The sequence below is a fragment of the Triticum aestivum genome, chromosome 4D, assembly GCF_018294505.1.
Source record: "Triticum aestivum cultivar Chinese Spring chromosome 4D, IWGSC CS RefSeq v2.1, whole genome shotgun sequence".
Lineage (NCBI taxonomy): Eukaryota > Viridiplantae > Streptophyta > Magnoliopsida > Poales > Poaceae > Triticum > Triticum aestivum.
Window position 1 is genome coordinate 142240344 of NC_057805.1, and position 72089 is coordinate 142312432.

Below are 72089 nucleotides of genomic sequence, written 5' to 3' on the forward strand. Positions count from 1 at the left end.
GTCTTCAACACCGTTCTTCACAAGGTTGTTGAAACTGTAGATGTGCGGTTCGATGAAACTAATGGCTCGCAAAGAGAGCACCTACCCTCTGTGATAGATGAACCAGCACCTGAGGAAACTATCAAGTTCAAGGCTACTGAGGATGTCATTCCTACCGAAGAATCTGCTGAAGAATTCATTCCAGAACGTGAAGAACGTCGAGCTAATGCACCTGAAGAAATTGCTGAAGAAAATGGTGCTGAAGAAAATGCTGATCAAATTCCTCGACGACAACCTACTCATCCTCGCGTTGCAAAAGAAGTGCAAGTTGAGAAGATCATCGATGACATTGAAGCACCAGGTCCTCTCACACGCTCAAAAGCTTCACATTTATCTAACTTTTGTGGGCACTATGCTTTTGTCTCTATCTCAGAGCCCACTAAGGTAGATGAAGCATTTCTGGAGCCTGAGTGGATTCAGGCCATGCAAGAAGAATTACATCAGTTCGAGCTCAACAACGTTTGGGAACTGGTCAATCGTCCAGATCCTCGCAAACACAATATCATTGGCACAAAGTGGATCTACCGCAACAAGCAAGATGAAAATGGCCTTGTGGTGAGGAATAAGGCACGGCTAGTAGCTCAAGGCTACACACAGGTTGAAGGAATTGATTTCGATGAAACTTTTGCACCTGTTGCTAGACTTGAAGCTATTCGCATATTACTTGCTTATGCTAACCATCATGATATCACTTTATATCAAATGGATGTGAAAAGTGCATTCCTCAATGGTAAGCTTGAGGAAGAAGTATATGTTGCTCAACCCCCAGGTTTTGAAGATCCTAAGCATCCTGACAAAGTCTTCAGACTAAATAAGGCCCTCTATGGCCTCAAGCAGGCCCCTCGGGCGTGGTATGATACTTTGAAGGAATTCCTCATGAAGAAAGGCTTCAAACCCGGTTCACTCGACCCTACTCTTTTCACTAAATCATATGATGATGAATTGTTTGTATGCCAAATATATGTTGATGACATCATCTTTGGCTGTACTGACCAACGTTATAGTGATGAATTTGCCTATATGATGAGTGAAGAATATCAAATGTCTATGATGGGAGAGTTGAAATTCTTCTTAGGTCTTCAAATTCGTCAACAGCGCAATGGCATATTCATATCTCAGGAGAAATACCTCAAGGATGTACTGAGGAAATTCGGCATGCAAGATTGCAAAGGCGTCAAAATTCCTATGCCCACAAATGGCCATCTGTGCACTGATGAAAATGGTATTGACTTCGATCAAAAGGTATACCGCTCCATGATTGGTTCTTTATTGTACTTATGTGCATCTAGGCCAGATATTATGCTTAGTGTTTGCATGTGTGCCCGATTTCAAGCTACACCGAAGGAATCACACCATAAGGCTGTGAAGCATATTCTTCGATATCTAGCTCACACACCAACACTAGGATTATGGTACCCCAAGGGCTCGGCTTTTGATCTCGTTGGATATTCTGACTCTGACTATGCTGGTGATCGTGTGGATCGCAAGTCAACATCTGGTACATGTCATTTCCTCGGACGATCTTTGGTCTGTTGGTCCTCGAAGAAACAGAACTGCGTATCACTGTCTACTGCTGAAGCTGAGTACATTGCTGCTGGTTCTTGCTGTGCTCAATTGCTGTGGATGAAGCAAACTCTCAAGGACTACGGCGTCAACGTGAAGAATGTGCCTCTCTTCTGTGACAATGAGAGTGCCATCAAGATTGCTCACAACCCAGTTCAGCACTCAAAGACAAAGCACATTCAGATTCGTCATCATTTTCTTCGCGATCATGTGTTGAAGGGCGACATTTCTATTGAGCATGTGAAGACTGAAGAACAGCTAGCCGATATCTTCACAAAGCCCTTGGATGAGAAGAGATTTAGCAAGTTGCGGTGTGAGCTAAATATCTTAGAATCTTCGAATGTTCTTTGAAAAGGACACTCATCCTAACACTTATGCAAAATTGATGACTTAGATGTGCAACACATGAAGAAACGTTTTTCTTCAATCAATGAAGAATAACACTCTAAGTGTGAAGAAATTAATGAAGAATTTGATTCTCAGAACCCTACGACAATTGTACGCGGTGTCTGAAATCATCATTCTTATACGGTGGGTCACGCCACCACAAAAGTTGAAAATCTTCAATTTGAGTTTTTTCTCAGTTTTGAAATTCCTCAGTTGTTCATATTCTTCAACTTTGCAAAATCTTCACTGTTTCCGTCGTTTCTCTTCATTGGCTATATATATATATATATGAGTTTATGTCCTCTACAGCATTCACTTATGGCTAATTCTTCAAGTTGGTTTTTCTGCTAAGTGAATGTGATCGGACCCTTCCCCCTCTATGCTATACTCAACCCAATCTATTCACAAATTCTTCATGTGCGTTCTATTTGAAACTCGTTCAAAATCTTCACTGTGTCCTTGTCAGCTGAAGAATTTGCGAACGGAACTTTTAACTTATCTTATCCAAATTTTCGGCTTTGCCGCTCAAACCGTTCCGCTTCCCACGATATACTTATCTATTCACCCACGATCTAACACGATCTCCACTTCTCAGTACGTGGGTGACACATGTCATGCGAATGAGAAGGGTCAGGGGCATGTTCGTCCAATTTCTTTGGGCGAACCATTTTTCACCGTGGCTATAAATACCCCCTCTCCCCTTCCTCACTTCTTTTACTCCGCTCGACCTCTCTCCAAGCTCGAGCTTCTCAAACCCTAGCGCCGCCGCTACATCATCGTCGCCGGTGAGGAAGAGCTTCACTGCCTCGACCTCGTCGCCGCCGTACTCACGCCGGCCGCGGAAATCTTCACTCCGCCGCCGCCGTAGCCATCTTCCTCCGCCAAGTTAGGGCGTGGAAGATCTGCACAGACGAGCTTCACTTCTCCACATCCCAGTTCGTTGTGTTCTTCGTTCAGGGTAATTAAAAGTTACTTTTACTGCCCACTTTGATTCAAATGTTTACTACAAAATCTTCAAAGGTGTTTTTCTTCAAATCCTCACACACTAAACACCTCACATGTCATCTGCTCTTGATTCGTTTCTCTAAGCATCACTTTTCTTCAAGATTCCTCAATTGTGTGGATCTTCGATCTATACAACTCTGGAACCTAAGACAAAGAACGCTTAGTGAAATTCTTCAAGACTCATCTGGTCAAATTCCTCAAACTTGTTCTTATTGAAAAACCTTCTGAGAACGCATATGACCTCTCCAAATTCCTCGCAACTATACTCTTCAGGTACTCATGTCCTGCTGAATCACTAGGTTCTCATCAACTTAACTCATTTGCAGCGTTCCTTGAAGAAAAGTTGCATACTTCTTCAGAGAGTTCAATTGTTCAAATTCCTCAACTAAAGAAAATGGCTAATGAAAAGAGGCCACAGAAAGGAGGAAAGAGGCCTGAGGTCAATACTGCCTTTGAAATCCCTGAGGACATTTATGCTGGGTACTGCACACCCCCTGAGGAAGATAAAAATCAGCGCAAGGTGCGCATTCAGAGGATAGAAAGGAGATGGGCAAAAGAGTGGAGGGAGTACAGGTATGTGACTCCAAAATACATGAAGAAATTCGCTGTTACTCCTCCATGCTCAAGACCTCCATTGGCACCTGGCCAAGAGGCAGATCCCACTAGCATCAAGCGCGGTGAGGATTTTCCTGAAGAATGGGCCAAGCGCCAGGCCAAGTTGGCCAAACAGGCAAAAGATGCAGTGAGGAAATTCAACGAAGATTCCACTGCTGCTGCTGCTGAGGCCTCTGTAAGGCCGAAGAAATCCATGGCAAAGAAGCCTGCGCACAAGCCAAGTGCCTCTTCTTCAATGCCCTCACAGCCAATTTCCTCAGCTAAGCCCTCACGGCCAATTCCTCAAGCCGCTCCTGCTCCTCCAAAGTCCTCAGCTGCTCCGACAAAATCCTCAGCACCTGTGCATCTTGCCACGTGCCAAAGGACTACAGGCATCTCCATTGCCTCAGGAGCTTCAGCTAGTTCCTCAGCTGCACCATATTCTTCAACAGGACCCTCTCTGCTGAAGACTAAGACCACTGCAGGACGAGGCTCTCGCCCAAGTCCTCAGAAGAAGCAGGTCGCCTTCCAAGTACCGTCTGAAGAAGACGAAGCTGATGATGAAGAACTTGCTGAAATCATCAGAGATAGGCAAGTCAGGGCCGCTAGAGCCAAGGGCACAGAAGTGCCACTGCTTTTGGATCCGAAGCTGATCCTCGACTATATTGATCTCTGGCACAAGGACCCAAACACTCCTATGCCTGATTTCAAGTTGACACCTGGCCAAAGTCACATGCTGACCCATTTCATCACTGAAAAAAAATGGAAATATGAGAAGGCCAGGCAACTCAAGAAAGCACAGTACAGGAAGGAGAAGTTTCTAAAGAACAACGTTGTCTCTGTGACAAGAACTCCTAAAGCTCCAGTCTGAAATCAAAGTCCTCAGCGATGATTTCAACGCTTACTATGCTGATTGGAAAGGAGCCAAGGTCAGGTTCGTCAATCTGACGAAGACACTCACTTCAAGTGCCGCTGCCCCTGTGCATATTGAAGTCACTCCGGCTGAAGCATCTGCTCAGCAAACTGAAGAACATGCCAGCACCGCTGATGACAATCAGGCTGCTGAAGATAATGTGAGTTCCAGGGCTGATGACTGCATTCCAGCCGCTGATGAAATTCCCAGGGCACCCACTTGTGGTGCGCCTGAAGAAAATGAAGAGGTCAGGGCAACTGCATCAGTTGTGCCTGAAGAAACTGCACCAAATTCCTCTGCTCCACCTGCGCCTACTCCAACTCCAATCCTTCCATCTGCATCAGATGTGAAGAAGACCAAGGCTGCAGAGCGTGCAGCAGTGAAGAAAAGGAAAGCATCAGCTTCTTCAGATTCTTCTGCTCCGAAGAAAATGAAGCCTATGACCAGCTCTTTTGCAAACCCGATTGATGTTGTTCCAATCTCAACCATGCCATCAAAGGACCTTGTTCCTTTTGATGAAGAATATGTGATCCCTAGCGGATCTGATGAAGAAACTCCTTCTGCTGCTACGTCAGAGCAGATGGATGAAGAAATTGAAGTGGATGAAATCCCTTCAACCCCAGTTGTTTCCTCGCCTGTGCCTCAGTTTACTGCTGAAGAGGCCGGCGTTGAAGAAATTGAAGATGAAGATGTGGACATTGGCTGTACCACACCTGTGATGAATGATGACTTTTGGGAAAGTCAGCACCCCAATTCTCCACTCTTCACTCCACTGCAGCAAATTCCTCAGTCCCCAGTCACTACAGTTCAAATGGGATCTGATGAAGCTCATGAAGACATTCCAGCCGCTAGTGCTGAAGAAACTGAAAATGAAGAATTCAAGAACCAGGCTGCCACTGAAGAGGAACCAGAAATTCCTCAGCCTGAAGAACCTGAGATTGCGATTCCTGAGGTTGTGATGCAACTCACTGACACTCCTCTGCCCAAACCAAAGGATCCATTCTCCAGGAAGCAAAAATTCAAGACTGATGCCTTCTTTGGCGAGCATGTATTCTTCACTGATTACAACCCTTATGACTCTGCTCGCATAAGGAAGAGGCGTTTCTGGACTGCCAGCCAGGCAAATTTCTATTCCTCAGTGCTGTTCGACAAAGACAAAGTCTTCGATCATGAGCACATTCCTCACGTGGACATGGAATCTCTGCCGTGCTTCGAGCCAGTCCTCAGTGTTCTTCACGACGCTGGACTGTTAAATTTCTGCACTGACATCTGTGATTGGAATGAAGAACTTATTCTTCAATTCTATGCAACGCTGCACATCACCGGAAATTCTGAAGATGTGAATTCATGGGTGCTGGACTGGATGTCTGAAAACACTCACTACAAGGCACCAGCTACTGAATTGCTTCGTGCCTTACCTCTCAGTCCGCCCCTTGAAGGTGCTTGTTGCGTCTACAATGAACCTGAGCTAACCGATCACTACATGCAAGTGCTGATGAAGCCTTTGAAGCCAGGTCAGACCTCAAGAACAAAATTCCTTGTGAAGGAATTGTTGTATGTGCCTCGGACTGTCTATCGCATTCTGACGAAGACATTGAGTCCAATCAAGGGCCACGACTCAAATGAAGAAGAAGTCGTTGGCATCATGAAGAATCTGCTTTTCAATATCATTCATGGCATTCCCATCAACTTCCATGATTTCTTCATGAGGACTCTGGCTAATGTCGCCATGTCACCATTTGAGTTGAAGCCTTATGCACCTTGGATTATGAGATTCATCAGGACAAGGTCTTCACTCAACTATAAAGCTGATACACTGAACCATTGCAGCTACTTGCCCCCAATTGAAGTCCTCAAACGGACATTTTCCTCAGCTGATGAAAAGGGCAAGGCTACTGCTGTAATTGATGAAGGCATTCGTCCATTGGATGGACAATTTCGCAAGGCTGCATCCTACTCCACCAATGATGACTCTGCCACCCATGACTCTGCCGCCAACGCACCCAAGCAAAATCCTCAAGGCACAGCACCCAGGGTGATGACTGACCGTGAGCTTCTCCTCAGTCTTCACCAGAAGGTTGATCGCAATCATAAATGGGTCAAGCGTCAGTTTGGTTCAATTCTTCACAACATGACTGCTACCCACAATGCAGTGAAGAAAAACCACTACTACCTTCATGAAATCCTCAACCGCACCTGGGCTGTTCTGTCTCAAGTCTATAGTGAAGAAGATCTGAAGACAATGGGTCTCAAGGACGATCTTGACTGGGCTGCACCTCCTCCGAAGAAGTACAAGAAGGTCAAGGTTCCTTCCTTGGTGGCCAGCTCCTATTCTTCATCACGTGACACTGATGAACATGAAGATTTGGACGACACTGCGGCAGGCCCTACTCCAACAACCGACCCCAACAACGCTGACGCTCCTTCATCACCTTGATATTCTTCAGGGGCGTTAGTCCTCATTTTCGACCCTTTTGGTCATTTGATGACAAAGGGGGAGAAATTTGAGTTAGTCTTCAAGCGGGTCTATCTTAAATGGGCGTTTTTTTAAGTTGCAACTCTCGTTCTTTTGAAGACTTTGCTGGATCGAGTTGTAAACTTAAACTCTATGGTGACCTGATACTTTTGCTGTTTCTTCTGCATTCCTCGTTAATGTTATTGCACGCATGCTGAATTACATCAGTCACCATATTTCATCATGCATTTCAAATTCTTCATATATTATGTCAAATGCGTGTATGAATTACAAGATATAGGGGGAGATCTCCATGATTCAACTCTTCAAGTGTGCATTGCTTCAAAAGCAAATTCCTCACTATGCACATCTTCAGGGGGAGTTCTTCTATATCTTGCAATCAAATTCCTCAATATCAGTATTTACACTTCATATGTTTATCCCCGTTGAAAACTTAACCTATATTGTCATCAATCACCAAAAAGGGGGAGATTGTAAGTGCATCTAGTGCCCCTTAGTGATTTTGGTGTATTGAAGACTTATAGGTTAAGGGACTAATGCGTTTGTGAGTGTACACAGATCTATAAGTCTATGAGGAGTTTGATAATTACAGTGAAAGTCGACCCCTAAAAATGAAGTTCTTCGACTGAAGACTTTGGATTCTGAAGACTTTCTGAAGACTTTGAAGGTGAAGAAATTGGTGTGACCTTGAAGACTTGGTATTCATTTGAGGAATATGAAGCGTGAAGACTTTTGTTTTCGTAGTTTCATTTTCTCTTTCTTGAGTCATAGGAAACACCGTACTGTTAAAGGGGGTCGAGGAAATACTAAGGAAAAATTTCCATGTGATGCTCAACTCAAAATCCTACACCTACCAATCCCTTCGAGTGAAGCCATTGGAAATCTCATACAGTTCAGTCATATTCTTCAGTGACAGAGACGAAGTTCTTCTGGTCTCTGAGGAATTTGTTCTGACTGAGGAGTTAGGAATTCGCCAGTGCGGATTGCCTACACAGTGAGGAACATGATAGCCCTGAGGAATTTGAACCTCAAATTTCCGACCGTTGCTGTGCTATGCGCCAGCTGTCCCAAAATATCTACCCACCTAACGGTCATATCATTGAAGGGCATTTATGTCTTATCATGCGGGCTGCTCCCTAGGCTATAAATAGCCGCCCCCTACAAGCACTAGCTGGTTGGCTGCTCCGAGAGAAACTGACACTTGTCATTTGAGAGCATCCCATCCTCCGAGGACTTTGAGCGAAAATCATCAAGTGAGGAAAAACCCCAAACCCAAACACCTACAAACCCAAAGTGATTGAGCATCACTGAAGAGATTGATCCTGCGTGGATCCGACGCTTGTTACCTTTGAAGACTGTGCTTCTTCCAGACGGTTAGGCATCATGGTCTAGAGCATCCAAGAGGAAATTGTGGATCGCCGAGTGAACGAGTTTGTGAAGGTTCGGAAGTCACCTGAAGACTTACCACGAGTGATTGGACGAGGTATGTGTGACCTTAGTTCAAGGAGAATACGGTGAGGACTGTGTGTCCGGGACTGGGTGTCCTTAGGTTTAAATACCTAGCCGCTCCAACCAGACGTACAACTGAGACAGTAGTTGGAACTGGTCTACCAAATCATTGTCTTCACCAAGCCAACTGGTTCTATTTCCTCAACTCTTTCATTTCCTCATTCCTGTGTTGTGCAATTGTTCATATCTGTGATTCAAGACTTTGACTGAAGACTTTCTCAATTTCCTCAGTCTGTTTGTCTTCATCCTTTGTTCCTATGTTTACGCTTTCTGTACTCTGTGCTTGTTTTCATTTCATCATGATGACTATGCTTGTGTTCTGCTATGCATACTTTTGAGTACTTATTCCGCTGCAAGTAGTTCTTATCTAAGGAATTTCCTCACCCACAAATTCCTCAGTGAAGAATTTATAAAAATCTCCTATTCACCCCCCTCTAGTCGATATAACGCACTTTCACTGGGGCGCTACGGAAGGGGAGGGGGATGGTGTTTGAGGATACGCCACAGCTACTGAAATTTTTAGTAATGGTGGGTGGAGATGGTGGTGGACGAGGGAGGGCGACAGTTCAAATGCCTACTATAAGGTCGGTGCTGGAGGAGTGTGGGCGATGGTTGAAGTACGGTGGCTACTAAAATTTGGGTAAAGGAATTGATGCGGGGCGGGAGTGCCCAAGATCGCGCACGGTCCAATAACAATATGCATGTATGATAATAAGGAAAAGTGGCACGCATCCGCCGATTTCTAGGTAGCTCGTCTATCGCACACGGTTCGTCCTAATTTCCAAATAAACTTACCCGCCTTTAGCTTGCACAGGTGGTGGTTCTACAGCGCACTTGCATCGCACACGGTTAAGCCAGTACTTCGCCCTTTGCTCGCGCTTGCGCGGTCGTGGTGATTTCAGCGCACTTGCATCGCACACGGTTGAGCCAGTACCTCCACCCTTTGCTCATGCTTGCGCAGTCGTTGTGATTTCAGCGCACTTGCATCGCACACGGTTGAGACAGTACCTCCACCTTAATTTGCTCGTGCTTGCGCGGTCGTGGTGATTTCAGCGCACTTGCATCGCACACGGTTGAGCCAGTACCTCCACCTTAATTTGCTCGTGCTTGCACGGTCGTGGTGATTTCAGCGCACTTGCATCACACACGGTTGAGCCAATACCTCCACCTTAATTTGCTCGCGCTAGCGCGGTGGTGGTAATTCACATCGCACTTGTATCGCACACGGTTAAGATATTATACCCCGTGTCTGTTGAGGGTCATCAGAGTCTTCGGAGCAAAAAATAACGTTAGAGAGGGTCAAAAGACAGCCACACCAGCATGCGGCCCAAATATATATGAGTGAGAAAGGTGGTCTGTGATGTTCAAAATTCCAATGCACAACTTTGACCCCGCGGGCCCACTATTGGGCGCGTCGTTGAAGATCGATGAGAGGGGCCAGAAGTCAAGAACAACCTGGAAGTGGCCAAATATATGTACGAATATTGGGGATGTTTAAAACTTTAAATACACAATGCATAACTTTGCTGGCACCTGCCTCGCAAACCCGAAAGCACCCTAACAACCACCTAGATAGGATATATATAATGACCTAATGTCGTACCTAGCTAGGATGCTTGGCCCACTACTACCTCTTGAGCATGCGTTGGTTTTCCCTTGAAGATGAAAGGGTGATGCAGCAAAGTAACGTAAGTATTTCCCTCAGTTTTTGAGAATCAAGGTATCAATCCAGTAGGAGACAATGCACAAGTCACCTAGTACCTGCACAAACAATCAAGAACCTTGCAACCAACGGGATAAACGGGTTGTCAATCCCTTCACGGCCACTCGCAAAAGTGAGATCTAATAGAGTTAGTAAAGTAAATATTTTTGGTATTTTTGTTGTATAGATTGGAAAATAAAGATTGCAAAATAGTAAACGAGATGCGATGTAAATAAAAGAGATGCAATATAATAAGAAAGAGACCCAGGGGCCATCGGTTTCACTAGTGGCTTCTCTCAAGATAGCATGTATTACGGTGGGTGAACAAATTACAACCGAGCAATTGATAGATGAGCGCATGGTTATGAAGTTATCTATGGTTCATACCCCCCGATACAACTCATAGATTCATCAAAATAAGCAAACAACACACGAAAAACAGAATCTGTCAAAACAGAACAGTCTGTAGCAATCTCACTAAATCGGATACTTCTGCAACTCCAAAAATTCTAAAATAAATAAGTGGACGTGGGTAATTTGTCTATTAATCATTGGGAAGAAGAATCAACCTAAAATCGCTCTCCAGTAAAAATGGCAGCTAATCTCGTGAGCGCTAAAGTTTCTGTTTTTTACAGCAAGATCGCAAAGACTTCAGCCAAGTCTTCCCAAAGGTTCTACTTGGCACAAACACTAATTAAACATAAAACCACATCTAAACAGAAGCTAGATGAATTAATTATTACTAAACAGGAACAAAAAGCAAAGAACAAAAATAAAATTGGGTTGCCTCCCAACTGTTCCCCTCGAAGCACTCTGAATCAACTCGCGAGAGAGAGGTTTTGCGCAGCGAACTTGCATGCTGCTTTTCTGGTTCTTCTTCCTTTTATTTCTGAACTTAACAAGATCATGCCGCGGCTCTGGTGCTCCTACCGGATCGTGCCATCCCATGACCAAGCACTCAGTCCACGGCCTCCCTACAACCGCTCCACGGATCGCACAAGCTGCGTCTCGCGGAGGCTACTAACAACCTGACGGGAAAATCTAACTGAATCGCTAACTGAAAAACTACTACGTTGTAAAGTCTGAAACCTAAAACTTGTCATGCTAGCTAAACTAGCTTATTGTGCAACAAACTCCCCATAAGCTAGGTTGGCTGATACCTAATGACCCCCAAGCGATCGCGCATCTCCTGAAATTGAGTTCGTCCGAGCGCTTTCGTGAGGATGTCAGCAAGCCGATCGCCCGTCCGCACATACTAAACGTTGATGCTGCCATCCTCGACGCACTGACGGATGAAATGGTAGCGCAGCTCAATGTGTTTGGTCCTGTTGTGGAAGACAGGGTTTTTGCTCAGCACGATCGCTCACTTGTTGTCGATGCAGAGCCTGGTAGCACCGTCGTCACGCCCATGCAATTCTCCGATTAGCCGCCTGAGCCAGATGCCCTGACAGGCAGCTCCAGCCGTGGCAACGTACTCCGCTTCGCACGAGGAGAGTGCGACGATCTTCTGCTTGGCTGACTGCCACGACACCGGACTGCCACCGAGGAAGAAGATGGTTCCACCGGTGCTCTTGCGGTCATCCAGGTCTCCCTCGAGATCCGAGTCGCTGTAGCCGACGAGCTTTGCGCCGCGCACCTGCCGGGCATAGCAACACCCGAGCTGCCGTGTGCCGGCGATGTACCTGAGAAGCTCCTTCACATCGGCCCAATGCTCGCTCGTCGGTGCCTCCATGAACCTGCTGACATACCCGACGGCGTAGGTGATGTCAGGTCGCGTATGGGTGAGGTAGCGTAGGGTCCCCACCACGCTCCTATAGTATGTGGCGTCCACGAGCTCGCCGGCCCCCTCCCTCCTGAGCTTGAGGCGCAGCTGCATCAGCGTGTCCACGGGGTGACAGTCGGCCATGCCGGCCTTCTCCAACAGGTTGCCGGCGTACGAGGACTGCGCAACAACGATCCGGCCTGGCCTCTGGTCCACCTCGATGCCAAGGTAGTAGCTCAGTAGCCCCAGATCGCTCATCTTGAAGAGCGCCATCATCTCCTTCTTGAACTCAGCGATCGCCACCGTGGACGCTCCGGTGATGATCAACTCATCCACGTACACGCCCACCAGGAGCCGGCCGCCGTGGCCATCGCACGTGTACACTGCGTGCTCGGATGGGCATTTCTCGAAGCTGAGAGCGTTGAGGTTGCTGTCGAGCTTCACGTACCACGCCCTTGGTGCTTGCCGTAGTCCATAGAGCGCTTTGTGCAGCTGGAGCACCTTGTTCGTCGCGCCGGCGTGCTCGAATCTGGGGGGCTGCACCACATACACCTCCTCCTCAAGTTCGCCGTTGAGAAAGGCCGATTTGACGTCCAGGTGGTGCACCTCCCACCCCTCCTGTGCGGCTGCGGTGAGCAACACACGCACGGAGGCGAGGCGGGCCACCGGGGCAAAAACTTCTTCAAAATCGATGCCGGCACGCTGCACAAAACCCTTGGCCACCAGGCGGCCCTTGTGTTTGATGACCTCGCCAGCGGCGTTCCTCTTCTCCTTGAAGACCCATTTCTGGCCGATGGGTCAGTGACCTGCAGACAGATTGCAGAGAGACCAGGTCTCGTTAGACTCAATGCACGCCATCTCTTCGATCATCGCTGCTCGCCACGCCGCATGGGGCTCTGCTTCTGCGAACATCGCCGGCTCCCCCTCAGGTAGAAGGAGCAGATGCTCCATCCTCCCGCCTTGCGCCACGCTAGGGTCAAGCACATCGTCCAGGCGGCGAAAGTAGTGGACGACGTCCGGGTCATCTGCATCATCGAACATGTCCGCGTCATGAGGCGGCGGGGTTGCGAACTGCACATCCTGCCAGACTGGAGTGGCAGGGGACGCGTCGCCTGCTGCTGGCGAGTTCTCTGTCCCGGCATCGGAAACGGAGCATGGCGATGTAGGCGTGCTTGATCCAGCCCCCCGCTGGCAGGTTCGGGTGACGGTGGAGCAGGGGTTCTCGCCGGCGTGACTGCGTCCTCGAGAGGTCCACCATATGCCGAAAAGTCGACGACGAAGGAGCCGCATGCGCCCGCCGTCTTGTTGCTCCAGTCCCAGCTTGCGCTCTCGTCAAACACGACGTTGCGGGACACATGCACCCGACGCGTCGCCGGGTCATACACCCTGTACGCCTTGGAGCCGAGCTTGTACCCGATGAGCACCATGGGAGTGCTCCGATCATCTAGCTTCTTGAGAAGGGGGCGCACGCTCTTGCCTTGCGCCACGCACCCGAAGACGTGCAGGTGGCTCACCTCCGGCTTCCTGCCGTGCCAGGCCTCGTACGAAGTCGCTCCGTCCATGCTGCGCATGAACGCTCGGTTCAGGAGGTAGACGGCCGTGGTCACCGCCTCTCCCCAGAAGTAGTCCGGCATGCCCTTGGCCTTCATCATGCTCCCTGCCATGCCCACCACCATCTGGTTGCGCCTCTCGACCACGCCGTTCTACTGCGGTGAGTAAGTTGCAGTCAGGTGCCGCTGGACGAGATGAATCATTTTTAGATGATGTTGTCATAGGCGACCCCGCTCTAGGCTCCCTCTAGGCGACTCCCTAGGCGATTTTGCGCCGGTGGCCACCCCGGCCCCGGCGGCCACCTCCACCCGCCGGTGACAACTCCAGTCACTGCGGCCACCTCCTCCCGCCGGTGACCTCTCCGGTCACGGCGGCCACCTCTTGCCGGTCCTAGTGGCTGCTCGCCGGTCGTGCACGTGTGTTCATCAACATGGCACCTCTTGCCCTTAACTTCGGCAGGGGCAAGGAATTCCAAGCGGAGGTGAGGTGCAAGTTTGGGCATCCTGTGGTCTTTTCGCCGGGGTTTCGACAGCGAGAATTCAACCTAGTGGTCTCCTTTATTCGTGCCTCCTTCAAACTGAATACGTTTATGGTTAGTACTGCTCTGCATGCATCATTTGGTGGTTACCCGCAAGGTTTTCGTGTTTCTCATCTCAAAGATCGGTCTTTCAAGTTTTCGGTAGCGTCAAAAGCAGTTGGTTTTCAGATTTACAATTCTGGTAGAGTCACAGAACAACACTTTGATATTGTTTTCAGTCTCTGGGGTAATGGTGGTCCTAATTGGCGTAGAGAAGAATTAAACTTTTACAAGGAGGAAGATGCTCAATGGACCTTAGTGGGCAGACGTGGTAGACCAGTCAGGAACGACGGCGATCGCTGGCTTATTCCGGCGACGGCGACCAATGGTAGGTCAGTTTTCCAACGTCTTTCTCGGGCCATTAATGCTGAGAGTGGTCAGGGCTCTCTCGATAGTAGTTCGGGCCATCAAGAGATAGTTACTATGTCGGAAGCTGTTATTCCACGCGTTAATCCTAATTATGACGTGGGTCCAATGAGACGGGAATTGGTCTGTTTCTCGTGTGGAGAACAGGGCCACTTTGCTCGTTTTGTTCCAAACCAAGGCTCACTGGGCTATGGCCTTTCTTTCGTGTTCCTACCTTCAAAAGCCCACCTGCTGAGGCTTGGGCCCCTGGGGAAGTGGAAAGCTGGTTCCAGCCCACGGACATGCCATTGCAATTCAGGAAGGCCACATCATTCAAGGAACTGGTGTCGGTTTGTTTTACTAATTTCCAGCCAAGACCGCAGGCGGACTCCTCGCATTCTGCCTCTTCCCATAACTCTACTTCTTCCTCATCTTGCTCGCCACCTCTCCCTCACCAAACCCCAACGATGGTCGCCGGGGTGCCTGTGGCAAACATCCCAATCGATCCGGCTCCGTTCATCCCCAATGGTTTCCAGATACAGCACATTGAGGGAAGGAACGAGGTGACGCGGATGATCCTTCCTCGCCGTCAGAGAAGGCACGAGGACTGGGCCATTGCAACAATCCAGCCGCTCCCAAGTGAGGTACATTTCCAAAATGTTCAAGAAGTCCTGCAAGAGTATTTCGAGCTAGATCCACAACTAGGTGTTCTTGACATCCAGCCTTGTCCGTTTGGAGAAGCGTATGTTGATTTTGCCCATGTCAGAGATAGGTATAGATTGGTTTCTCAGAGTCCGCATGTGTTTGGTGATGTCTTTCATCACTTTTATGAAGCATGATGATGGAAGAAACTGGAGGAGAGTTCATTTCAACAGGGTTGTTTGGTTGCTTTTTGTTGGTGTGCCGTTTGATCATTGTAATTCATAGGATGTTGCTACAGCCATTGCGAAGTGGGGTAAGATTATCAGTTGCGAGAAAGAGGAGGCTAGAAAAGGGAAAATTCTTGTAAAAGCAAGAGTGACAGACCTTATACATATACCCAAGAGCATCAGATGGTCTGAGGGCGAATACTTTGAAGGAGAATCATGGACATGCTTTTTGGAAGTTATCCTTGAGGAAATGTTAGGGGGAGGGCCGGCTGATGAAGATCTTATACCACCACCCCATGTGGATCCATAGCCAGTCCCACAGAATGCTAATGACTTCCCTGGTTTCCATCTCCATGTCAATCAGGTGGTACAGAATAATGAAGAGGAGGAGGAATGGGATCAGTGGGATGAAAATCACTGGGCTTTTCCTCAGCCAGCTAAAATTCAGCCTGCTGCTGCAGAAATTCAGGAAGAGTTACACTTGGGAGGGGAAGATGGAGTCCCCAATAGCATCATAACCACCACTGTCTCTCTCTAAGAGGGGGAATTTTCAAACAATCTTGTTCTGTCGGCTACCCAGAATATTGAGGAGGTCAATCAGATAGCTCTAGAGCCACTAGCACAACATTTGGTCTTAGGTGCTGGTCTGCAAAACATTCTTCAGGCTTATCCTCCTGACTCTGAAGAAGTGGGTCCCCTCAATGCTTTTTCTGGAAATGAAGTCAATCAGGGTGTTGGGCCCCTGAAGAATGAGGTTGCTGCAGATGTGGGGCTTGCCCAATCAGTTCAAGTGAACGTTGTGGCTGCAGATGTTATTTTACTACCAGTTGTTAGTGCTCCTATAGACAAAGAGGTGCAGATTACAGTTTCTGAGAATTCAGAGGGTCAGGGCACAAAATAGAGCTTGGTAGGTCAGAGTTCAAAACAGAGCCCCGAAGGGCAGTTTGCACCTTCTTCAGACCCACAAACTGAAAAAGGTATGAAACATGCTGAGGCAGACGATCACCTTTTTAATATTTATGATATTGCTCGAAGTCATGCTCTTTCCATAAATGATGGCTCTCACTTGATCTGTGAGGAAGGTTTGGATTTATGGGTGAAACACTTTGCAGAAGCTGATCAAAACACTAGAAATAACTTTGAAGCTTCTATTACTATAAGTTGGTTCAATTTCATCATCAACTTGCTTCTCACTGCAGATAAATTTGATTGGAGTCTTAAGTTATTGAAGTCTCACTTCTGGCAAATCCTCACAACAAATTTGTTGCTCAGAGGATTGTTTTATCTTCCACATTCCTGACTGTTGCAACACTTCTCAAGCACCCATATGTAAACTTGTGCAGGGGGCAATGACAAAGAAAATGAGGGAATTAGCCCAACTGCACATTCATCTAGTACAGTGGGCAGTCCTCTAAAGCTGGCAACACCAAATGTCATCCTTCTGCCATTGGAAGAATCTACATCTAGGAAGAGAAGGGACAACGGACCACTTGTGGAAACTGAGGTACGAAGGAGTGAGAGAATTAGGGAATAAAATAATGGTTTCAAAAGAAGTTCCTGTAATAATACTAGTTGTCTTCCCTGCAATGCTATCCCTCCTATCATTAACTCCAAAGTGGTTCAGAATCTTACCAGTAAATTTTGCAAGGTGTCTGAGGAGGAACTTCATGGAAAGCTGAGCAAAAAGCCCAAGATGAAGGACCAGGGGGAGATGGCCAAGGTTTCCAAGGCCATGGAAAGCAGCAAACCTGATGCTAGTTCTTAATGAATCCCTGTTTGTGTCAATCCTCAAGCCCTAGGGGTGTGACAGTGTTTCTTCCCAGTGTTAGGAGTCAGTTATGTGTTTTGGGATCTTGGAGTTGGCTCATTTTGTTCCTATTGGGGTTATTAAGCAGTATTAGTGCGTACTGGTGGCACAGACACCTTTCTATTGCTTGTGGCAGAACTTATTCAGTTACTTTGAATATTATATATTTGCCTGTGATGGTCAATCTGTGGATTGGTGTTGTGGTTCTAATTCCTGGGGATCAAGAGCTGGAACTTGGTCAATTTTTCATTATTTTGTTTTCCAATGAATAATAACAGATCATGGAATATTCTGAACTAGAATATTAGAGGGATTAATGGCAAAGAAAAATGGCTGCCTCTACAACAGAAAATTGAGGAGATTGCTGCTAGCATTATTTGCCTGCAAGAAACAAAGAGAGAAACTTTTGACTTGAACTTCATAAAGAATTTTTGTCCTCAAAGAATCAATAAGTTCAGTTTTCTACCTTCAGTGGGGGCCTCAGAAGGATTGCTCACCGCATGGAATGGAAACTTATTCTCAGGAGAAATCATGTTCCAAACCAGATTCTCACTCTCCATCAAATTTACTTGTAAAACTAGCACACACTCTTGGATCTTAACTAACATTTATGGGCCTTGTAACCAGGAAGACAAAGAAGAATTCATTAATTGTTTCTCAATTTATGCCAGATGATACTGATTGGATTGTGATGGGAGACTTCATTTTTATCAGAAAACCTGAAGACATAAATAGACCTGGGGGAGATGTTAACCAAATGCTTCTCTTTAATGAAGCAATTAGTAATGTGGGACTTTTGGAATTACCTCTCAAAGGTAGGCAGTATAGCTGGAGTAACATGCAACACAATCCCTTATTAGAAAAACTTGATTGGTTCTTCACCTCTGCTGCCTGGATGACTTCTTTTCCTGACACCACTGCCCTCCCTCTTGCTAGGCCAATTTCAGACAATCTTCCTTGCATGATCAAGATTGGAACAACAATTCTGAAATCAAAGATTTTCAGATTTGAAAATTATTGGTTGAAGCATGACTATTTCAAGGATATTGTGAGGAAAGCTTGGGACACTCCTGTCAGAGGTTCTGACATTGCAAAAAACATCACTGCTAAGTTCAAGCTTTTAAGAAGAGACATTAAGATCTGGGCAAAAAATCTTTCCTGCTTGAAGCAAAAAATTGCAGATCTGAATGAATGCATTTTCCTCCTAGATTTCATTGAGGAATTTAGACATTTAAGTACTTTTGAGTGGAATTGCAGACAAATGCTCAAAGAACTACTACTGAATGTTCTGCAACACCAAAAAATCTACTGGAAGGAGAGAGGAAAAATTAAAGTAGTGAAATTTGGAGATGAGAATACAAATTTTTTTCACACGAAGGCTACTATCAATCGTACACTACTAGGAAAAGGGCTATAGATGGAATGGCCACTAATGGCGCACCAGACATGTGGTGCGCCACTCCTATATAGCAGTGGCGCACCATGTGCTGGTGCGCCATTAGTGTGAAAGACACTAATGGCGCACTAGACACAAGGTGCGCCACTAGTAACAATTTTTTTCCAAACATACTAATGGCGCACCAGGGCACAGTGCGCCATAACTAGTTCTAACTAGTAATGGCGCACCAGCCTCAGAGTGCGCCACTACTATTTTTATTTAATTATTATTTTTGCAAAACTACTAATGGCGCACCAGTGTATAGTGCGCCATTACTAGTTTAAACTAGTAATGGTGCACTGTGCCCTGGTGCGCCACTACTATTTTTTTTGCAAAACTACTAATGGCGCACCACCAGCAGGTGCGCCATTAGTAACCAGGGTTACTAATGGCGCATTTTAGGTGGTGCGCCATTTGTAACCTGGGTCAGCTAGATATTTTGGACAGCCACACCTACCCACTCACTTTCCGCACTTCATTCTCTCCACCTCCTCCTCCAAGCTTGTCTCGGCTGCCTCCTCCTCCTCACCTCATTTGCACCATAAATTCATCCAAATTAAGTGGTTAAATTACCTTTTTTTGATAGGTAAGTAAGGGGGAAGCTATCTTTATGTTGTTCTCCCTCCAACAACGTGCACATGCACTTTTTATGGCCTAGCTAGATCTATGTATGTTTTGTGGTGTTGCATATATGTTTGTGTTTGCAGGTACCGGTATTTGAAATGCGATAGTTGCCAATATTTTGCCGGAATGTTGATTCATTTCCGTTTCGGCGAGAATTTTGGCACTATGCATTCTTTTTGGTCCTATTTTTAGGGAAAGTCATGCCAAATTTTTTCTTGGTTCTAAAATATCGTTTTGCTCTACCCCGCAGGCGACCATGGTCCGCACGATGACCGAAGGCATCGTGAATAGGTTTTTGAGCTCCGCGAAGGCCGAGATGCTTGAAAAGAACGAGATGGAGATAAGATGTCCGTGTCGAAGATGCAAGCTGAAGAGCCTTATTGCGGACCCGGATTCCGGGCAGGTGCGGGACCACCTGCTCTTGCGTGGTTTCATGGATGGCTATCGGTGGCAAGGTGATGAAGATGACTATGAAGTCGTCCATGGGGGCCGGGCAAGAAATGAGGAAGGGCAGCAAGACAACCACCGCGGCTCGGGCGGGCGAGAAGACGAAGAATCTCCAGGACATGATCACGACGGTGATGCTGTACACAGTCATCATGTAGAAGATGCCGGACATGATGATGAGGAAGATGCGGGAGCAGACGAAGGGCATGATCATGAAGATGAAGATGCCGGCGGAGCAGACGACGATGGACCATCGATGGGCTGGGTGCAGGACCCTCATATTCAAGAGCTGCTTCTCAAGCAGACGGATAACGCAAGAGCTGCCGCCCGAGAGAAAGCCAAGCTGGATCAACTGGAGATAGACGCGGTTACTCCATTGTATGAAGGATGCAGGCCCGAGGATACCCGCCTGAAAGTAACGCTCATGGCTCTGGAGATGAAGGTAAAACACAAAATGACCGACGCATGCTTCGACGAGAACATGTCATTCTGGCACGAACGTCTTCCCAAGGGGAACAAGTGCCCGACCAGTTTCGAGGAGGCGAAGAAAATCGTGTGTCCTCTGGATTTACCGCACGTGAAATACCATGTGTGCATGAACAATTGCATCATTTATCGGGACGAGCACGCGGAGTCTACCATATGTCCGGTGTGCGGCGTCACTCGATACAAGAAGAGGAAGAAAGCTCCTCGAAAAGTGGTGTGGTACTTTCCGATCACTCCACGTCTGCAGCGGTATTTCACGGACCCTAAGGTAGCAAAGCTCCTGCGTTGGCACGCGGATAGGGAGGACAAGAAGCGAGAAGATGACGCAAATGATCCGGAGATAAATAAAAAAGACAAGATGCTGAGTCACCCTAAGGATGGGAGCCAGTGGCAAGCGTTGAACTTCGAACACCCAGAATTTGGGAAGGATCCAAGGAACATCATGCTGGGCGCGAGCATCGATGGAGTCAATCCGTTTGGCAGCCAGAGAAGCACACATAGCACCTGGCCTGTGTTTGTGTGGATGTAAAACCTCCCCCCTGGTTGTGCATGAAGAGGAAGTACATTCACATGAGTATGCTAATTGAAGGGCCGAAACAACCAGGGAACGACATCAATCTGTATCTAGGGCTGCTGAAAGAGGAGCTAGACACGCTGTGGAAAACGCCAGCCAATACGTGGGACGCCGCAGAGAAAGAATATTTCCCTATGAGAGCCGCACTGGTCACGACGGTGCACGACTATCTCGGTTACGGATATCTCGCGGGGCAGGTGGTCCACGGATTTTCTGGATGCGTTAGGTGCATGGATGACACAACGTATCGCCAGCTAGATAGAGATCCCGGGTTTTCGAAAACCGTGTTCATGGGACATCAAAGGTGGCTTCGCGACGATGATGAAACCGAACCCCGCAGACGCCCGTGTACGAGGAGCGGCGAGGAAATAGACCAACTGTTGAAAAATTGGAAAGATTGCCCACTGTCGGGAAAGAAGCAAAAGGCGCCAGAGCCGGGAAAGAAGCGAAAGGTGCCAGAGCCGCTGCTGAAGGTATGGAAAACGAGGTCTGTTTTCTGGGACTTGCCGTATTGGAAGATCCACCGTGTGCCTCACAGCCTTGATGTCATGCATATCACGAAGAACGTGTGCGAGAGTCTGCTTGGTACCCTGCTCAACATGCCAGAGAGGACCAAAGATGAGCCGCAAGCAAGGGCAGACTTGAATTCAATGGGCATCAGGGAGGAGCATCATGCTAATGATGATGATGATGAGGCGAAGCAGGACACGGAAAGTCGGCGCAAAGGCAAAAAGGCCAAGAAGACTGGAAATGACTTCCCTCCCGCGTGCTTCACTCTAAGTCAGGAGGAGATCGATGAGTTTTTCACCTGCCTCGTAGGAGTAAAACTTCCTTACGGTTACGCGGGGAAGATAAGCCGATACCTAGACTCAGCGAAGCAGAAGTTCAGCGGGATGAAGTCTCACGACTGTCACGTGCTGATGACGCAGATACTTCCAGTTGCAATCCGTGGGATCATGGACGTGCACGTCCGTGAAATGCTATTTGGCCTATGCAAATTTTTCGACGTCATCTCTCGGAAGTCGGTTGGCGTGAGGCAACTCAGAAGGCTACAGGAAGAGATCGTGGTGATACTATGCGAGCTTGAGATGTACTTCCCGCCCGCATTCTTCGATGTTATGGTGCATCTGCTGGTCCATATCGTGGAGGATATCATCCAACTCGGGCCGACGTTCCAGCACAGCATGATGCCGTGAGGGTCACCACGAAATGCATGTCGACTTTGAGGGTCGACTCGCTGACTTTGAAAGAGCAAACCTAGTCGCGCTACAACACATAGACGTGGTCGATCCTTGGGTGGTAGAGCACAAAACCTTTATTGAGAAGACGTACAATGACCGAGGCCAACAGAGGACGGATGGAGATATAATCAAAGACAACAACTCATGTTTCACGCGTTGGTTCAAGTAGAAGCTTCTGTCGTACCCTTTACATGAGGATTCTTCCGCGGAAGAACAACTCATATTCGCCTTGTCACAGGGCGTCGAGCACAACCTGATGACGTATGAGGCGTACAATATCAACGGCTACACATTCTACACCGAGGACAAGGACATGAAGAGCGATGGTTATCAGAACTCCGGGGTAACGATGGAATCCTACGCCGGTAACGACAAGGACAGATACTACAGAAGGATCGAGGAGATCTGGGAGCTGAGCTACGCTGGAGAGAAGGTCCCGATGTTCCGTGTCAGATGGGCCAAGAGCGTCATAAAAGAAGACCGGTATTTCACCACCATGGTTATACCCGAAGCCAAATCCAAGACCGCAGGCGCGAACGTCACCGCGAAAAATGAGCCATGGGTACTGGCTTCCCAAGTGGACCAATGCTTCTTCATTACCGACCCGTCAAAGCCCAGTCGTGTTGTCGTGAGGAGAGGCAAAAGGAAGATCATCGGAATGGATGGAGTCGCCAATGAGCAAGACTTCGACAAGTACGGCGACCCGAAGATGGAACATGACGACGACGATGAAGTATCAGCATACACCACAAGAAGAAGCAGGACCACCCTACCTAAAGGACGTCCGTTCAAGAGAAGAACTCCATTTACGAAAAATAAGGGCAAGAAGATTGTGAACAGATAGCTAGCTAAGATCGATTGTATTTAAATTGTAGCCTTCATTTCTCGATTGTATTTCATGGGCACTTTTTGAACTCATGAATATTTTTAAATTTCATGGACACTCGATCTCGATCCCCCTCCATCTCGATCGCTATCCCACCTCGCCAGATCCGGTCCCCCTCGCCGCCGAGCACCCCCCGCACCCTCTACCCCGCTCCACCGGCCGCCGCCGCCGACCCCCCGCACCCTCCCCCGCTCCACCGCCGCCGACGACCCACCGCATCCTCCCCTGCTCCACCGCCGTCGACGACCCACCGCACCCTCCCCGGCCCGCTCCACCACCGCCGACGACCCCCCGCACCCTCCCCAGCCCGCTCCACCGTCACAAATGAATGCAACTAAAATTGCAAAAAAACCAAATTTGATTATATTTTCAAATAACAAATTTGATGATTTTTTCAAATAATAAATTTGATGATATTTTTTCATATTTATAAATATTTTCAAATAACAAATTTGATGATATTTTTTTAAAAAAATATTACTGTTTTTATAAAAAATTATTACGGTTTCATATTCATATTCATTTTCTAAAAAATTATTAGATGCAACAAAAAAAATTACTTATGGCGCACCTCTGGCTGGTGCACCATTGCTATAGAAAAAAAATTACTTATGGCGCACCTCTGGCTGGTGCGCCATTGCTATATAAAAAAAGATTACTAATGGCGCACCTCTGGCTGGTGCGCCATTGCTATATAAAAAAACATTCTAATGGCGCACCGCTTCGGGGTGCGCCATTAGTAAGTTTCCCCCTAGCTAATTCCTCCCTCTCCCTCGCCAGTTCCCCTTCGTCCCTCTCCCTCGCCAGTCCACCGTCCGCTCCCAATCCGCGCCCCCGCCGCCTCCCTCTCCCCCCTTCCTCCCCTCCGACCCCACCCCACTCTCGCCGGAGCAGCGCCGCAGGGCCGACACCAACCTCACCCTCGCCCGCGCGCGCCGCAACCTCCGCCTCGCCGAGTCCGGAGCTGCTCGTGGAGGAGACGTGGCTGGATCGGAGGCGCTCTCCGGGGAGCTGCTCAAGCCCTACGCGCTCGACCTCTGCCGCTTCGTCGCCCTCGAGCGCCTGCACGCCAAGGTGCCCGTCTACCCGCCGCCCCACCTCGTCTTCCACGCGCTCCTCACCAGGAAATTCGCCGCCATCCTGCAGCAAACGCAGCCTGCAAATGCCTCGCTAGTATAGGCAATTAAAATCCTTGCTGTTTTCATCCTGTTCTTAGCTCTGTACTTTCCAGTTGTGCAAATTTTAGGACTTGTTGGGTGAATTTTAGGCATATGTGTTGTAATTCAGATGTTTACAAATTTAGTGCCACACTGAGCTTTTGATCCACCATCACCAAGTTCAGTAAATCTTAACTCTTAATGTCAGATTGTTAATTCTGAAACTGTAATTTCTGGAGTACATGTGGAGTAGTAGGATCTGAAGATTTTGTGTATCTAGATGTCGTTGCTGGAGTACACCATCTACCAAAGTCACTGCAATCAAGAGTACACAAAGTCTAGATATGCACCCTGTTCCTCTTAATTCTGAAACACAACCTGTTAGTTGCTACTCCATCTAACAGTGCTGCCACCATGTTCCTGTCCTGTTAATCAAGAGTGCTACTCCATCTAACTGTCATGAGGGATTATGGTGAATTTGCAATGCAATGCCAGTACTACACCTGACGATTTGCAATGCCAGTGTGAATTTGCAGTGCAAAAAAATTGCCAGGTCTGCACAATTGTTGTTCTAGTTACTTTTGAAACAAGGAGAGCTTTAATGTTGACTAGCATGCTGATAAATTATGAGAAATTAAAGTTTCTCAGATATGCCAGCAAGAAAATTCCTGTTGTTAAATTCACTGAAAATTCAGTTAATTTGGCTTTACTGAAAACCTTACTGAAACTAAATTCAGTTAGCTGGGTCATCTTCCACTTGAGAGGCTGGAATGATATCAGTGGCAATTATTTCCTATGATATGATGCAGCAGTAGTAGTAGTATATTGTGCTTAGGGCATGAATCATATGCAGCAGTAGTAGTAGTATTTTGTGATGAGGTTGGAGATTATGACCCCCAAACTAAATCTCCTAGGACCACAAATCATACCATCTCATCCATATAAGAAGCTTGAACAGCACCTTAACAATGAGGCACTACTAATTGGGCTGCTGTTTCCTCCCCAAAAGAAGGCATCTGTGTGTTGCTTCTCAACCCTGGTGCCTTGCAGGTGAGATCACCTGCTTTACAGCTTTCTCTTGCTGCATAGGAAAGGTATTTTGCAGTGCTCAAGCAAAGTGAGGATAGTTTTTGCACAACAGCTGAATGTAACTGAATTTTTGAACACATGAATTGTAGATAGTTTCAGTTAACTAAGATTGGCAGAATATCTTGTTTCAAATATAGCCTATGCATGTCTTGTTTTCTGGTTATGGATATTGTATAGTACTGCATATCTTGTTTTTTTGTAATATAATGCTTACCAAAGGTTTCAATATTTTGCTGTTACCATTGTTCTTTGAGCATAATTCTTTTTCATTTCCTACTATCCTTATTCTAATTCTCTTAAATTGCTATGTTGTGTGTAATAGAATTAGATCTTGGATCTGCTAGTGGACTTTGGGAGTTTGTTAGCCAGCTTGGTGACTCCAGATTTTTTCTGTGATCTGTGGCTGGCATCTAGACAGCACACACATACATACAGAGGCACATTGTGAATCACAGACAGCAGAGCACACGCACATGACACATGTATCATGTATCAGTAGAGTAATTTGTACAGTCACACCAACTGTTTGTAAAATTGCAGTATTGAAGATGTGTATTTTCCATTTTGAAGCTGGAAATAAACTGCCAAAACTGAAAGAAATTGGAGTGTTGAAGATATGCTAGTGCTGAATTTTAGTAGTAGACTAAAATAAATTTTAGAATGACTGAATGTATGCAGCCTGCAGTAGTGTAGCTGTACCAAAATCACATCTGCCCTAATGTATGCAGTCATGTTTTTATGCCATTCTGACTTGTCCACTGGGACTTCTCTCCTGTGATGTCTGTTTTGTTTCTGCAAAAACCCATTCAGTAGTGTGGGACTGTGGATCATTAGCAAGGAAACCGTGCTTTAGTTCAGACTTCAGAGATATTTGCCTTTGCTTCAATAGGTAGTTTGCTCACAGTCTAAGTTGAGCTGATTTTGTTGGGTGACCTATTAGATCTGGAATGGAAGCTCACATAAGTTGAGCTGCTTTTTGTCCATATGAAAGCAGAGGACCATATGGTCTGTGGCCTTTTCATCCATATGAAAGTAGAGGCACATTGTGGTGCTAGTTTGCTGGGTTTTGTCTCCGACCATCGTGTCGTGATGATTTTGCAGGTACCCCGAGAGGCCCTTGAGTTTGCCGGAATGTCGATTAACTTCCGTTCCGGCAAATTCGGGTACTCCATATGTCCTATTTTCAGCAAAGGTCATGCTGAAATTTTCCGTGAATTTTAGCATGACTTTGCTAAAAATAGGACATATGGGGTACTTGCGACTAATGCATGGGCCGGGGTATCTTAGTACTTAATTAAGTAGGATCAATTGCCCCTTTATTCTTGCTGCATTAAACCATAGGTGGCAATAGAGCCAAGTGATTAGGCCCAAATGATGAAAGCTTAGGCTTTTAGGGTGCCTTGGCGTCGACAAACCCTAAATGATAAAAGCTTAGCTTTTAGGATGCCTCTCGGTGTCGACAAACCCTAAATGATGAGACCATGATCTTGTTCCTTGACAATAACCAACTTTTTGACCAAACTTTTTTCCTATTTAGAGCGAAACATGGCCCACAACGATGAGGCCGGCGGTTCGGGCGGCAAGCAATTCTGGGAGCTGTCCCAGGAGCTGGAGGAAGAACCTCACCGCTATGAGGACGCCGCGGAAGACACCGATCCTGACTACACAACCCCTAGTGGCGTCGGGGATGACACCACTGATGGTGCCGCCGAGGATGCCACCACTGATGATGGCAGCGCACGCACAGATGGCAGCCAACCGAAGAGGCAACGGAAGGACCGGCGCCCGAGCGTGCTCGGCACCGTCAAGGAGGAATTTACTGAAGTGAACTCCGACGGGCATCCAACGGCGCCCAAACAAGTAGTCAAGGGGTACTCGGTTCAGCTCGGGTGCATTCTCCGGAGCACCGTCTCGATCAACACCGAGAACCTAAGGCATAAGGACCGAGGGAATTTGCGCAGCCTCCTCTTCACGAAGCTGCACGAACGATACAAGTTCCCCGCTGAGTTTGCAAACACACGCCTCTCAGGGAATAAAGTGAACAGTGCCGCCCTCACGAGGATGAGCACGGCCCTGTCTACATGGAGAAGCACGGTGAAGGCAATGATTGAAAAAGGTGATAGTTATGAGAAGATCAAGGCGAAATATCCTTTGATGAGCGAAGATGACTACAAGGAGTTCAAGATCAAGTGCGAGAGCAGCGCAACCTCCGAATCAAGTCAGTGGGGGAAAGAAATGCGGCAGTTGAACTTAGGGGTCCACCAACTCGGTCCCGGCGGTTACAGAGTGGCGGAGCCTATATGGGACAAGGAGGACGCGGAGCGTGCCGAGCAAGGCCTACCGCCCCGCTTCGAGAAATTCCGTGACAAGCAGACCAGGAACTTTGTCAGGGCCCGGTACAAGGAGGACCCGGTAACAAAGGAGCTTACCACGGATCCGAAGACCAGGGCGCTTGAGCTTGTTCTGGTAAGGAATACACCCCCGCGTAATTAGCTCCATATGGTTGCATTCTAATTAATGAAGCCAAATTTCTAAATGGTTCACATTCCTTCCGCAGGAGGCTGAAAGCAGTAGCGCGGGGTCGTCTCAGAGCTCCCCTTTCGACACCCCTTTAAATAGGGCATTGAACGTAATGAAAAACAAGGATAAGCTCAGTAAGCCGTCGTCAGCTGGTCGTGTGGCCGGCAAAGGCTTGTCCACAAAATGGTCGTCATACTATACCGCTGGTGGGCGAAAGGAGAAAAAGACCAGCTCGGAAAGCCAGTCGCGCGAGGTTCAAGAACTCAAGGCACAAGTGGCGCGGATTCCGGAGATTGTCCAAGAGCAAGTGCAACAACAACTGGGAACGACGCTCACCGCCATTGTGCCTACCTTGATTCAGGGGCTGACGACGTGGATTGCGGGCGGCCAACAGGGGCCTCCCCGGTTCCCAGCTTCACGGCCAGCAACTCGCACAACGCGCAGGCGGCGCCATTGGTGTCTCCGGCGGAGGCGGTATTCGTGTCTCCGGCGCCGGCACGGGCATTGGAGCTTAATGCACCCGGGTGTACGCCGGCCGGCACCTCGCCAGCAAGCGGCCCCTCCGTCAGTTGCACGCCCGCCGTTGGCGGTGCCTCAACATTAGCCGAGCTCGACGGCATCATGGTAACTAAGCCTCTCGGCCGATGACTTCATCTCCTTTCCTTTGACTGGGCATCCCTGACGCCCTACATGTTTTCGCAGGGCGCCGCCGACGTTCCTTGCACTATCCTGCACTTCGTGGGCGGCGAGTTGGTCGATGTCGCCAAGGGCAGAATCGTTCAACCGGGCAACCGCGTGTTCCACGGTAATCCGATGCCACCCACCTTGTATAGGGTTGAACTGGTTCGGGTGCTGCCAGGCTGCGATGAGTTGTTACCTCCGATTCGACCCGCTGGGGCCGACGAAGATGATGTGATGACCCCCAGCGCCTGCGTAAGCTGGCCCCTGCTTTGGCCGAAGAGCCAGATTCGTTTGGGGGCGGGGGACACCACCCCATAGACAAGACCGCTAGTCGTGCAAGCGCCAAGCCATGGCAAGAGCGCCGCAACGCTACCGTACATGCCAGACATCCCTATGGCACAGGATCCGGACATGCATATGGCACAGGATTCGGACGACGACGACAACGACGACGGTACATTTTCCAACGTCGATAAGTACTTTACCGAACATGGGTACGGTGACGAGTTCTGCGGGCCTCCTTCTCAAGAACCCAACCCTGAAAAAGACGACCGCGATCTAGCTGGTACGGCGGAGAAACCCAATTGCAACAGGCATCGTCTGGCGTTCAGTTCTCAGGAGACGCCTCCAGCTGCCGCCTTCACCGAGCCTCAGATAGCTGAGGTGCGAAATATTATCAGCCCCAACACGCTCGAGAAGGCAGTCTGTGAGCAGAACTCGATCCCATTACAACAGATCAGGAAGAAGGGACGGAAACGAAAGACTAACAAGGGCGCCAGTGCGAGCCAGTCGGCACCGAATATGATCCGTGCTCAGGACGGGCCACCTTCACCTAAGGATATCTCGAGGAGGGTGCATGTGGCGGGTAGGGCGATGCTACCGACAAATATGCTCAATGCTGCAACCGGTGCTATGCGGAGTCTGCATGACAATGTTCTTTCTTTGGAGAAGCGGCGTCTCAGAGAGAATGATGTGGCATACCCAGTTTTCGTGGCCAAGGTGCCAGAGGGCAAGGGCTTTGTGGATAGCGCCGTCGGGGGTACGATCGTCCTGCGGTTTGATGACATCTTTGCCATGTTTAACCTTCATCCGCTGCACTACACCTTCGTTCGGCTGTTTTCGCTGAGTATGGAGATGCGGATCATTAGAGACAAGACCCCGGACATTGTGATAGTCGACCCCTTCTACATGCGTGCCAAGATCTTGGGCAGCGCTGGGGACCAGCAAGTCGCGAGTTCACACCTCGAAGGTGTCATTCTGGTAAACCCAGATAAGGATAACTTCCTCGTGCCTTACTTTCCCTTGTAAGTCATCCCCTAACCGCCCCGAAACATATGATTTCTTAGATTTCGATCGTTCTTTTTTTTCTAACATTCCGTGTTCTGTGCAGTGACACACATTGCACACTCATCCTCTTAAGCCCGAAATATTCCATGGCCACGTATTTCGACCCGGACCGTGACTCCAAGATAGACTACACAAATATCAAGAAAGTTCTTGATGATGCTCTCCCCGGCTACGCCGCATCTGGAGGTACCTTTAAGAGGCCAGCTCGTAGGTACGGCAGGCACGTGTTCACCCACAATACGACGTTCCCCTGTGTCAAGCAGCCGCCTGGCGGTCAGAAAGATGCCTACTACGCCCTCCATCACATGCGGGCGATCGTACGGGACCATAATCACCTTCTGCTACCAAATAATCTCAAAGATTGGGCCGCAAGCTTGGCGGCAATCCAGGACGCGGACATCCGACAAGAATTCTTTCGCATCCAGTCGGAGTTTGCAGAAATCATCCATCAAGATGTCCTTCGTACCTCGGGGCAGTTCTACCTCAAATATCAACCGTCCAACAGTGAGATAGACACAACGCTACAAATGCAGGCTGACAACGCCCGCGACTTCATGACCATCACGACAGACGGCGGCTTCATCCACGCTCCGGTCCCATGAGTCGAGTCGAAAGTAGTGATGCTATGTGTAGTTCTGAAACATTGATTAGCTCATGTTGTAATTAAACTTTAATGAACTTGTATGTCTCTTTGGTTTGGACAGTCGTTCAACTTAGATGTAATCGATGCTATTTATTAGTAGGACCATGAATCGTGCTATTAATGTCTTGCTTTTCTCTTCCGATCCTTTTGTTGCATACTTATATATTGCTTATGTATTGTCTGTTGTTTGGCTAGTGCATAGAGATGCCGTCGTATGTCGTGTACAAGGGTAAGGTTCCCGGAGTCTACGACGACTGGGAGGAGTGTCGGAGACAGGTTCACCATTTCAGCGATAACAGTTACAAAGGGTACACCACTAGGGCGGAGGCGGGATCTAGATACGCGCGCTATCTAGCGGGAGAGAGGAGGGAGTGTTGGAGGAACCGGATGAAGACCAGTTTCATCGCGATGATGCTCATCGTGATGACCGCAGCTCTCTTCTATGTGATGGTAGTTTAGATGATCGATATCGACTTGTAATGTGAAGACAAACTCGCTACTCGTGGTCTCGAGACTTGTAATGTTCTATCTTTGTTCGGTCTTTTGAATTCGGAGACTAATATGATGAATTGTATTCGGAGACTAATCTTCTATTGTATTCGATGAATTTGCCATTGCTGTGTGGTGCTGTCTATATTCTGTCCAATAATATATTTTGTAATATGTGCAAATATCAGAAAAGAAAAAACAAATAATCCCTAATATACATACTAATGGCGCATCACCCCAACGTGCCATTAGTATGCCAAAGGATACTAATGGCGCATCACCCCACAGTGCGCCATTAGTATGGCAAAGCACATGGGTATATATGCCCCCCTGGGAGGCATACTAATGGCGCATGGTGGGATATACTAATGGCGCACGGCTTGATGCGCCATTAGTATCCCAGATACTAATGGCGCACCACTGGTGCACCATTAGTATTTAATACTAGTGGCGTGGTACTAGTGGCGCATCAGTAGTGCGCCATTAGTAGGCAAAACTGGTGCGCCACTAGTAGGCCTTTTCCTAGTAGTGATAGGCACAACAATATTGCTATTTTCCACAATCAGGACAATGTTGAGATTATTGATCATGCAGGTAAAGCTGCCATTTTATGGGACTCTTTCAAAAAGAGGTTGGGGCATTCAGAGGGCCATCAAATGCATTTGATCTACCTCAGCTATATGACCAAAATATCAACCCTGAACTTTTCCAAGAATTGGAGATTCCTTTGTGTCATGAGGAAATAAATGAAGTGGTTAAGAATTTGCCATCAGATAAATCTCCAGGGCCAGATGGTTTTAACCATGAGTTTCTGAATTCCTGTTGTCTTATTCATGCTTTTCATGCAGGGTCTGTGGATATTGAAAGCATTAACTCATCCTTCATTACACTCATACCAAAGAAAGAAGTACCAAGGTGCCCAAATGATTTTAGACCAACATATCTCCTAAATGGGATTTTAAAAATCATCACCAAACTGCTGGCCAACATATTACAAAAGATCATCTTGCAGTTGATCCACATCGACCAGTATGAGTTTCTTAAAGGCAGGGTTATCCAAGTCTGCTTGGCTTTATCTTTTGAATATTTGCACCAATGCTACAAATCAAAGAAAGAAATCTTAATCCTCAAGCTGGATTTTGAAAAAGCTTTTGACACAATTGAACACCAAGCTATCATTGATATTTTAAGAGCAAAAGGTTTTGGGGAGAAGTGTATCTCATGGATCAAAATGCTCTTCAAGTTTGCATCCTCCTCTGTGCTTCTTAATGGGGTACCATGAAAATATTTCTATTGCAGGAGAGGTGTGAGACAAGGTGACCCCCTATCACCTCTTCTGTTTGTTCTAGCTGCTGATCTACTACAGACTATCCTAAATAAGACAATGTCACAAGGACTTATATCATCACCTCTTCAGGTTTAGAGCAACCCTGACTTTCTAGTGGTACAGTATGCTGATGACACCTTGGTTTTAATTCAAGCAGACACAACGCAACTTCTTTGCCTTAAGGCACTTCTCAACACCTTTGCTACTGCTACAGGACTCAAAGTTAACTATCTGAAGTCTGCTATGATTCCTCTAAACATTTCTGAAGACAGAGTCCACTTATTTTCTGGCCTGCTTAATTGTTCTAGAGGCAGTTTGCCATTCACGTACCTTGGTATGCCACTAGGTTTATATAAGCCATCTGTGGAGCAGTGCCTTCCTTTGGTTGATAGAATTGCAAAAAAAGATAGCAAGGCTTGCAATCTTCATGACAACAGTAGGACGACTTCTCTTGGTTAAATCAGTGCTGGCATCCTTGACTATTTTTTTCATGAGCTGCATTGATGTTCCTATTACAATCAAACAACAAGTCATTAAATAACTAAGGCACTGTTTGTGGAGAGGATCAGATTTGGAGGAGAAAAGACCAGCTTCTGTTGCTTGGACCACTGTTTGCAAACCTAAGGAACAAGGGGGCCTAGGAGTCAAGGATATCTTTCTACACAATAAAACTCTCATGCTAAAAAACCTCCACAAATTCTTCAACAGACATGATATTCTGATGGACAATTACCAGGAATACAACAAGTGGGGTCCTTCTGGTGGAAAGCAAATACACAGCTACTCAATGAATACAAATCAATAGCTAAATGTAATGTGGGGGATGGTAAAACTGCATTTTTTTGGACTGATCTTTGGGCTGACTCCACAATGGAGAGAAAATTCCCACACCTGTACTCTTTTGTTGTGGACCAAGAGCTGACAGTTCACAGGGTCATAACGACTAAGTTTTTGGAGGATTTGTTCCAGTTACCATTGTCCACTCAAGCTTATGATGAGTTTCTGCAGATGGAGGATATTTGTATCTCTTTGAGGCATTCTGAGTTCTTCACATGTACTGATATGTCGGGACCCCGATTCCAAGTCACATCGATCTAGCCTGTAACACCTCATATCACTTTGCGGCCTCACGCACGGTGCTCCCACGGGTGTCGCCTTACCATGGTCCGGGACCGTTTGCGCCCTTTTGGCTCACGTATATGACAGTGTCGCTAGCATCCATATGACAGAGAACCCGGGCCGACATGGCTAGTCGTGAACCCAAAGCGGCACTAACGTATGGGGACAGGCATACATGAATCAACATCGAACGTGTCAGTCAGCAGCGTGCGAATCCGGGCTGTAGCACTGGGCTAACAGGACTCCGGGAACCCGGGCTGTAGCAGGCTAGGCAGGACTCCGGATGTCACCGTGTGACATTTCCCCGAAGGGACAGACACAGGAACGATATGAAACACATGCCGACCAGTCAAGTGTCTAGAGCAGTAGTGCTGGGCTAGCAGGACTCTGGTGAACCGGGCTGTAGCGGACTACTATGGCTCAAGGAGGCACTAGACTACATCTCCCCATAAGAGAGGCTACTAAGGATAGACAACTAGATTGTCGGATCCCACACATACCAAGCATTTCAATCATACACACAATATGCTCGATATGTGCAAATACAACATGGCATCACAACAAGACTCTACGACTTTAGAGTATTTATTCATTAGGCTCCGAAGAGCCAGATATTACAAACATGGGTCTCATGACCCAACATTCAGAGCATACAAGTCAAAGCACATGCGGAAGCTTAACATGTCTGAGTACAGACATCTATAAATGAAAAGGCTGTGAAGCCTGACTATCTACTAGATCCTGCCGAGGGCACAAGATCGTAGCTGAGGTATCAAGCTAAACGTCGAAGTCCACACGGAACTACTAGCGAGACTGACGTCTCTCTGCAAAACATAAAATAGGCAAACGTGAGTACAAATGTACCCAGCAAGACTTACATCAGAACTATCTACATATGCATCGGTATCAACAAAGGGGATAGTGGAGTTTAACTGCAGCAAGCCAGCTTTGACTCAGTGGCTAACCTAACTACGACTGCAAGTAACTCTTTTGAGGTGGCGCACACGAGTCCACATATTCACCATATCAATACTCCACCATGGATCCGCTCCCGTCTCCCTACGAGAACGCCATCCATAGCACTCACACTTATCTTGCGCATTTTAGAGTATCCACTTTCACTTGTCTATGAACTGTTATAGGCAACCCAGAAGTCCATTTCCGCGGACACGGCTATTCGAATAGATGATGTTAACCCTGCAGGGGTGTACTTCGACACACACGCTCTCACCACTTACCGCCGTTTACACGACATGTACTCGGCAACCTTCAAGCGGAGGCCCAGCGAGGGTGTCGGCCACAGCCTACCTAAACACTCAAGTCTCTAGTCCAGGTTTATCGCCTATTCAGGTTCCATCCGTAGGGAGTCCGGCCGAGGTTTCCACATACGGCCCCGAACGATGTGTGCAGGGTTCCCGATCACCAAACGGGCGACTCGGTACACCGGGCCACGTGCCTACCGCATCACAGCCCACCCCTCCGGTCAGCGCTGTCCACGGCCTCCAGCATACTACAAACACCAGAAACTACTTGCAACTCCTGGACAGAGGACAAGGGTGATTAAGAAGCCGAGAGGGTCCATTGATTTCGGGCCCAATGCATGGTAGTAACTGTATCATGGATCACAAACACAGCACTCAGTTCCTGAGGACGGCTTCAATGAGACAACCCACCATGTACTCCTACATGGCCTCTCACCGCTACCTTTACCAAATTGTGTTCACACACTTAGCTCACACACAGTAGGACATGTTCATCACCATTCCAACTCATCCCCGATGAATCAGACCCGACTCAACTCTAAGCAGTAGCAGGCATGACAAACAAGCATGAATGAGTAGGCACATCAGGGCTCAAACAACTCCTACTCATGCTAGTGGGTTTCATCTATTTACTGTGGCAATGACAGGTCATGCAGAGGATAAGGGTTCAACTACCGCAACAAGTAACAGTTGAATCGTTGTTGTCCTAATGCAGTAAAGAGAGCAGGAGCGAGAGAGTGGGATTGTATCGGAATGAACAAGGGGTTTATGCTTGCCTGGCACTTCTGAAGATATTATAGTTCTTCATCGGTGTCATCGAACTCATCGTCGGAATCACAGCTATCGAGAGGGGGACAATCACCGGCAGACAAGGAAGAACACAATCAATGCAATGCAACAATTATGATGCATGATTATGACATGGCAATATGACGTGATTTGGCCTAATGCAACTAGCAACAGAAAGGTTTGGGTTGATTTGAACTCAAGGTTCAAATTCAAATTCAAACTATGAATTCAAATAGTGCATTATCATGTTTTCACCTATACAGCAGGTATAACTTAGTTTCACATGCATGAAAATGGTACAGATGGATAGATTGCATTTTTCTGATAATTTTTCATATATAAATTATTTGATTTGGAGCTACGGTTGAATTTCTATGAATTTTAGAAGTTTGCACTATTTTCTGGAATTCCTGGATTATTTTAAATCCAGAAAAGGATTAATTGCGTCAGCACTGCGTCATGCCTGTGTCAGTAGGTCAGCAGCGCTGACCAGGGTGAAACCTGACGTGTGGGGTCCACACGTCAGTGACACCTGGTGCTAACCCGCGTTGATTAGCACTTCGACCTGCTGCGGGGCCCATTGTCAGTGGCTAAGGGCGGCTGAGCTGGCAGGGATTAGCGCTAATGACTGCGCCACGTCGGTCCTCGCCGGAGTTGATCGCTGGCGAGCACATCCGACGACGGATGCTCCTCGGGATCGAGCTACGGGCAACCATTTGCCTCGCCGTTTGCTTCTACGGGTTCCTCGGGTTCGCGCGCATCCAAAGGAGCAAGCGAGAGGAGATGGGGTGAGCTGTGGCGTCGGCGGTGGCGAGCGAGGCGGCGGCCGGAGTTCTTGGGCATGTCCAGGGGGCGAGGGGGAGGCAGTGGCCGCGGTGGTGCTTGTCGGCGGCGACGGTGGCACTCGAACCGTGCGAGAGAGAGAACAGAGGAGGGGAGGGGCACGGGGAGAGTGAGAGGGCGGTCGGGGGCTGCGTGGCGACTCCAGGGTCGTCCAGGCCACCGAGGGGGCACGCAGGCAAGGTGGAGGTGGCACGGGCGCGTGCCGGCGCACGGTGGCCACATGCCCTGCGTCCTTCTGTCACGAGGAAGATGACAGGGGGGGCTAGCTGGGCTGGGCCGCCACAGTGGTGGGCTGGCCTAGCCACTTGGGCTGCAGGTAAGGCCCAGGTATCTCTCTTATATTTCTGTCTTTAGTTCCTGTCTTCTATTTTCTTTCTCTGTTTTGGATTAGTAAAAATACTAATTCATTCTGTAAAATCCTGAAAATAATTGTGGGCACTTTTGAAAATATTTCCAACAGCCCTCAACTAGTTTCAAAATTATTAGAGCATTTAAAATATTTATAGCCATTAAATGCTCCAATTCAAATACTTATGACTTAATCCAAAAAAATCCAGAAATGACCTAGAAATATGTTTATCATTTTTGGCAGAGGTTTTTACCTTTATCAAAAATCATGAACTTTTCTAAAGGGCATTTGGGCTCATTGAAAATGTTTTTAAGTTGAACCTAGTTGAGTTCTTTTGGGTGCTAGGGATTGATCACCCCTATTTCAAGTTTAAGCAAAATTTAAACATGATGCATGAGGAACAAGCAAAGTCAGACAAGGGCTGATCTGGGGCTGTGACAGCTCACCCCCACTAAACAAGAATCTCGTCCCGAGATTCAAGACGTGAGGTAAGAAGACAGAGGGTACACAAAGCTAACACGATCTTCATGATCCAATTGCTCTTCGCGAAGATGTTGATCCGTTGCTTCAATTAACGTTGACGTCTTTGCTTTCGAGATCTTCATCCGACACGATGACGACAAGGGAAAATTCTATAGAAATCGATCTCCTTAAAGATCGAGCAACTCACGATCAACTCACGGAATGCGACGTTGAGTATCTCTTGAGCTGAGACTCAACACATACATCGAGAGAGATGGAAGAGCAAACGATGAGATTTGATTTGGTGGGCAACAATCCCACGCTTAGGTAGGATGGTGCATGGTTTCAAAGTAGCGAGGAGATAATTGCCACGATTCCATAACGGGGCACCTTGGAAAGGGTGACTCGTAGAACTATTCCTTAAGTGGCAAAAAGAATTACTTTTGATATAAATATCATTGGAACTCTTTATACCAACTTAAGGCAATCACAAACGATCGTTCGAGGGAGTTCGGGAGAACGACACACTCGGGCTAGGATGGACGATGTGGACTACCTTGTTGAAGACAACACAAGGGGTGATTTGCTTATCACCGGAAATGAATGGGACTTATGGTAAGACCACTTGAAGATGATCTTGATCAGTAATTACTGGGAAGGGTAATCCAAGGTAGGATGGCACAATGACGGTGCAAGCTGGGAACAAAAATGGAAATGCTAGGGATGATTCTAGTAACTGGGGAGAAGCTCAACAGTAGAGAGTGAATCTACTGTTTGAAAGGTTTAGCATAACCGAAAGAAACTGGGAGCAATTCCAGTTAGTGCCGATGATAATACCTAGTGCTTGTGCGTGCTCTCAAGAACTTGAGCATTTCCATATTCATCCAGGTTTTACCAACATCCATGTCGAGGATCCTGGCAACACATCATACTACCATGATGAACGGTGATGGAGGATGCAGGTGCAAAGGAGGACAACACTTTCCCAGATTTCACCTTAGCGAAGCCAAGGGAGCAAAATCTGGATGATCGACCGAGAGACATTTAGCACTCCGCTTCTAATGTTCTCCTTGATGCACTAGCATATCCCATTCATAGATATGGTTTGATATCTAGAACATCAAGTAAAGGTCGGACTTCGGGTGCGCAGGAATCCATAGGGAATAACTAGTGGAATAAGTCCTAGGAAATCCTTATGGGGAGGTGGCCAACTTCCTCAATCAAGAAACTACAATAATAGGCCTTCCGGCTGGATGTGTTGGCCACGACATCCACTTTACCGGTTATCAAGAGGGCAATATTATAATTCTTGGGAAATGTTCCAACCATCATATCTGCCTGAGATTCAGATCTAGTTGGTTTCAGTAAATTCCAGACTCATCAAGTCTAGAAAGAAAATTAAGGTTTGCAACACAAATCGACGGGAAGACGTTGCAAGATTCTCGGGAGATGGACTACGATAGTAAGCTCCAAAACATGAGCTGGTTCTGCTAAACACATGTGAACACGCTGTCCCAGACAAGCATGACCACATAGTAGTCTTATGATAAAACACTACCGAGTTCTGATTGGGAACCATCATCTAGGGTAACGAAGTCTTGTGCATGACCTAGGATTTGCACAACAACTCCTTTTCCTTGAACAAATCAATCAGTGGCTTGGTGTGCTAGGGGTTTCATATGGAATGAAGATGATCAGTCTAACAGACCACAGAATACTTCGCACGTGCATAAATGACTTGGGACGATTCCAGAGGAGGTAGAAACATGCTTTCTCAAATTCACGGCGGCAACTTGCATCAAATGCATATGAATTAGAGGAAGTCACTTCTTTCATCCAACATATGCTTCATGAACGGATCACGAAGATAATGCTTATAAAGTTTCCAATACTAGCTGGATGTTCAACACGAGTCATGGAGAAGGTAGCAGTGTTGCTGATGAGCTCAACAACAATTCATCCAGGTTTCCATGGAGATGGAATTCCATAATTATGTGAACAAGTGATAGCATTGGTCAGACCCAAAAGATATAATGGTGTATGCTCGAGGGATCAACCACGAGTAAGTCAACATTATGAACATCGTTGGTTCTGATTTGACTTGATGATAGCCCATACTCAAATCAAAGATTTGGGTAAGACAATAGATCCAACAATTGATCACGAGGATCAATCAATGAAGATATCATCTTTCTTCAACACACACACAGACACAAGACATCCCTTTGGAAATGAACTAAGTTAGACAACCTTTTATCTTCCAACTCTCCAAGTTGTTGTTTAGCTTGACCAACTAGCTCAGGGGTAACCAACACAGATTCTTGGAGAAGGGGTGGCTTATTGGAAAACCAACTTGTTCACGACCCAACATATCGGTCATGGACAACCTGGTGGTACTTCCAAGAAGATATTTGGAAAATCACGATCCACCGACATGTTAGTAAGATCGAGAACAATCTTGCTTTTCAGGGCAAGACGATATGACCGAATAAGCAAGGACTGACACTATCCTAACTCATTGATCGAAAAGTACACCGGGAATATGGACTAGGTAGCACGATCAACCTTAGGATGTGATTCAGTAACCAACACGCTAAGGATGAAATTATTGTCCTTTAACTACCAAGCAACGGAGTTGCTAGGAGTATAGATTTCACACATCATAGTTCACCTGTCGGCATTCCGGTCATGACGACACGGAACCGAGGAATGAGCAATGATGGCCAGAAGTATCACTGCGTTAAGAATTCGTGAGAGATGGTGCAATTCTCATGACAATTCTGACATAAAGGGGGTAATACTCCGAGGTAGAACAGAACAAAAGCTGGATTGGCATTTTGATCTGCAGAATACAACTACTTTGACCAATCCAAGAAATGGATAAGGTACTGGAGTTTGTTTCTCCTAGTCATTCCGGAATAGAATGGCTTGACGGACCACAAGAATAATAGGCATTGATAACACAAATGCACAATTACTCCTGACTATCAATTGATAGACGAGGGCCAGAAAATAACTAAAGAGGGACAACCCAAAGGAACAAATGTTTTTCTGAGTTGTGGATGCATGAATTAGTATGTCGAGCAAATTCAACATATTTCTTCCGGATAACCCATGCAGAGGAGGAAGGACTGGCAGAGTCACAATATGAATGGAGTACTCCTCAAGAGCGCCCTGGTTGTGATCTTTTGGTTAAAAGAACTTCTGCCAAGAATGGTTCATGGTATTTGGAAGAACGATATACCAAGGACCTCGAAGACTATCACAAAGGCTACTAATATCCTAAAGGAACGAGCAAACACTATCAACAGGAGGTAAGTGGAGTGAATCTTGGGTTCAAGAACCCAGGAATAGAATACCTACTAACTAAATGGCATCACGGGATGCTTTCGGGAATGCAAAGCATTGCTAGATTACTAGGTGGTCCTCTAAGACACCTGGGGTCATAATAATAACTCCAACATACACGACGAGGTAACGGAGTACCTCAACAGACCGATTAGTGTGCTTAATCCGGCCCAAAAGGACATCAGGTACGGGAGGAAGGGATTTGCAAATGTATCAGACTGTTTAGAAACCTGGGATGACTCGGACAGCATAACGACTGTAAATGCTCAAAGGATTTGAGACATCCTAGAAAATGGTGGCATAACCGCTCAACAACATCATATCAAGGTTCCAAGTCCAACGAACAACACACTGTAGTGGTAGAAACTGAACTGAGGCTTGAGACCAACAATCCTACGAGTCTACGGATTAGTAACACGTGATCCTGATAGAAAGATGAGAAGCCTAGTTCTTAATCCCCGTAGAAGAGAAGAGGGTGACTCAGATTAGAGGGCATAAGGTAAAGGAGTAAAAAGAGCCTTACGTTCCCTTCCACAATCAATTCCCTTACATAACTAAAGCATTTCTAGACACAACTTCGACCAGTTTGGCTTGGTAATCCTACAGGCAGTCAGGCTCTGATACCAACGCTGTCGGGACCCCGATTCCAAGTCACATCGATCTAGCCTGTAACACCTCATATCACTTTGCGGCCTCACGCACGGTGCTCCCACGGGTGTCGCCTTACCATGGCCCGGGACCGTTTGCACCCTTTTGGCTCACGTATATGACAATGTCGCTAGCATCCATATGACAGAGAACCCGGGCCGACATGGCTAGTCGTGAACCCAAAGCGGCACTAACGTATGGGGACAGGCATACATGAATCAACATCGAACGTGTCAGTCAGCAGCGTGCGAATCCGGGCTGTAGCACTGGGCTAACAGGACTCCGGGAACCCGGGCTGTAGCAGGCTAGGCAGGACTCCGGATGTCACCGCGTGACATTTCCCCGAAGGGACAGACACAGGAACGATATGAAACACATGCCGGCCAGTCAAGTGTCCAGAGCAGTAGTGCTGGGCTAGCAGGACTCCGGTGAACCGGGCTGTAGCGGACTACTATGGCTCAAGGAGGCACTAGACTACATCTCCCCATAAGAGAGGCTACTAAGGATAGACAACTAGATTGTCGGATCCCACACATACCAAGCATTTCAATCATACACACAATATGCTCGATATGTGCAAATACAACATGGCATCACAACAAGACTCTACGACTTAGAGTATTTATTCATTAGGCTCCGAAGAGCCAGATATTACAAACATGGGTCTCATGACCCAACATTCAGAGCATACAAGTCAAAGCACATGCGGAAGCTTAACATGTCTGAGTACAGACATCTATAAATGAAAAGGCTGAGAAGCCTGACTATTTACTAGATCCTGCCGAGGGCACAAGATCGTAGCTGAGGTATCAAGCTAAACGTCGAAGTCCACACGGAACTACTAGCGAGACTGACGTCTCTCTGCAAAACATAAAATAGGCAAACGTGAGTACAAATGTACCCAGCAAGACTTACATCAGAACTATCTACATATGCATCGGTATCAACAAAGGGGGTAGTGGAGTTTAACTGCAGCAAGCCAGCTTTGACTCAGTGGCTAACCTAACTACGACTGCAAGTAACTCTTTTGAGGTGGCGCACACGAGTCCACATATTCACCATATCAATACTCCACTATGGATCCGCTCCCGTCTCCCTACGAGAACGCCATCCATAGCACTCACGCTTATCTTGCGCATTTTAGAGTATCCACTTTCACTTGTCTATGAACTGTTATAGGCAACCCAGAAGTCCATTTCCGCGGACACGGCTATTCGAATAGATGATGTTAACCCTGCAGGGGTGTACTTCGACACACACGCTCTCACCACTTACCGCCGTTTACACGACATGTACTCGGCAACCTTCAAGCGGAGGCCCAGCGAGGGTGTCGGCCACAGCCTACCTAAACACTCAAGTCTCTAGTCCAGGTTTATCGCCTATTCAGGTTCCATCCGCAGGGAGTCCGGCCGAGGTTTCCACATACGGCCCCGAACGATGTGTGCAGGGTTCCCGGTCACCAAACGGGCGACTCGGTACACCGGGCCACGTGCCTACCGCATCACAGCCCACCCCTCCGGTCAGCGCTGTCCACGGCCTCCAGCATACTACAAACACCAGAAACTACTTGCAACTCCTGGACAGAGGACAAGGGTGATTAAGAAGCCGAGAGGGTCCATTGGTTTCGGGCCCAATGCGTGGTAGTAACTGTATCATGGATCACAAACACAGCACTCAGTTCCTGAGGACGGCTTCAATGAGACAACCCACCATGTACTCCTACATGGCCTCTCACCGCTACCTTTACCAAATCGTGTTCACACACTTAGCTCACACACAGTAGGACATGTTCATCACCATTCCAACTCATCCCCGATGAATCAGACCCGACTCAACTCTAAGCAGTAGCAGGCATGACAAACAAGCATGAATGAGTAGGCACATCAGGGCTCAAACAACTCCTACTCATGCTAGTGGGTTTCATCTATTTACTGTGGCAATGACAGGTCATGCAGAGGATAAGGGGTTCGACTACCGCAACAAGTAACAGTTGAATCGTTGTTGTCCTAATGCAGTAAAGAGAGCAGGAGTGAGAGAGTGGGATTGTATCGGAATGAACAAGGGGTTTATGCTTGCCTGGCACTTCTGAAGATATTATAGTTCTTCATCGGTGTCATCGAACTCATCGTCGGAATCACAGCTATCGAGAGGGGGACAATCACCGGCAGACAAGGAAGAACACAATCAATGCAATGCAACAATTATGATGCATGATTATGACATGGCAATATGATGTGATTTGGCCTAATGCAACTAGCAACAGAAAGGTTTGGGTTGATTTGAACTCAAGGTTCAAATTCAAATTCAAACTATGAATTCAAATAGTGCATTATCATGTTTTCACCTATACAGCAGGTATAACTTAGTTTCACATGCATGAAAATGGTACAGATGGATATATTGCATTTTTCTGATAATTTTTCATATATAAATTATTTGATTTGGAGCTACGGTTGAATTTCTATGAATTTTAGAAGTTTGCACTATTTTCTGGAATTCCTGGATTATTTTAAATCCAGAAAAGGATTAATTGCGTCAGCACTGCGTCATGCCTGTGTCAGCAGGTCAGCAGCGCTGACCAGGGTCAAACCTGACGTGTGGGGTCCACACGTCAGTGACACCTGGTGCTAACCCGCGTTGATTAGCACTTCGACCTGCTGCGGGGCCCATTGTCAGTGGCTAAGGGCGGCTGAGCTGGCAGGGATTAGCGCTAATGACTGCGCCACGTCGGTCCTCGCCGGAGTTGATCGCCGGCGAGCACATCCGACGACGGATGCTCCTCGGGATCGAGCTACGGGCAACCATTTGCCTCGCCGTTTGCTTCTACGGGTTCCTCGGGTTCGCGCGCATCCAAAGGAGCAAGCGAGAGGAGATGGGGTGAGCTGTGGCGTCGGCGGTGGCGAGCGAGGCGGCGGCCGGAGTTCTTGGGCATGTACAGGGGGCGAGGGGGAGGCAGTGGCCGCGGTGGTGCTTGTCGGCGCCGACGGTGGCACTCGAACCGTGCGAGAGAGAGAACAGAGGAGGGGAGGGGCACGGGGAGAGTGAGAGGGCGGTCGGTGGCTGCGTGGCGACTCCAGGGTCGTCCAGGCCACCGAGGGGGCACGCAGGCAAGGTGGAGGTGGCACGGGCGCGTGCCGGCGCACGGTGGCCACACGCCCGACGTCCTTCTGTCACGAGGAAGACGACAGGGGGGGCTAGCTGGGCTGGGCCGCCACAGTGGTGGGCTGGCCTAGCCACTTGGGCTGCAGGTAAGGCCCAGGTATCTCTCTTATATTTCTGTCTTTAATTCCTGTCTTCTATTTTCTTTCTCTGTTTTGGATTAGTAAAAATACTAATTCATTCTGTAAAATCCTAAAAATAATTGTGGGCACTTTTGAAAATATTTCCAACAGCCCTCAACTAGTTTCAAAATTATTAGAGCATTTAAAATATTTATAGCCATTAAATGCTCCAATTCAAATACTTATGACTTAATCCAAAAAAATCCAGAAATGACCTAGAAATATGTTTATCATTTTTGGCAGAGGTTTTTACCTTTATCAAAAATCATGAACTTTTCTAAAGGGCATTTGGGCTCATTGAAAATGTTTTTAAGTTGAACCTAGTTGAGTTCTTTTGGGTGCTAGGGATTGATCACCCCTATTTCAAGTTTAAGCAAAATTTAAACATGATGCATGAGGAACAAGCAAAGTCAGACAAGGGCTGATCTGGGGCTGTGACATGATACATGGAGTTACATTTGGGGCACTGATAATTACTCTCCTGCCAAAGCATATAAAGCAATGGTTGGTCACAGAGTTACTCCACCTCATTTCAAATGGATTTGGAGATCTTCCTGTCAACCTAAGCATAAGATGTTCTTTTGGATGCTTCTTCATGATAGACTGAACACAAGAAACTTACTGAGAAGCAAGACCATGGTGTTAGAAAATTATAATTGTGCAGTGGCAACCTGTCCTTCAGAAGAAACTCTGCACCACCTATTCCGGGGCTGTCCGTTTGCCAAAATGTGCTGGAATTACATTTGTCCAACCAGAACTCAAAATCTCTCTATACTTGAGGCCTATCAAGATTTGAAGGAAAAGCTTGTAGCGACCAGACCTCAAACAGTCTGATCTCTGTGCATAAGTTGCATCCCTGGATCGGTAATGCTGACACGCACATTACTTGAAGGATTTATAACAGCATAGCAATCACACACTTATTACATCGAATGTCTCAAGAGAGAACTTATTACAATAAATATGGCTTAAGGCCATCTAAAACGATAACAGCGGAAGGCTTGGAAGATAAAGTGAGTCCATCAACTCCAACGGCATCACTGAGTGAAAGACCACGACCTAAGGCTCCTTACTCGCCGTCTGAAAAGTCTGCACATGATACATTGCAGCCCGAAAATGGGTCAGCACATGGAATTTGCTGGCACTGTAACACAAAAGGATAATGAATAGAATAATGCTATCACTACATGCATATATGGCTGGTAGAGGCTGTAGGGTTAATATGTTTTGCGAAAAGCCAATTTTCCCTACTGCAAAGCAATAAGTTTTATTTAACTACGAAGTTTGTTCAAAAATATTGAGAAGGTAAACCACCTCTCAATCCCAATTAAAAGTAATCATTAACAACCCATCAAATTAATTAAGTAGTGATGAGATCAACATGATAATCCAAGCAGATACTCAAGATGTCCATAACCGGGGACACGGCTAACCAGGATTAGTTCGTACACTCTGCAGAGGTTTGCGCACTTTTCCCCACAAGACTCGATCTCCTCCGTTTTATTTCTCGCACTACATGATGTTTGAGAAACGGATGACCGAGACACAGTCTTTCAGAAGCGTTTGCACCTTACGATGGGTAGACCGTACCACCTACATCCCCTACATCTATTAGTCTACGACTGTAAGAGTTCACACGACTTAATCAACTATGCTAGAGCCCATAATAGCTTGTGGCTGCACACGAAAGTTTCTAGTATGAATAATCTCATGATCCCTTTGAGCCTGGGTGACGGTCCGTAGGAGAATCACACGGTACCCCGGGATTTCCAAATAATACAGGCAATCACTGGGTACCCCAGGTGCCTCAATCCACCCAGATGTGTATTTAAGTTGCCACCTTAAGTTTAACCATTAATTAACAATCTCACATCTGTCATCAATACACTCAAACCCAATCCACGTCTACGAGCATAGCATAGCAATATAATCGTAACATAGAGGTAACTCCCAGGGTTTGATAATAAATAGGTGAATAGGTACTACCTCAGCGGCTTCCCAACCCACAATTTAATTCAGATCCTAACCATGCAATTGTTTGGGGATTGATCTAATGCAGTAAAACTGGGTAGTAAAGAGGTATGATCAAAGTGTTACTTGCCTTCCTGATGATCCGCGAAACCTAGAGACTCATAGTAGCACGCTTCGCACTCCGGGTACTCTATTGCAAACCAACAAACATACAATAAGAAAACAAGCAAGGGCACAGGTAAAACTCAAATGACATCTAACCAGAAAGTTCAACTTGAGAACTCCGGTTTGCAAAAAGAATCAAATCAAACGAAGCAACAAAACTCAAACGGCGGAAGAAACAAGCTTCATTTACTAATCTGGACTAAAGTCAAATTTTACAGTATCAAAAACTTGTTTAAGTTGGCTAAATGGAAAGAGGGTTTCGAGATGAAACTCTAGGCGCTTGAATCGCATGATTCCGATAAACGAGCGAAAAGTTATCCTAGAACGAAAATCAGATCAGAAATCGCGATCGAAAATAATCGCGGAAAATCCGAGAAAAAGAAAAACTGACGAACAGGCTAACGAACAAACGTTCGCTGTCTGCGGCTAAACGGTGAAAACCGTTCGTTAAAACGAACGTACGGACGAACGTCCGCTAAATAACTAAACCGATAAAAATAAACCGAATCGATCAAAAAAACGAAAACAAGGGTTTACGAAATAAAACCGATCGTTTTTTTTTGAAAAAACCGGCGGCTACCTGAAACTCCGGCGTGCGGCGGCGCGGCGGTCGGCGACGACGGGCGGCGGGGCGGCGCAGGGTGGCAGCGCGGGCGTGCGGCGGCGGCGCGGGGTGGCGGCGCGGCTTAGGGTTAGGGTTTGGGTGGCGGGGCTGGTGGGCTGCAGGGGGGGGGGGCGGCTTATAAAGGGGCCGGCCCGAAGAGTCCTGGCCGGGTACAGCCCGAAGTCGGTTTGACTTTTTTTTAAATAATTCCAACATGCAGAAAAAGAAAGAAAAGAAATACTAAACGGACTCCAAAAATCCCGAAATAAATTTTCCCCGTCGTCCAAATATAGGCCGGACAAGGTGAACATTTATTTGGCCCTAAAATGTAATTTTGAAAAACGCATATTTTTCCTAATTCAAATAAAATAGCGACAAAACTCCGAATAAAAAAATCTTATTTGATTTTAATATTAAATCTCTGATATTTCTTTATTTTGAGGAAGTCATTTTATCCTCTCTCTTTTTTTTAATAAAAGAAATATTTCAGAGAAAAATAATTAAAATCAAACGATCCTTTTTCAAAATTCGAGAAAAACTCGAATATGAAAATAACGAAATCCCCAACTCTCTCCGTGGGTCCTTGAGTTCCGTAGAATTTCTAGAATCTAATGCATAACATGCCAAATTGAAATTTTGGGATGTTACAAACCTACCCCCCTTAAGATGAATCTCGCCCTCGAGATTCGGATTGACTAGAAATTAGGTGAGAGTGATCCTTCCGTAGGCCTTCCTCTCGTTCCCAAGTGGCTTCATCCTCGGTATGGTGACTCCACTGAACTTTGTAGAACTTGATTACTTTGTTGCGTGTAACTCGGCCGGCAAACTCGAGTATCTTGACTGGTTTCTCCTCATATGTCAATTCACTATCCAACTGTATCGCTTCTAGCGGCATTGTATCTCTTAGAGGAATATCAGCCATCTCCGCGTGGCACTTCTTCAACAGAGAAACGTGGAACACTTCGTGAACTCTGGACAATCCTTTGGGTAATTCCAACTTGTAAGCAACTCCTCCCATACGTTCCAAAACTCTGTATGGTCCCATAAAACGTGGTGCTAACATTCCCTTAACTCCAAAGCGCTTCACTCCTCGAAGTGGTGATACTCGAAGATACACTCTGTCTCCGACTTCGTAGACTGTCTCCTTGCGTTTCGAATCCGCATAACTCTTCTGCCTGGATTGGGCTACCTTGAGTCTATCGCGAATCAGCTTAACCTTCTCTTCAGACTCTTTAATCAAATCTGGTCCAAACAACTGTCGGTCTCCAACTTCATCCCACAACAACGGTGTTCTGCACCTCCTTCCGTACAGTGCTTCGAAAGGGGCCATCTTCAGACTGGCTTGATAACTGTTGTTATAAGAGAACTCTGCATAAGGCAAATTATCGTCCCAACTAGATCCATAGTCTAGCGCACAAGCTCTCAACATGTCCTCCAGAATCTGATTTACTCTTTCAGTCTGTCCATCTGTTTGCGGGTGAAAAGCTGTACTGAACTCTAGTCTGGTTCCCAAAGTTTCATGCAACTGATTCCAAAACTTTGAAGTAAACTGGGTTCCTCTATCTGATACAATGGTCCTCGGAACTCCATGCAGACATACGATCCTGGTCATGTATATCTTTGCCAACTTAGCACTGGTGTAAGTGGTCTTCACTGGGATGAAATGAGCTACTTTCGTCAAACGATCGACTACAACCCATATCGAGTCATAGCCTGAACGAGTCCTGGGTAATCCCGTGATAAAATCCATGCCTAGTTTATCCCACTTCCATTCGGGTATAGGCAATGGCTGTAGCAATCCTGCTGGCTTCTGATGTTCTGCCTTCACTCTCTGACATACATCACAAACTGCTACATACTCCGCAATATCCTTCTTCATTCCGGTCCACCAGAAACTATCCTTCAAATCCAGATACATCTTGGTATTTCCTGGGTGAATCGAATATGGCCAATCATGGGCCTCTTGCAGAATCAACTTCCTGATCTCCTGATCGTTGGGCACATATACGCGGTCCTCAAACCATAAGGTATCGTGCTCATCCTCATGAAATCCTTTAGCATTTCCTTTACTCTTCCTTTCCTTTATCTCGGCAATCTCCTTGTCCATCTTCTGAGCTTCTATGATCTTATCCATCAAGGTAGACTGAATTTCCAAGGCTGCTACATAACCTCTTCGAACTATCTCCAAACACAGCTCGCGAAGGTCTTCTGCTAACTCCTTGGGTAACTCTCCGCTCATGAGGGTATTTACATGACTCTTGCGGCTCAACGCATCAGCTACTATGTTAGCCTTTCCTAGATGATAATGCAATCTCATATCATAATCCTTAATGATCTCTAACCATCTCCTCTGTCTGAGATTCAGCTCCTTCTGCGTGAAGATATACTTCAAACTCTTGTGATCCGTGTATACCTCACAATGGTTCCCGATGAGAAAATGTCTCCATGTCTTCAACGCATGTACTACGGCTGCTAACTCCAAATCATGCATAGCATAATTTAACTCATGGGGTTTAAGCTGTCGTGAGGCATATGAAACAACTCGTCCCTCCTGCATAAGTACGGCTCCACGTCCTCGGCGAGAAGCGTCGTAATACACTTCATAATCTTTGCGTTGATCTGGTAGAATCAACACTGGTGATGTAACCAAGCATCTCTTCAACTCCTGAAAACTGGCCTCACATTCCTTAGTCCAATTGAATTTGGTGTCCTTCTTCAACAACTTCGTCATGGGCTTTGCAATCTTTGAGAAATTCTCAATGAACCTCCGGTAGTATCCTGCGAGTCCAAGAAAACTCCGGATCTCTCCAACTGTCGTGGGTGATTCCCACCTTTGTCACAGTGACAACCTTGGTGGGGTCTACTGCTGTTCCTTCTCTGGATATAACATGTCCAAGGAATCCGACTTCCTTCAGCCAAAACTCACACTTGCTGAACTTGCCATATAACTGATGTTCCCTGAGCTTACCAAGTACCAAACGCAAACGCTCTTTATGTTCTTCTTCATTCTTAGAGTAGACCAGAATGTCATCAATGAACACCACGACGAACTTATCCAAAAACTCCATAAACACTTTGTTCATCATGTTCATAAAATAGGCAGGTGCGTTAGTCAGACCAAATGACATAACGATATACTCATACAACCCGTACCTTGTTGTAAAATCTGTCTTAGGTATATCCTGCTCTCAAATCTTCAGCAGTTGGTAACCTGATCGCAGATCGATCTTAGAAAACACTTTAGCTCCTTGCAACTGGTCAAAAAAATCATTGATCATCGGCAGTGGGTACTTGTTCTTGGTCGTCACCTCATTCAATCCACGATAATCAACAACCATCCTTAACGATCCATCCTTCTTCTCCACTAGAAGTACTGGTGATCCCCTAGGTGAAGAACCTGGGCGAATGTATCCCTTATCCAGTAACTCCTTAATCTGCTTCTTAATTTCCTCCAAATCCTTTGCGGGCATTCTGTACGGTCTCTTAGATATTAGCCCTGTGCCAGGCAAAAGTTCAATAAAAAACTCAATGTCTCTATCTGGTGGCATGCCTGGCAACTCTTTTGGTAATACATCCGAAAAATCCTTCACCACTGGTACTTCCTCCTGTACAACTCCTGATAAGGAATTTGCTTGAGTTCTATTAGGCACATGCCGGGATACATACTTGATCCTTCTTCCTTCTCGGGTGGTAAGCAAAATCGACTTACTAGCGCAGTCAATGTTCCCTCCATACTTCGATAACCAATCCATGCCTAATATCACATCCAATCCTTGTGACTCCAATACTATTAGGTCTGAGGGGAACGAGTAGTTACCAATCCTTAATGGTAACCGATCACACCATAGGCTAGCCATATACTCTGCTCCTGGCGAGGTTACTAACATGGGTGACCTAAGGGCTTGGGTTGGCAGTTTAAACTTATCCACGAATCCCCTTGATATGTATGAATGCGATGCACCAGTATCAAAAAGTACGAGTGCAATAAATGACTTAACCAAAAACTTACCTATTACTGCATCTGGCTGGGCTTCAATCTCCTCCACGTTAACGTGGTTCACTTGTCCCCTGGAGAAAGGGTTGGGCTTCTTCCCAGAGCTTCCATTGCCATTTCCATTCTTGGCTTCAGGACATTCATTGGCGTAATGTTCGGTCTTCTGGCATTTGTAGCACGTCACGTGGCTTAGATCCTTTTTGGAGGGTGTTGCCGGGTTGGAACGGTTCTGTCCGCTACTTCCTCCATTACCATTACCATTCTTGGGGCCACCATGATTGTGCGAACTTCCTCCATTATGAGTGTGGCCTCCATGGTTATGAACAAGTCCTCCCGAGTTCGGGGTGTAACGGGGTCTCTGCTGGGCTTCAGAATTATACTTCCCTTATCCATACTTCCTCTTGCGGCTGTCAATCTGCTGTTGCTTCCCTTCGAGCATGAGAGCTCTATCCACCAACTCTTGATAGTTATTGAAATTTTCTACCACCAACTGAATGCTCAGCTCATCATTCAGTCCTTCCAAAAACTTCTCCTTCTTAGCTGCATCTGTAGCGAGGTCATCTGGCATAACGTGCTAACTTACTAAACTCATCCACATATTGGCCAACAGTGCGCCCTCCTTGGCGTAAGTTGCGAAAATCACGCTTCTTCATGGCCATAGCTCCTGCTGAAACATGGGCAGTGCAAAAAGCCTGCTGGAACTGGTCCCATGTCACAGTGTCAATAGGGTAAGTGACTATGAAATTCTGCCACCAAGATGCTGCGGGTCCATCAAGCTGATGTGCGGCAAAACGCACTCTCTCCGCATCTGTGCATCCTGTAGTGGTCAACTCCCTTTCAATCTTGCGAAGCCAATCATCTGCAACAATCGGCTCGGTGCTACTGGAGAACACCGACGGATTCAGCCTAAGAAAATGGGTTAAGTGGTCAACTGGTGGGGGTGGTGGTGGGTTGTTGTTGTTGTTCCCCTGGTTCTGATTCTGGACTAATATCTGCATCAATGCAATCTGCTGCTGGATCAACTGAGTGAGCTCTCGTGGGAAAGCAAATCCATTGTCGCGTCTCGGAGGTATCTGTTGGGTTTAGAAAAGATGAGAAAACATAGTAGAATGAGGTCTAGAGGGGAAACACTACCCATATGCACCTAAGACAAACACAAACATATCACTCAATCAATCAAACAAAGGCATACAATCGGTCTAGAACTATCGTTACAAAAGTGTTTGGACTATACTATATACATGGTGGAATACTACTACTGATTTGGTGGTCTACTAGAAAAATTGATCGGTCGAAGACTCCATGATATCTGCTCCAGCTTCATCAACATAGTCATCCTCGCTATCGTCAGGTCCGAGTCGGTGTCGTCGATGATGATGTAGTTCTCCGGGGAAGTGGACTGTCATCTTCTCCTCCTAGCGCAGGGTCTCCCATGAAAACTCCTAGCTTCTTTGTCAGGTCGCCATTCTTCTCCACTAGTGCGACGATTTCCTCCATATAATCCTCGCGTGTAGCCTTGAGTTCCTCCTCCAGTTCTGTGATCCTTCAAATCTATCATGCCTGCGCACATCTGGTTCTCCTGGCATCGAATGTGCTGGTTTACTCCTGGATGAAAGAGGCAATCGATCTATCCTTCCTGGTGCTGATCGTCTCCCATTGCTCATCTCGGTGCCCACAAATCTGATAGATTGTATCCTTGAGATCATTGTGGTAAACTTCTTCAATGCATCCCATGGTGATGTGAGCTGCCATACTCTTTCCTAGACTCCAGGTTGGTGCATCGAAAGAAAACTCTATGGGTTCAGTGACTAGCGTGAACGTCCTTCCAGGAACTTGAACTTGAATCGTCCAGCGCTCCTCTTCTGGTAAAGTGGCATTGTAGGTCCCGGTGAAGCTTGGTATTCCAATGTTCAGGTACCTAGTAACTTCCTTCAAGTGCCGTCCAAAAGGGGTGTCTTCATCCGGTTGCATGAACTTGATCCTTGCATCCACCATCCTAAAGAGTAGAAAATGGAGAGGAGTTAGAAATGAGAAGAGAGTAGTGATCTAGGGCTTTAGCTTAGTGGTCGTGTCCTACAGTCAGCGCGTGCTCTGATACCAACTTTGTAGCGACCAGACCTCAAACAATCTGATCTCTGTGCATAAGTGTCATCCCTGGATCGGTAATGCTGAAACACACAGTACTTGAAGGATTTATAACAGAGTAGCAATCACACACTTATTACATCGAATGTCTCAAGAGAGAACTTATTACAATAAATATGGCTTAAGGCCATCTAAAACGATAACAGCGGAAGGATTGGAAGATAAAGTGAGTCCATCAACTCCAACGGCATCACTGAGTGAAAGACCACGACCTAAGGCTCCTTACTCGTCGTCTGAAAAGTCTGCAACATGATACGTTGCAGCCCGAAAACGGGTGAGCACATGGAATATGCTGGCAATGTAACACAAAAGGATAATGAACAGAATAATGCTATCACTACCTGCATATATGGCTGGTGGAGGCGGTAGGGTTAATATGTTTTGTGAAAAGCCAATTTTTCCCTTCTGCAAAGGAATAAGTTTTATTTAACTACAAAGTTTGTTGAAAAATATTGAGAAGGTAAACCCCCTCTCAATCCCAATTAAAAGTAATCATTAACAACCCATCAAATTAATTAAGTAGTGATGAGATCAACATGATAATGCAAGAACCAGATACTCAAGATGTCCATAACCGAGGACACGGCTAACCATGATTAGTTCGTACACTCTGCAGAGGTTTGCGCACTTTTCCCCACAGGACTCGATCTCCTCCGTTTGATTTCTTGCACTACATGATGTTTGAGAAACGGATGACCGAGACACAGTCTTTCAGAAGCGTTAGCACCTTACGATGGGTAGACCGTACCACCTACATCCCCTACATCTGCTAGTCTACCACTGTAAGAGTTCACACGACTTAATCAACTATGTTAGAGCCCATAATAGCCTGTGGCTGCACACGGAAGTTTCTAGTATGAATAATCTCATGATCCCTTTGAGCCTGGGTGGCGGTCCATAGGCGAATCACACGGTGCCCCGGGATTTCCAAAAAATACAGGCAATCACTAGGTACCCCAGGTGCCTCAATCCACCCAGATGTGTATTTAAGTTGCGACCTTAAGTTTAACCATTAATTAACAATCTCACATCTGTCATGAATACACTCAAACCCGATCCACGTCTATGAGCATAGCATAGGAATATAATCATAACGTAGAGGTAACTCCCAGGGTTTCATAATAAACAGGTGAATAGGTACTACCTCAGCTACTTCCCAACCCACAACTTAATTCAGATCCTAACCATGCAATTGTTTGGGGATTGATCTAATGCAGTAAAACTGGGTAGTAAAGAGGTATGATCAAAGTGTTACTAGCCTTGCTGATGATCCGCGAAACCTAGAGACTTGTAGTAGCACGCTTCGCACTCCGGGTAGTCTATCGCAAACAAACAAACATACAATAAGAAAACAAGCAAGGGCACGGGTAAAACTCAAATAAGAGAACTAACCAGAAAGTTCAACTTAAGAACTCCGGTTTGCAAACAGAATCAAATCAAACGAAGCAACAAAACTCAAACGGCGAAAGAAACAAGCTTCGTTTACTAATCTGCACTAAAGTCAAATTTTACATTAGGAAAAACTTGTTTAAGTTGGCTAATCGGAAAGAGGTTTCGAGACGAAACTCTAGGCACTTGAATCGCCTCATTCCGATAAACGAGCGAAAAGTTATACTAGAACGAACATCGGATTAGAAATCGCGATCGAAAATAATCGCGGAAAATCCGAGAAAAAGAAAAACTGACGAACAGGCTAACGAACGAACGTTCGCTGTCTGTGGCTAAACGGTGAAAATCGTTCGTTAAAACGAACGTACGGACGAACGTCCGCTAAATAACTAAACCGATAAAAATAAACCGAACCGATAAAAAAACAAAAACTAGGGTTTACAAAATAAAACCGATCAGGTTTTTTTTAAACCGGCGGCTACCTCGAACTCCGGCGGGCGGCGGCGCGGCGGCTCTGGCAGCGGCGGTCGGCGACGACGGGCGGCGGGTCGGCGCGGGGTGGCGGCGCGGGAGGGCGGCGGCGCGGGGTGGCGACGCGGCTTAGGGTTTGGGTTTGGGTGGCAGGGCTGGTGGGCTGCGGGGGTGCGGCTTATAAAGGGGCCGGCCCGAAGAGTCCTGGCCGGGTACGGCCCGAAGTCGGTTTAACCTAAAATAGGCCGGCGTCAGAAAAAGAAAGAAAAGAAATACTAAACGGACTCTAAAAATAGGCCGGACCAGGTGAACATTTATTTGGGCCTAAAATGCAATTTTGAAAAACGCATATTTTTCCTAATTTAAATCAAATAGCGACAAAACTCCGAATAAAAAAATCTTATTTGATTTTAATATTAAATCTCTGATATTTATTTATTTTGAGGAAGTCATTTTATCCTCTCTCTTTTATTTTTAATAAAAGAAATATTTCAGAGAAAAATAATTAAATTCAAATTATCCTCTTTTCAAAATTCGAGAAAAACTCGGATATGAAAATAACGAAATCCCCAACTCTCTCTGTGGGTCCTTGAGTTGCGTAGAATTTCTAGGATCAACCAAAATGCAAATAAAAATATGATATGCAATGATGATCTAATGCATAACATTCCAAATTGAAAATTTGGGATGTTACAAAGCTGCAGCTACCTTTCTACATGGAGATCATAATTCTTGGGTCATGGGCAATCTGGATAACCAGAAATAACAAAATATTTGAAAACATTGCTCCTTCATTCCAAAGATGGATGCAGATTTATATTGAGGAACTCAAATGGCTTGCATATAGAATGAAACACAATCATGTTAATGCTTTCAGAGCCTGGTTGGATGCTCTCGTGTAATTTTCTTTTCTTTTTTCTTTTTTTGTAGTTTCCCTAGTTCTTTTTTTCTTTAGTTCCTTTTTTTCTTCTTTTGTTTGGCTCTGTTTCCACAGAGTTGTTTCCTCTTTTCTTTCTTGTTTAGTTTTAGTTTTAGAGCTTCCCTCAGGCTCTAGCTACATCTTTTGTTTTGGTCTCTCTTTTTTAATAAAATCAAGCAGTAGGGTGTTTTACCCTACCGTACATAGTCAAAAAAAGGTGGCGCTTGACTCCGGTGAACGCGAGGTGCTTCACCAGCGCCGTGGACGTGAACTCTCCATCGCGGTCCGTCCGCAGTGTGCCCAGCTTACGTCGTGCCTCCGTCTCAGCACGCGCCTAGAATTCCTTGATCGCCGCTGCGGCCTCGTCTTTGCTTATCAGCAGGGTGAGCCACATGTAGAGGTTGTGGTTGTCCACGAGGAGCAGGAAGTAGCGCCGTCCTCCAGGTGTCGCTGGCGAGATCGCCCCGCAGAGGTCCGCGTGGACAAGGTCGAGCGGTGCCTCCGCTCTGTACTGGGCCGTCTGGGGAAACGGCGCCCGACGCTGCTTGCCGACGAGGCACGCCTGGCAGAGCTCTCCAGAGTGCTCAATGCCTGGCAGCCCTCGCACCATTCCTCCCCGCGCCATCCTCTGCATATCGTCGATGTACAGGTGGCCGAAGCAGGCGTGCCAGTGCCATGACACGCTGTCCGTGCGCGCACCAAGACAGACCGGGTGCACGGGGTAAATGTGCAATCTGTACAGGCGATTTGGAGATCGCTTTACCTTGACAATTAAAGTGCCGCAACGGTCGTGGACGGAGAGGATGCCGTGGTGGACGTTGATGTTGCAGCTGTTCTCATCGAGCTGTCCGAGGCTCACCATGCTGCTCTTGAGCCTGGAGATGTAGTACATGTCCATGAGGGCGCGTTGCGCTCCCCCGTTGATGGAGAACACGACAGTGTCGTGCCCTTCGATCTGGACCACCGACCCATCTCTGAACCGCACGGATCCGGTGATCGCGTTGTTGAGCTCGGTGAAGGCTGCGCGGTCGCTGGTCATGTGGTTGGACGCGCCAGTGTCCAGGTACCACACCGGGTCTGGGCGGCGTCCCCTGCGGCTGGAGCGACGCTGGACTGCTCCTCGTCGAGGAAGACAGCGGCCTGTGGTGGGTCATGACGACCATCGGCCGGCGATCCCATCTGGATCGGGTGCACGAGCTCGACCACCTCGGCGAACAGCATGTGAGGATCGGCCTCTTCGTCGGCCTGGGCGAGGAGGGCCTCCTCCTCCCTCTTCTTCTACCAGCACTGGCGGAGTAGCGGCACTTTTCCTTGTCCCCGGTGCTCTTGTCGGGGTAGTCACCACCGCGTCTGCCGCCATGTCCGCCTCCTCGGCCGCCGCCGCCGCCGCGGCCACTGCCCTTATGGCGATTGTTGCTGCCACCTAGAGGAGGGCCCTGATCGCCGGAGTGCAGGCAGGCCTGCCACTCCTCCCAGGTGAGGAGCAAGCGGCCGCCCTGACTGCTGCCACCGCTCTACGTGTCGTCGAGGCGTTCTTGCATGACGCGCAGCCTACCGGTGACCTCGTCCAGGGAGAGCGTGCTGAGGTCCAGCAGCGTCTCGATCGCGATCGCCACCTGCACGAACTGTTGTGGCACGACACGAAGAAACTTTGCAACTACCTTAGATTCCTCCAGGGTGTCCCCGAGCGCGTGAAGGCCGGAGACGATGCCAGAAAGACGGAGGGAGAAGTCGTCGATGGTTTCTCCATCGCGGAAGGCGAGGCTCTCGAAGTCGCGCCGGAGCTTCTGTGCGTTGGCCTCGCGCACCCGCGTGGCGCCGAAGCGTTGCGTGGTGATGGCATTCCACGCCTCCGTGGCATTCTCCTTCTCTCCCATGGCGAGCAGCACATCTGTGGGCAGACCATGGAGGATGACGCTCATGGTGTTGCGCTCGTCGTGGTAGGGGGGCGTCGCCGTGCGACACAGCCAGCCACCAGCCGTGGGCCTGAAGATACACCTTCATCAGCAGCGACCACTCGGGGTAGTTGGTGCGCGTCAACATTGGGAGCGCACCGCTGGACGACGCTGGCTGCACCACCTGCTGCACCACCATGTCCCCGCACGACTGCTCTCCGCCGCTCACCGGTGACCTCGACATGGCTCTGATGCCACTTGTTCCCCTCGAAGCACTCTGAATCAACTCGCGAGAGAAAGGTTTTGCAAAGCGAACTTGCATGCTGCTTTTCTGCTTCTTCTTCCTTTTATTTCTGAACTTAACAAGATCATGCCGCGACTCTGGCGCTCCTACCGGATCGTGCCATCCCACGATCGAGCACTCAGTCCACGGCCTCCCTACAATCGCTCCATGGACTGCACAAGCTGCATCTCGTGGAGGCTACTAACAACCTGACGGGAAAATCTAACTGAATCGCTAACTGAAAAACTACTATGGTGCAAAGTCTGAAACCTGAAATTTGTCATGTTAGCTAAACTAGCTTATTGTGCAACACCAAGAAGCGCTATCATTTAAAGCCCCTAGCTAGGCATTGATAATTTTAATGATGCTCACATGAAAGATAGTAATTGAAACACAAAGAGAGCATCATAAAACATGTGCATATCACATCTAAGTCTAACATACTTCCTATGCATACGAATTTTATAGGAAAACAAATTAGCAAGACAAGCAAGATCTAGCATATGCAAGGAAGCAGAAAGAAGCAATAGCAATATCAACATAACGAGAGGTAATTTAGTAACATGAAAATTTCTACAACCATATTTTCCTCTCTCATAATAATTACATGTAGGATCATAAGCAAATTTAACAATATAGCTATCACAAAACATATTCTTACCACGATCCACATGTATGCAAAGTTGTCACTCTTCCAAAATAGTGGGATTAACATTAACTAAAGTCATGACCTCTCCAAACCCACTTTTAGCAAAAACTTCATAAGATTGAACATTCTCCAAATATGTGGGATCTAAAGTTGACACTCTTCCAAACCCACTTTCCATATTATTGCGAACATTATTATCAATCTCATATTCATCATGAGGCTTAAATAATTTTCAAGATCATAAGAAGAATCACCCCAATCATGATCGTTGCAACAAGTAGAGGATATAGCAAAACTAGCATCCCCAAGCTTAGGATTTTTCATATCATTAACACAATTGACATTAATAGAATTTGTAATAATATCATTGCAATCATGCTTTTCATTCAAGGAGCTATCGTGAATCACTTCATAAGTTTCTTCTTTCAACACTTCATCACAATTTCCAGATTCACGGATTTCAAGCAAAACCTCATAAAGATAATCTAGTGCACACAACTCACTAGCAATTGGTTCGTCATAATTGGTTCTCTTAAAAAGATTAGCAAGGGGATGAGAATTCATATCAATAGATTTTTAGCAAGCGAAGATGCAAGCACATAGAAGGCACATGGCAACACAAGCAAACGAAAAAGACGAACGGAAGAGGGGCGAAGAAAAGGCAAAGGTTTTGGAAAATCGTTTTAGAAGTGGGGGAGAGGCAAATGGAAAATAGTGTAATGCGAGGGAGAAGAGTTTATGATGGGTACTTGGTATGTCTTGACTTGACGTAGATCTCCCCGGCAACGGCGCCAGAAATGGGCAAGTTGACGGGAGATCAAATCTTGACTTGACTTGGCATAAACCTCCCCAGCAACGGCGCCAGAAATCCTTCTTGCTACCTCTTGAGGATGCATTGGTTTTCCCTTGAAGAGGAAAGGGTGATGCAGCAAAGTAGCGTAATTATTTCCCTTAGTTTTTGAGAACCAAGGTATCAATCCAGTAGGAGACAACGCACAAGTCGCCTAGTACCTGCACAAACAATCAAGAACCTTGCAACCAATGCGATAAAGGGGTTGTCCATCCCTTCACGGCCACTCAAAAAAGTGAGATCTAATAGAGATAGTAAAGTAAATATTTTTGGTATTTTTGTTGTATAGATTCGAAAATAAAGATGGCAAAATAGTAAACGAGATGCGATGTAAATAAAAGAGATGCAATATAATAAGAAAGAGACCCATGGGCCATAGGTTTCACTATTGGCTTCTCTCAAGATAGCATGTATTACGGTGGGTGAACAAATTACTGCCGAGCAATTGATAGAAGAGCGCATAGTTATGAAGTTATGAAAGGCAAGGATCATGAATATAGGCATCACGTCTGTGTCAAGTAGACCGAAACGATTTTACATCTACTACTATTACTCCACACATCCACCGCTATCCAGCATGCATCTAGAGTATTAAGTTCATAAGAACAGAGTAACGCATTAGGGGAGATGACATGATGTAGAGGGATAAACTCAAGCAATATGATATAAACCCTAACTTTTTATCCTCAATGGAAACAATACAATACATGCCTTGCCGCCCCTACTGTCACTGGGAAAGGACACCGCAAGATTGAACCCAAAGCTAAGCACTTCTCCCCTTGCAACAAAGATCAATCTAGTAGGACAAACTAAACCGATAATTCGAACAGACTTGCAAAGATGTCAAATCATGCATATAAGAATTCAGAGAAGAACCAAATAATATTCACAGATAATCAAGTTCATAAATCCATAATTCATCGGATCTCGGCAAACACACCGCAAAAGAGTATTGCATCAAATAAATCTCCAAGAACATCGAGGAGAACTTTGTATTGAAAATCAAAGAGAGAGAAGAAGCCATCTTGCTAATAACTATGGACCCGAAGGTTTGTGGTAAACTACTCACGCTTCATCGGAGAGGCTATGGTGTTGATGTAGAAGCCCTCCATGATCGATCTCTCCTCTAGCATATCGCCGGAGAAGGCCCCAAGATGGGATCTCACGGGTACAGAAGGTTGCGGCGGTGGAAAAGTGGTTTCGTGGCTCCCCCTGATGTTTTTAGGGTATAAGACTATATATAGGCGGAAGAAGTACGTCTTTTGAGCTACGAGGGGCCCACGGGGGTGGGGGGGTGCGGGCCTACCCCCTGGGCGCGCTCTCCTGCCTCGTGGCATTCCAGACTTACACTCCAAGTCTTCTGGATTGCTTATGGTCCAAGAAACATCATCACGAAGGTTTCATTCCGTTTGGATTCCGTTTCATATTCCTTTTCTGTGAAACACTAAAATAGGCGAAAAATCAGAAACTGGAACTGGGCCTCCGGTTAATAGGTTAGTCCAAAAAATAATATAAAAGAGCATATTAAAGCTCATTAAACATCCAAAACAGATAATATAATAGCATGGAACAATAAAAAATTATAGATACGTTGGAGACTTATCACCCACCACCTCCCACTTCATGTCAGCAGGGCGGATGCACGTAATGATCGATACTTTGGTCATACATGCATGTCGCCATGACCTACCATGAGACGGACCAATAAATCTTTTGTTTGGTCAAATGACAGTTGTTGTTGTCGATAAACCGCTTGGTCCAATGGATTGAACCATCATAAAAATCGCACGAGAGGGACCACAAAACCAGCACCTCTTGCATGCGGCCCAAAATGATGTACGTTGGGAACGGGTGATGTGTGTTTTCAATATAGAATAATGTACAATTTAGATGTGGTGCCTACCCCTCGATACAGACAACAACCATGAAGGCAAGGTAGTTAAGGGTCTGATTTAGGTCGAACCCATCAATCTGAGCATCTAGGAGGGAATCCTGACAACGCATGAGCTCGAGCTTTGGTTGACGGACATTTGACAGTGACCGGCCCTAACACGAACTAGGAGGAATCCATTCATGGCAAACTCATACCCCTCATTATCGGCCAAAGGGATGATATATATACACTCGGGGAGCACAAGGGAGACGTGGTCAATCAGAAGACCCCGTATACACCGCATGCGGCCCAAAAATATGTATGGGTACGATGGTGTATGATGAGTTTAAATCCCAAAGGCACAACTTCGATGGGCCACGCCAACTACATTACAAACCGAACACCGTACCTGACTCCAAGCCTGGTTCAATGACTATGATGTCAGTTTTCCAAATTCGAGGTGGCGGCGGCGGGGGGGGGGGGGGGGGGGGGGTCATCCCACGCATGCGCTCAAACTTTATTTTGTCTAGCATGGGACACATCTATATATATATATATATATCTATACATCTATACGCCTATATAGTGTGCGAATAAATTTGAAAGTTTCTCGTTGGATGAAGCCAATCCGACGGTACAGAGATGGCCAATCCGAGCACTACTGGCCGTTGGATATCATCTACATTCCACCAGATTCTGCCACATGTACAATCTAGAAGACTCCATGGTTGAACTTAAGCATAATGCACAAAACTCAAAACACAAGCACTTCTCCTTTGTTCTCTAGAATCTTTCATATCTTAGTTGCCCAAACCTTTTTTTCTAAATGAATTGTCACTTTTTGTTTTTACCTTTACAATGCACAGTTCCATGAATCTTAAAATAGTTTTTTCATAAAACTAATTGATTTTGGATGAGATGAACTATAAGAATTAAACGAACATCTACATCATGCATATCTGGTAGAAGAGGCGGGAAACCGATGAGAGGAGTGGCGAGAAACGCTAGCTTGTTTTGAATGAAAACCTAGTACAGAAGGAAGCGTGAGCTACACGATGCATGCGCACAATGCTTACCCATGTACTGCATGTGTTGTCGAAAGGGCTCAGGGTTGCCGTTCGATCTGGGAGCATCCCACGGTGCACACATACGATCCGTGGTGTTTTGGTTATGGCCTTATGGCTAGTCAGAACGCACAACTTAGATCGCGCGCGTAGCGGGGGGGGGGGGATATCATACGGAAACCAACATTCGGTGGAAACCGGTGAAAACCACGAGAAAAAGATGTTTTGAAGTTTCAAAAAAATATCTAAAAATGCGGGATGTTAAGAGGATGATGTTTTATTGCCACACAAAATTATAAGTTGAAACACATTATGAGATGTGAGCTATGAAAAAGAAAAAAAAATAGTGTTGAATAGTGCTGAATAGTAATGTCACTATTTAGGGCGGAATTTGTATTTTTCATGGCTCACATCTCGTAACGTTTTTCAACTTGAAATTTCGTGTCGCAGTATAACATCACCTTCTTAACATCCCACTTTTTTCAAATTTTTATGAAACTTTAAAATATGGTTCCACGAAGTTTTCATTGAATATCAGCTTTCGTGAGTGAACTGTGTGCTATTTGAAAACATTTCGTGAGAAGAATATCGGTTTTTAAATCCCCGTAAATCCAAAACTAAGCTGAAAATCGTGAAACCTGCCATGGTGTCACGACATCGCACTTATATGTCGAGGAATTTTTTCGTCCATTATGGCGCAAGTTTTATTAAAAGCCTCTTACAAACCGGACCTTCTCTCAAGGAAGCCTCGTGGTTCCGATAGGGAAACGTGTCCCCCTTGTGGGCGAAACGTAATCACTGTCTCTTTTTGCCTTGTATTTTCTTCTACGGGCAACATGGAACGACGGGATATCAGTGCTGAAATTTAAACCTATTCAGGGTTCGTTTGGCCTTTTTATACACTAATTGAGTTTCCTAGGCATTTAATGTCCATAATTCAAATCTGAACTACAAATACATGCTCCAGTTCACCAAAATGGCTAGAAAATTATACATGTGTCCTTGGGTGCATGTTTAGGTCCCATGCCAGGAATGGGAACGAATTACAACAGTACCAGTGTCATGCCTCTTCCTCACAAATTTCGAATCTCGGTTTTTAAGTCCCCATAAATCCTAAACTCACCAGAAAGTCATCGAAGGTGGCATGGTGTCATGTCATGGCACATATATGTCTTGGTAAAAACATTATCCAATTTGGGCCAAGCTTTATTACAAACCTCTTACAAAAACTGGAGCTTCTCTCAAAGAAGCCTCGTGGTTCTGATAGGGAAACACGTTCCCCTTGTGGGCGAAACGTAATCACTCCCTCTTTTCGCCTTGTATTTTCTTCCACGGGCAACATGGAACGACAGGATATCCATGGTTAAATTTAAACTTATTCAGGGTTCGTTTGGCCTTTTTATACATTAATTGAGTTTCCTAGGCATTTAATGTCCATAATTCAAATCTGAACTACAAATACATGCTCCAGTTCACCAAAATGGCTAGAAAAATTATACATGTGTCCTTGGGTGCATGTTCAGGTCCCATGACAGGAATGGGAACGAATTACAACCATACCGGTGTCCTGGCTTGTCCTCAAACGTTTCGAATCTTGGTTTTTAAGTCCCCATAAATCCTAAACTCACCGGAAAGTCATCAAAGGTGGCATGGTGTCACGTCATGGCACATATATGTCGTGGTAAAAACATTGCCAATTTGGGCCAAGCTTTATTAGAAACCTCTTACCAACCGGAGTCTGTCGCATGAACCCTCATGGTTTCGATAGGGAAACGTGTCCCCTTTTCGGCCAAACGATAATCACTCCCTCTTCTAGCCTCGTATTTTCTTCTACATGTGACATGGAACATTTGGAGATTCACACTGAACTTTGAAATTATTCAGGGTTCGTTTGACCTTTTTTATTCATTAATTGAGTTTTCTAGGCATTTAATGTCTATCATTCAAATCTGAACTACAAATACATGCTCCAGTGCACCAAAATGGCTAGAAAAAACGTACATGTTTCCTTGGGGTGCATGTTTAGGTCCCATGGAACGAATGGGTACGAATTCAACCGTCTTGCAGTCTTGGCTTGGCCACAAACATTGCGAATCTCAGTTTTTAAATGTCTGTAAATCCAAAACTTATGAGGAAATCATGAAACTTGGCATGGTGTCACTACATGGTACATATAATTGTCCAATTTGGGCGAAGCTATATTACAAGCCTTTTACAAACTGGAGCCTGTCGCAACCTTCGTGGTTCCGGTAGGGAAACATGCCCCTCTTTTGGGCGAAATAATAATCGCTACCTCTTCTCGCCTTGAACTTTGTTTTCTACAGGCAACATAAAATAACAGGAGTGTCGGGCTGAAATTCGAAACTGTTCAGGGTTCGATTGGCCATTGTATATATATTACTAATTACTAAGTTTTCTATGCATTTAATGTAGTCCATAATTCAAATTTGAACTACAACCACATGCTCAAGTGAAGCAAAATGGGTGGGAAATCGTACATGTGTCATTGGGTGCATGTTTAGGTCCCGTTTAAGGAATGAGAATAAATTACAAACTTGTCGTCGTCCTGAAACAATGAGAATCTCTGTTTTTAAATCCTAGTAAATCAAAAAGTCACCCAAAAAACATGAAACTTGGCATGGTTTCATGACATGGCACATATATGGTGTGGTAAAAAAAATCGTCCAGTTTGAGAAGAGGCGCACACATTAGTAGCCAACGAAGTCCTTTTGGAAACAAAAAGTTGACACGTTAATATCGCAAACAGTTGTATTATATTACCGTGTCGAAATTTAACCATACTCGGTGGCGTGCTTACAGCTGTTTGATTAGACGGGATGAGCGCGAGAAGTCCGCCGTGCAGGCTCGACGGGACGCGTGCGAGCAGTCCGCCGCGTAGGCTCGACAGGACACGTGCGAGCAGCAAGGTCGCCCATACTCACCGGGAAGCGAGCTCTTTGACCTCCATGCACCAGCCGCCGCGCGCCTCGCTCACAACTTCTCCATTAATGGGTTAATTAAAGCACCTAGATGGAGGGTGTTTGCTTGTGATCCCATGGCAGCATTTGCTTTGTTCGTGTTTTCAATTCGTATTCCGCCCTAATTTAAATTGCCACATAGGGCAATGGATAATACGACCACAAATAAAATTGCAACGGACAATACGACGACAAATTTACAATGGCGCAGATAATAATTGTCTTACATACTCCGAATAATTTAAAATGCCACATGCGGCAAAGCCCGAAAGACACGGGGGCAAGAGAAGAAGGAAATTATAGACAATGATCTGGGTCGCTACCGTCTCTACTCGTCGATGGATCGCCGGGCGGCGAAATCCTCCAGCTCCTTCTTCAATTCCTCACAACTTTGCTTGAAACCAGCCACGGATTCCTCCACCTCCTGCTCGCGCTCGATCCGGAGCTTCCTCAAGCCACCCATCAGTTCCTCGACGACCGCTTTCAGTGTCATCTCCGAGGTACTGCTCTGCTCATGCAGCATCTTCCAGCTGGTGGCCTCCTCCTCCTTCTCGGTGACTAACTTTAGGATCTTCGCATTGTCACCCATGAGTTGCTCGACGAGGCTAGTCGCCTTGTCAACCGAGGCATCGCTGATCTTGAGCAGCTTCATCAAGCCGTCAACCAGCTCCTGCTGCGTAGTGACGCCAGTGAGAATGTCGTCGTCGCCGGCAAAGGACTTCAGGAACGCCAGCTCGTTGCGATGGCCGACACCGCGAATTCGCTTGTGAGAGCCCTCGCGTTCCCGTGAGAGCTCGTTCGAGGGCTCCGCGGCGCGCTGGGACATCTCTGCTGCGGCTGCGGCATCATGGCGGGACCTCTCTAGTGCTTCCGTGGCCTTGGTCTTTGCTTCCTGGTTATATGTCCACCCTCAACTCCTCAAACCGGTCATGGCGGAATGACTTGACAGGAAAAACCAGTTTTGTGGGTGATGAGGAGAGGAACTGTTAAGTAGTTTTTGAGTGGGTAGTTTTTATAGCCCGGTGCTAAGTGTGAACACATATTAGTTTGATAGGTGTGAACAGATTTTCAATTACTTATTGTGTTGTTATCAGCAATGTGACGAGAAACAAAGTCAAAAATTATTGATGGCAGAAGGTTGACCACGTGGTTACTCGCCGTTGAGGCGGCCGCAGCGCGCTCCGCTCTGGCATCCCTGCGCGCTCTGCTCGCCGTTGAGGCAAAGTTACAATGGCAATGGTTAATAATTCTTAATAATTGTCTTACACATTCAGGGTAATTTAAAATGCCAAATGCGGCAAGGCCCAGAACACTGACGACCTACATATGCATACAATTATAATAAAATATAAGCTAAAAGGCTGAGCTGGCGGCCTTCCGACGATGGTCTTCTCGGACTCCATGATCAGCATAGCACCCTTGCGGCCATTCACTCCGCCTCCGCCTACGGAGCTGCTGGCGCTGGGAGGCTCTTGGGGCTGCTGGGCCTCTTCCAGAAGTGCTTGATAGCATGCAATCGGGCGCATGACAACTCCGCGGAACCGCTCCATTTCCATGTCTCTGGCCTGGTAGCAAATTTCGTCGATCACCTGCATCCTCAAGATATCACGTTGGCGATGTTCTACTTCGTCGGGGACGTCAACTCCGCCAAGGATGTGCTTGAGCCTGGCCACCACATCATCGGGATCGAGGTTGACACGAGCGCCGCGGGCAATGATGAAGCCGTAGGCTGCCTTTGTCTTGACTGAATCACAGAGGTCCTCTGCACATTCCTTGCGGGGCATTAGGCTCTCGATGAGCACTAGTGACGGCGGTTCTTCGGGTGGGTCGTCGATCACACCGCCGAGCAGCTCTGGATCTTTTGCACGGTGGATGGTAAACTGCTCGTCACACCTCCTCTACAATCTGTCGATTGTGCTCCCAAGGACTGTGACGCCAATATCGCAGCCGATGGGCCATGGTGCCTGCACCGGCCAATGAAGCTCTTGCTCCCCGACCTGCTCCGGCTCGTTCTCCTCATCGAAGATGTAACACAGGTAGGCGTCGACATCGAAGCTTAGGTCGTTGCCTGGCATGCTTGGAATAACTAATGGTAGATGGGTGAGGACTAGATCTTCGCAGAGTGTCGCGGCGGTGCGTTGCCGCCTGGGTTATATGCAGCAAGCTGTTAGCTGGTGGCAGGAAACTGGTGAGGGAATAGGCATGGATTTTACAATTCACCAATGTGGAGCGCGGGAAGACTAAGTGCAGCACACACACAACCTGAATACCGTATCCGGTGCCACGTGTTATTTATCACACAAGTGTTAACATAAGGACATGCATGTGTAACTTACTAATCATCGCACACGAGTACCCGCAGACGCATCGTGTGCGATACTCCTAGCCACCGCAAGCAACTAGTTTGCATTTTTCAATGTTTTTTGTCCACACAGAATCGCACATGAACTAACTGTATTAACCGTCTGTGTTGTAAATTCTCATCGCAAACAATTCATCCGAGTCGGCTGTTTGCCACGTATCACACACATCTTGTTAAGTTGAACCGTTTCTGTTGCGTTCGCTAATCGAAAACAGTTCATCCGAGTGACCGTATGCCCTATATCACACACACCTTGATCCGGCTAACCGTTTATGTTGCACTCCCCAATAGCAAACGGTTCATTGGAGCGAACTGTATGCCATATATCGCACACACATTGATATGGCTGCCCATTTCTGTTGTTCTGCCTCATCGCAATCAGTTCGAACGGGTTAACTATGTGCCCTGCATCGCACACGCAACTAAAATCTTAACCGTGTTTGATGCATACTCCATCGCAAACGTTTTGCACCTTTTTGACGGTTTTTTACATCCCCGTTTGTGATTAATGCATCGCACACAGTTTCGTGAAAGGGTCTCTGATCGTAGTGTCACGTTAGCAGCATCCTGTAGTAGTGTTACCACAAGGTGGTGCCGACGACGGGACGGTGTGGGCAATCGACGGTGGTTAGGACGGAGACGGGAAGGCACTAAGTAAACCACACCTACATATGCAAACTAATAGTTATTTTGACCTCAAATTGCATTTAAATCAAATACTACCACATATAATTCCTCCCAAACTAAAACCCACAAATCACTATACTTATAGAGCATTGCAAGAGCTAATCTAGCAATGAGAGATGAAAGGACAAAGTTGCTAACCTTTGTGATCACTTGGGTGGATGGGGTGCCTTCAAATCTTGACAAATTTTGGCAAAAGTGGAGCATGAGCTCAAGAGGAAGAGGAAGAAAAAAGAGGAGAGGAAAGGGGAAGAACATAGAGCTCGGGCTCGATGAAGGGTTTATACAGAGGTATCTTTCGTCCCGGTTGGCTATACGAACCGGGACTAAAGGTGCATCTCTAGTCCTAGTTCGTGCCACGAACCAGGACTAATGGTGTTGCTGGGGCCGCAGGCTGACACCAGCCTGCCACCACCTCTTTAGTCCTAGTTCGTGGCATGAACCGGTACTAAAGGTTCACCACGAACCGGGACTAATGAGCGCCGCCCGCCTAGCCGTTGGAACCGACACTAATGGTCACATTAGTATCGGTTAAATTACAAACCAGGACTAATGAGCTGAACATTAGGCCCTTTTTCTACTAGTGTACCTACTGTTTTTGTGTGTTCACATGATTATGCTACTGTAGTAATCATGTTTTATTGCTTTTGTTTTAATAAAGTGCCAAGTAAAGCCTTTGGGATAGTGTTGATGATAGTCGAATTGAATGTGTGCAAAAACAGAAAGTTTGCTTCCAGAAACAGAATTGTTTAAATTCACTAGAACGTGATAAAATTCTGAAATTTTTACAGATGATTTATATGCCAGTTATCTACGTCGATCCTGATCTTTCAAAAAAAATTGGTGTAGCAGAAGCATGGTTATTCTGCGGATGATTACAGACTGTTCTGTTTTTGACAGATTCTGTTTTCAATGCATAGTTTGCTTGTTTTCTAGTTTCTATGGCTTATATTGCTCAATATAAATCGTGGAAATGATATGCTATAGTAGTCATTGTGTGGAAACAATTATGAATCTTGTCTTTGACAGTACCGAAGTGAAATGGTTTGCTCTTTATCATAATAACACATCTCACGAAAGTTCCGTTAAGTTTTGTGTGATTGAAGTTTTCAAGTTTTGGGTGAGATATCGATATGAGGAGAATAAGGAGTGACAAGACCCTAAGCTTGGGGAAGCCGAAGGCACCCCAAGGTAATATTAAAGTAAGATCTAGGCAACTAAACTTGGGGATGCCCCGGAAGGCATCACCTCTTTCGTCTCCAACAATATCGGTAAACTTACTTGAAGCTATATTTTCATACGTCACATGATATGTGTTTTGCTTGGAGAGTCATTTTATTTTATTAGTATTTGCTTGCTTTTATTTATAATAATGTTTTGCATCTTTCATTTCAATAAAAAATATCAAGGATAGCCTTTACAATGCTTATTTTACAAGTCTACATGTTGCTGTTTCAAAACAGAAAGTTTACCGCTCTTGCAAAAATTCCATAGAAAAGCCAGAATGTGATAAAATGTTGAAACCTTTTGAAAAATAAGCTCTAATAAATTTTCTACAGTGTGTTAAATTTTTCGTATTTTTGGAGTTACAGAAGTATGAATGTTCTTGCATTCTTAAAGACTATACTATTTTGGCAGATTGCTGTTATGTTTGCATTGTTTGCATATGTTTGCTTGTTTAATGATTCTATTTGAGGATAGAAGTAATAAATATGCAGAAGCATTTAGTATGCAATGTTAAATAATAATTTTAGTGATTTGTTACAGTAGAGAATGATAAGGTTTTGCATTTATTTATACTAACGTATCTCACGAGTTTTTGTTGAGTTTTGTGTGGATGAAGTTTTTAAGATTGAGGGAAACCATGATAGAAGAGGAATTAAGGAGACACAAAAGCTCAAGCTTGGGGATGCCCAAGGCATCCCAAGATAATATTTCAAGAAGTCTCAAGCATCTAATCTTAGGGATGCCCCGGTAGGCATCCCACCTTTCTTCATCAACAATTATCGGTTAGTATCGGTCGACCCTAAGTTTTTGTTTCTTCACATGATGTGTGCGATTGTTGGAATGTCATTTTATTTTGCTTTGCTTGCTGTTTTTATAAAATACTTAGATCTGAAAGTTTTAAATAAGAGAGAGTCCTCAATTATCTACCCATTTCCTTAACTACTCGCATGATCTTCACTTATATCTTTTTGGATTAGTTTGTCATTTACTCTCGTGCTTCACTTTTATCCTATGAGTAAATTGTTGAATGAATTGAATGTCATGAAGTTGAAATTATATGTTCATATCATGCCTAGTGGTAGATTCACATTGGGTTTAGAAAGTGAAATCGTTTGAAGCTTGACAATCACACTATTGGTCATACAAGCCATTCTTGAATGATTACTATAAGGAAGAGAATTTCACATAAAAATACACTATCTGGGAAATCATTTGTGATTGTGAACCCCATCAAAATATTATATGCCAAAATTGTTGATGTTGGACAAGAAAGACAACATAATGATTTTTGTTTGTTCATATTCACATAGTTGTTACATTTTCATAGATCCTTCAACATGTGGTGCTTGCCCCCCATGTTTGCTAGCCAAAAATTCCGCACCATGTAGACATACTACTTGTGCATCCAAAAACTCTTAAACCTGAATCTTATTTTCAAGATTCCACCATACCTACCTAAGGATTGAGTAAGATCCTTCAAGTAAGTTGTCATCAGTGCAATTAGGCAATAAAAATTGCTTCTAAAAATGTTAGATCATTTAGTGTAAGAGAAAATTGAGCGTTGTACAAACTTGTGATGGCAAAGAATAAAAGCGACAGACTGCATAATAAAGGTTGCTATCATAAAGGGCAATATAAGATGTGCTACATCTTGAGCTTGCGTTGGTTTTTGCCTAGAATAGGAAAGGGTGATGCAGCAAAGTAGAGTAAGTATTGCCCTCAGCTTTTGAGAACCAAGGTATAAATCCAGTAGGAGACAACGCTCAAGCCACAGAATACCTGCACAAGAAAACACCAACTTGCACCCAACGCGACAAAGGGGTTGTCAATCCCTTCACGGTTATTTGCAAAGTGAGATCTGATAGAGATGGATAAACGGTAAAGTAATATTTTTGGTATTTTTGGTTTATGGAACGGAAAGTAAAAGATTGCAAAATAGTGGAACGGTGACAGAAATTGGCAAGTTGACGGGAACTAATATGATGTAAAATAGACCCGACGGGCATAGGTTTCACTAGAGGCTTCTCTCAAGATAAAAATTATTACGGTGGGTGAACAAATTACTGTGGAGCAATTTATAGGAATGCACAAAGTTATGACGATATCTAAGGCAATGATCATGAATATAGGCATCACGTCCGTGTCAACTAGACCGAAACGATTCTGCATCTACTACTATTACCCCACACATCGACTGACTCCTGCCTGCATCTATAGTATTAAGTTCATAAGAACAGAGTAACGCGTTAAGTAAGATGACATGATGTAGCAGGATTAACTCAAGCAATATGATGAAAACCCCATCTTGTTATCCTTGGTGGCAATAATATAATCCGTGTCATTTCCCCTTCTATCACTAGGATCGAGCACTACAAGATTGAACGAAAAGCAGCACTTCTCCCATTGCAAGAAAAACC